Source organism: Hemiscyllium ocellatum, chromosome 1 (genome assembly GCF_020745735.1).
Source record: "Hemiscyllium ocellatum isolate sHemOce1 chromosome 1, sHemOce1.pat.X.cur, whole genome shotgun sequence".
Taxonomy (NCBI): domain Eukaryota; kingdom Metazoa; phylum Chordata; class Chondrichthyes; order Orectolobiformes; family Hemiscylliidae; genus Hemiscyllium; species Hemiscyllium ocellatum.
This window is the reverse complement of record NC_083401.1, coordinates 29,598,804-29,670,892: the sequence shown is the minus strand read 5'-3', so window position 1 is coordinate 29,670,892 and position 72,089 is coordinate 29,598,804. Positions and strand designations below refer to the sequence as shown.

At 43.9% G+C, this 72,089-nt stretch overlaps 2 protein-coding genes across 2 annotated transcripts; both read left to right on the top strand.

Annotated features, from left to right (window-relative positions):
* The first annotated feature begins 22,084 nt into the window (after positions 1-22,084).
* ubox5 (U-box domain containing 5) lies at positions 22,085-67,386 on the top strand. The gene is made up of 5 exons (XM_060842163.1): positions 22,085-22,173; positions 47,166-47,262; positions 50,535-51,702; positions 62,921-63,064; positions 67,093-67,386. Exons 2-5 carry the CDS (start codon positions 47,209-47,211, stop codon positions 67,299-67,301), a joined length of 1,575 nt encoding a protein of 524 aa, XP_060698146.1. The 5' UTR covers positions 22,085-22,173; positions 47,166-47,208; the 3' UTR covers positions 67,302-67,386.
* LOC132826254 (FAST kinase domain-containing protein 5, mitochondrial) lies at positions 22,091-34,739 on the top strand. The gene is made up of 2 exons (XM_060842026.1): positions 22,091-22,173; positions 31,947-34,739. The coding sequence occupies exon 2, from the start codon at positions 31,985-31,987 to the stop codon at positions 34,493-34,495; it is 2,511 nt and encodes an 836-aa protein (XP_060698009.1). The 5' UTR covers positions 22,091-22,173; positions 31,947-31,984; the 3' UTR covers positions 34,496-34,739.
* Positions 67,387-72,089: the final 4,703 nt, after the last annotated feature.

The following is a 72,089-nucleotide window of genomic DNA, read 5'->3' as shown; positions in this document are numbered from 1 at the left end:
TAAGTACAGCAGTAATGCTATCCATTATCAAAAACACCACTCCCACTCCTCTCCTTTCTATCCTTCCCATAGCATTTGTATCCTGGAACTTTAAGCTGCCAGACCTGTCCATCCCTGACCATGTTTCTGTCATTGCTATGATATCCCAATCCCATGTTCCTTACCATGCCCTGAGTTCCTCTGCTTTCCCTGTTAGGCCTCTTGCATTGAAATAAATACAGTTTAATTGAACAGTCCTTTGTTGTTCTCTGCTTTGTTCCTTCCTGCCCTGACTGTTTGACTTGCTCCCTTTCCTGACTGTATCAGTCTCAGACTGATCTCTTCTTTTCGGGTCCCCCTCCCCTCCTCCTTATGAGTTTCAATCCTCCTGAGCAGCTCAAGCAAATCTCCCTGACAGTATACTATCCCCTTCCAGTTCAAGTCTTTGGATTGTGGGAGGAAATAGGAGCACCTGGAGGAAATCCATGCAGAGAAGGGGAGAATGTGCAAACTCCACACAGTCACGCGAGGCTGGAATCGAACCCTGGGCCCTGGGATTGTGAGGTAACAGTGTGAACCGCTGAGCCACCGTGCTGCCCTGTTTGGTTGGTGCAATGCTGCTGCAGTTCCTGTACCTACCACTACTGCTACAGCTCCTGTTAGTACCAGTGCTCCTGTTGCTGCTAGTACTACTGTGTAAAAAATGAGGTCTGCAGATGCTGGAGATCACAGCTGCAAATGTGTTGCTGGTCAAAGCACAGCAGGCCAGGCAGCATCTCAGGAATAGAGAATTCGACGTTTCGAGCATAAGCCCTTCATCAGGAATAAGAGAGAGAGAGCCAAGCAGGCTAAGATAAAAGGTAGGGAGGAGGGACTAGGGGGAGGGGCGATGGAGGTGGGATAGGTGGAAGGAGGTCAAGGTGAGGGTGATAGGCCGGCAGTGAGAGAGGGACTCACTGAAATCCTTGTAGAGGGAGGAAGAGAGCTGGCTCTCTCTCTCTTATTCCTGATGAAGGGCTTATGCTCGAAACGTCGAATTCTCTATTCCTGAGATGCTGCCTGGCCTGCTGTGCTTTGACCAGCAACACATTTGCAGCTGTGATCTCCAGCATCTGCAGACCTCATTTTTTACTCGAAGATTTTAACCTACTGCGAATCCTCTTGCAAGGATGCCTTCCTTGAAGAAGCTCTCTTCCTCCCTCTACAAGGATTTCAGTGAGTCCCTCTCTCACTGCCGGCCTATCACCCTCACCTTGACCTCCTTCCACCTATCCCACCTCCATCGCCCCTCCCCCTAGTCCCTCCTCCCTACCTTTTATCTTAGCCTGCTTGGCTTCTCTCTCGCATTCCTGATGAAGGGCTTATGCTCGAAACGTCGAATTCTCTATTCCTGAGATGCTGCCTGGCCTGCTGTGCTTTAACCAGCAACACATTTGCAGCTAGTACTACTGTCCCTATTACTATCAGTTCTCCTGCTGCTGCCAGTGCAAACGTTACTGTTACTACCAGTCTTGCTGTTGCTGCACACGTACCTGCTCCTGCCAGTGCTACTGCTCCTGTTAATGTGGTACCATTATTCCAGAAGGGAGCAAGGGATAAACCAGGAAACTACAGGTCCGTGAGTCTGGCATTAATCGTAGGGAAACTATCAAACAAAAAAATCTGAGGTACAGAATTAATCTTCACTTAAAGAGACAAGGATTTATTCGTCAGAATGGCTTTATTGATGGGAGATCATGGCAAATTTGATTGAATTGTTCAAAGAGGTGGCTAAATTTGTGGATGAGTGTAGTGTAGTTGGTGTTGTCTAAATGGACTGAGACAAACTCTGTGAATCCCTTACATCTTCCTGAAAGGACAGATGGTTCCTCAGTTTAATGTGATTGAAGGACAGAAACCCTGGTCACCAGTTCTTTATGGTCATGGTAGTGGTTTCCAGTTTTATGTTCAGAACTGTATCCACTTCTGTGGTAATTTATTTGAGAAATCATTGGCCCCTGATGTTTAAAGGGGAGGCTGGGATCAAATTACTATGAATAGTAAACCTCGGAAATGCGAATTCCCCTGAAGTTTTGCAGAAATTAACTGCAAGGCTGATTTTAATGGTTTGCTCTGGTTTTTCAAGAGGCATAATTGGGCTGACTGACAGGCTTCCTGCATTACTGTGGGGAAAGCCTGTGACTCAAGGCTCAGGGAGGGAAGGAGGGCTTGTGATCAAAGGGAAGGGATTTATGATGTGGCAGGAGGAAAGATCGTTGAAGAGGGAGGGAGAGGTAGATTGGAGTAGACAGAGGTCACAGGAGATTAAAAGGGATAGTAATAGATGTAGTAATAGTAATAGCAATAGAAGCAGGAGTAGGTCAGTTTGCCCATCGAGCCTGCTCCACCATTCATTAAGATCATGGCTGATCGATCCATCATCTCAGCTCCTCCTACCTGCATTATCTCCATAACCCTTAATTCTCCTACCCTGCAAAAACCCATCCAACTGTGGGCTGAATATATTTAATGAAGCTGCCTCCACTGCTTACTAGACAGAGAATTTCACAGATTCACTACTCTCTGGGAAAAGCAGTTCCTCTTCATCACTGTGCCATGTTAGCACTGCTGCCTCACAGTGCAAGAGACCTGGGTTCAATTCCCACCTCAGGCTGTGTGGAGTTTGCACATTCTCCCTGTGTCTGTGTGGGTTTCCTTCGAGTGCTCTGGTTTCCTCCCATCGTCCAAAAATGTGCAGGTTAGGTGAATTGGCCATGCTAAATTGCCTGTAGTGTTAAGTGTAGGGGAATGGGTTTGGGTGAGTTGTGCTTTGGAGGGTCGGTGTGGACTTGTTGGGCCGAAGGGCCTGTTGTCTACACTGTAAGTAATCTAATCGAAATCTACTCCCCCTAATCTTGAGGCCATTTCCACTAATTCCAGTCTCACCATCAGTGGAAACAACTTGCCTGCATCTATCTTATTGATCCCTTTCATAATTGTATATATTTCTATAAGATCCCCTCTCATTCTTCTAAATCCTACCGAGTACATTCCTGGGCAGCACAGCCTGTCATCCAAGGATAACCCCCTCTTCTCCAGAATCAACCTGGTGATCCTCCTTTGCACCATCAGTATATCTGTCCTCAAGAAGGAGACCAGAACTGCGCACAATACTCCAGGTAAAAAATGAGGTCTGCAGATGCTGGAGATCACAGTTGAAAATGTGTTGCTGGTTAAAGCACAGCAGGTCAGGCAGCATCTATTCCTTGGATGCTGCCTGACCTGCTGTGCTTTAACCAGCAACACATTTTCAACCACAATACTCCAGGTACAGCTTCACGAACACCTTGGACAATTGCAGTAGAACCGCCCTCTCTTCAATTCAATGCCTCTAGCAATGAAAGCCAATATAACATTTGCCTTCCTGATTACCTGTTGCACCTGCAAATCAACTTTTAGTGATTCCTGTATGAGCACTCCTCAGTCCTTCTGCACATCAGCATATTGCAATCTTTCACCATTTACATAATACTCTGACTGACTATTTTACTTCTAAAGTGGATGACCTCACATTTACCAACATTGTACTCCATCTGCCAGACCCTTGCCCACTTACTTAACCAATCCAAATCTCTCTGCAGACCCTCCACATCCTCTGCACAGTTTTGCCTTTCCACTGAATTCAGTGTCATCAGCAAACCTGGATACGTTACACTCAGTCTCCTCTTCCAAATCATTTATACATATCAGGAACAGTTGTGGGCCCAACACCAACCGGTGCGGCACCCCACTCACCACTGATCTCCAACCCAAGGAACATCCATTTATCCCAACCCTCTGCTTTCTATTGGTTAACAAGACCTCTACCCATGTCAGTACATCCCCTGCCACTCTATGCATTCTTATCTTATGGGTGAGTCCTTCTTGCGGCACCTTATTGGACACCTCCTGGAAATCCAAGTATACAACATCCACCTATTCCCCTCCATTGACTGCACATCCTCAAAGAATGCCAGTAAGTTTGTCACATACAATTTTCCCTTCCTGAATCCATGCTGCACCTGCCTGATGTAACTCTTTCCATCCAGATGTCTCACTGCTTCTTTTTTAACGATAACCTCCAGCATTTTCCCAACTACAGACGTTAAGCTAACTGGCTTATAGTTACCTGCCTTTTGCCTGCACTCTTTTTAAGCAGGGGTGTGACATTCACTGTCTTCCAGTCCAATGGGACCTGCTTGGAGTCCAGTGAAATTTGGTAAATTACCACTAATGCATCTACGATAACTTCTGCCATTTCTTTCAGCACCCTGGGATGCATTCCTTCAGGAGCAGGGGACTTAGCTACCTTTAGACCCTCAAGTTTGCTCAGCACTACCCCTTTAGTGATAACAGTTGAATTGGCATCCTCACCTCCCATTCTTTGACATGTTAGACACATCCTCTACTGGGAAGACTGACACTAAATTGATATTCAAGGCTTCGGCCATTTCAGCACTACCCAATATTAATTCCTCTATCTCATCCTCCAAGGGACCTACGTCCACTTTAGGAACCCTATTCCATTTTATATATTTAATAAAATCTTTTCCTACCTGTTTTTATATTTTGTGCTAGTTTGCATTCATAATCTACCTTTCCATTCTTTATTGCTTGCTTTCTGGTTCTTTGTTGCTTTTTAAAATTTTCCCAATCGCCTTGTTCCCCACTACTCTTGGTTATTTTGTAAGCCTGGGCTTTTAATTGGAAGCCTTCCTTTATTTCCTTGGGTATCCACTGCTGGCACTTCCAACCCTTGCTAGTCTTGTTTTTGACTGAAATATACTTTCCTTGACCACTGTGAAAAATCTCTTTGAAAGTCCTCCACTTTCCACCATGTAACTTATGTCCCCGGTCTAATTTAGCCAACTCCTTCCTCATCTCATTATAATCTCCCTTGTGCAAGATTTAGGAGGTGAAGCTTGTAGGATCTGATTGAAACTGTCCTTCCCCTCTTGACCCATGAGCGATGATACAACCACACTCATTTTATAAATTCAGTATTTCTCACCTCCTTTTATTGCCAGGTTCCCTGGAGCTGGAGCCTCACAGAAATCAGCAATAAAATGCTTATAAAAATGAAAAGACCCTATAACTTTAAAAGTTTCATCAACCAAGGCACAGGAGTTTGATCTCCCTGTCTCTGTCTCATCTCCATTAACACCTGAATTGGGTGGATTAGAAATGTTTCAAATTCTCACCTGACCCAAATCCACCCAAACTGGATGCGAAAATTAACATGGAAGTTACTTCATGCATGGACCAATAATGAAAGTCTGGCCCTGCATAGACTGTCGAAAGATAAATCCTAAATCATGTCCCCATGATCCAGGCTAAAGATGATACTGCACAGGTCAGATCGCAGAATGAAACCGGGCTTGATAGATGATATTATTGTTCTCGTTATTTAATTAGATTAGATTACTTACAGTGTGGAAACAGGCCCTTTGGCCCAACAAGTCCACACCGACCCGCCGAAGCGCAACCCACCCATACCCCTACATTTACCCCCTACCTAACACTACGGGCAATTTAGCATGCCCAATTCACCTGACCAAAGGGTGGTCCATCATATTCACATGAAGCTGCAGATTTTCTTTAATAACAGGACAGAAGTTTAATGCTCAAAAGGGAAAACAAAACTATTGAGGTGTAGAATACAATTAAAAAGATCTTAAACCATAAAAAAATCTCAAGCAAAATGACGTTTTCAACCTATTTCCCAACACCATCAGTTTACAGAGAATCAATCCTGAGAAATTACACCCCATCTCTCAATTCCTTAGGGTTTCACTGACCTGGAAAACTCCTGACAGATTCTTTGCAGTGGACCAAGGGGGCAATTCAATGAGTCTTTTCCAAATCTGCTCACAACAACTTTTCCTAACTGTGATTTGGAGGTGCCGGTGTTGGACTGGGGTGTACAAAGTTAAAAATGACACATCACCAGGTTATACTCCAACAGGTTTAATGGAAGCACCAGCTTTCAGAGCGCTGTTCCTTCATCAGGTAGTTGTGGAGAATATCCACAACCACCTGAAGGAGCAGCACTCTGAAAGATACTGCTTCCAAATAAACCTGTTGGACTATAACCCGGTGTTGTGTGATTTTTAACTTTCCTAACTCTGTGAGCTTAGGTTTTCTCAGTTCTAATAACTTACAGACTTCTAACCATTTCCTGGTTTGGAATTTTCATAAATTACCCTTCTGCTGAGGTGACTGTAATTTCCCTGAATAGTCCTTTATTTCCATAATGAGGGACATTCAACTTGTTTCCAGCCCTAATCAGGTCTCCTCTAAACTGCATGAGAGACCTTTAATCTCTGGGATTTTAAAAGTAAAATCAATCCTCATTTACTCTGAGCTAATGGACCTTCTATGTTTACTCAACTCGTCATAAACCATCACATTTAAAGTAATTAACACTTCAGTGGTCTACCACCACTTGCTTTCTGCATAATACTGGATTAAGTCAGTCTTGCCGAAGGACTCTCTAACCTTGACTTTCTTAAAGAAAACCCTTCATAAAAGTAACCATATGCAACAATTTTGAAATCTGAACTCCAAAAGCGATACTGCACAAATAAATTATACACCTTCATCACACTCATCTGCCACAATCCTTCTGATCTTCCTTTACCTCCATTACTGACAAACACAAAATAGATAACACAGTTGGAATAAAGATTAGTGTAAGCACATCTTTATAAAGCTTATTGCAGAGCCCAGTGTGTCATAATTATGAGTGTGAAGTTTCCACTCATGTTTGCATCCAATTTATGACCTGTTAGATAAACTAGTGCTTGTGTGTGCAAATTTTCATAATCTACCCTAATATTTTCAGAAAACATCTGTCAGATTTTTAAGTGTTCCTATAGCCAATTCTGTCAAAACAGGTAATCTTGGGCAGCCAGATATGGCTATATGACAACAAAATCATTGACATCCTTATCTTTAATCATCATGCTGATGAACTTTATCAACAGACAGTTCAACTAAATATTTAACAGTAAATCTTGTTAATCTTTCTCACAATGATAAATGTTGGCATCAATCAATTTTTCATTCTGACAACCCAAAGACACAATTTATTCTCAGGATTTATAACTCTATCAAAACTCTATCATAATCAAGACTCGTGATTATGTCACACCAGCACCCTCTAGTGCCTCATTCTCAGTTCACGGCACTCATAATTTTTATAAAGGCAACATTTACACTGCGTACAATCTGGGGCAGAGTGGAAAAATACTTCAAAATTAAATACAAATAAGCAAAGTCCTTCCCTACAGCCTGATACTTCTAGCTTTCTCTATGAGTGGGGCTGCCCTGTATTAGAACACTTACGTTTAATAATGATTAGAAAACTGAAAGAATTGTGGATGCTGGAAATCAGAAACAAATACAGAAATTGCTGGAAAAGCTCAGCAGGTCTGGCAGCTATGGAGGAAATCAGAGTTAATGCTTTGGGTTCAGGGGCCTTTCTTCAGAACTGATGGGAGCTGGGAAAAGCTTGTTTTTTTATTCAGAAGATGGAATGGGGGGAAGGGGGGGGAAGGAGTAAGTGATCAGTGGAAATGGAGCCCATTGAGCGACAGAGCAGTTGGACAGATAAAGGAGTGGATAGTTATCAGTCTAGGAGAATCAATGGCTGTTAATGGAGTCTATTAATGCCCGAAACGTCGATTCTCCTGCTCCTCGGATGCTCCTGGCCTGCTGTGTTTTTCCAGCACCACACTTCTCAACTCTGGTCTCCAGCATCTGCAGTCCTCACTTCCTCCTCTATTAATGGCTAAAAATATGTGTGTTTAATAGCAGACCATGTGATAACAAGGCTTGGTGTGTGAGGACATGGGAGAAGGTGCCTCAAGCTCGAGCATTGATTGGTGGATTTATTGTCACAAGTACCTAAGTACAGTGAAAAGCTTTGTTTGCGAGTAGTACAGGCAGATCATAGTAAGCAAAGACATACAGATCACAGGGTGAAAACAATCTTTGTCAGAGTAAGGCATACAGGTTACACCACACAGGATGTACGCTCGGCAAGAGCATCATTAAAAAGTTCAGTATTATTTGAAGTTAGAGAGTCCATTCATCAGTATAATAACAGCAGGAAAGAAGCTGTTCCTGAACCTGCTGGGGCATGTGTTCAAGCTTCTGTACCTTCTGCCTTGGAGATTGGGGTGGGGGTGGGGGTGGGACCTTTGATGTTTTTGGCAGCCTTTCCACAGCCACGGAATATGCACATGGAGTCCATGGATGGAAGGTTGGCTTCTGTGATAGTCTGGACTGTGCACACAACCTTCTGCATTTCCTTATGGGCCTGGGAAGAGCAGTTGCTGTAAAAGGCTGTTATGCACCCTGACAATATGCTTTCCATGGTGCATCAATAAATGTTGGTGAATGTCCTTCGGACATGCCAAACCCGCTGAGCTGCCTGAGGAATAAGAAGCATTGTTGTGCTTTCATGACCATTGCATTTACGTGGAAAGTCCAGGACAGGTTGATAGTTATCGTCATTTTTAGGAACTTGACTCTCTCAACGTCTGCTCAATTGATGTAGATGGTTGGGGGGGGGGGTTATATTCCTTTCTTTCTGAGGTCAATGGCTAGTTCTTTAGTTTTGCCAACATTGAGAGAGAGATTGTTCTCATTGCACCACGCCACCAAGCCCTCTATCTCCTTTCTGCAGTCTGACTCAGAATATTCTTGAACTCAATATTGAGTCTAGAAGACTGTAGAGTTCCTAAACAGAAAATGAGGTGCTGTTCAGCTTGAGACAGAGATGTTAGCCAGGGAACATGGTGGTGTGTTGAAGTAACAGGCAAAGGCTGTTCAGGGTCTTTTTTGTGAAAAGAATGGTAGAGATCTGCGAAGCAGTTAGCCAGTCTATGCTGCATTTCTCCAATGTAGAGGATACCACATAATGAGCAGCAAATGCAGTAGACTGGTGAGAAGTGTAGGTAAAGCGCTGCTTCACCTGGAAGGTATGTTTGGCCCCTTGGACACTGAGGAGGAGGAAGCAAATGGAAAGTCTTACACATTCCGTGGTTGCAGGGGAACGTGCCATAAGGCTATCGGGATGTGTTGAGAGTGAAGGAGGAGTAGACCAGGGTTCCGGAAAGAATGGTCCTTATGGAAGGCTGACAAGGGAGGGGAGTTGAGAAGTGTGGTGCTTGAAAAACACAGCAGGTCAGGCAGCATCTGAGGAGCAGGAGAGTCAATGTTTCAGGCATAAGTCTTTCATCAGGAATGTGGTGTGGGATGGTGGTGTTGGAAGGGAGCTGAGAGATAAATAGTAGGATGGGGGTGGGGGTGAGGTACCTGGGAAGACGATAGGTAGATGCAGGTGGGGGTGATGGTGATAGGTCGTGAGGAGCGTGAAGGATAGGTGGGGAGGAAGATGGACAGGTAGGACAGTTCTAAAGGGCAGTGCTGATTTGGAGGGTTGGATCTGGGATGAGTGGGTGGAGGGGAGATGAGGAAATTGGTGAAGTTGACAAGGGAGGGGAAGGGAATATGTGTCTGGTGATGACATCCATCTGAATCCATATGCTGATGGGATGGTAGCTGAGGACAAGGGAAGGCCGGATCACTGTTGTGGGAGGGGATAGAGCGGGGATGAGGGCTAATGTGCAGGAAATGGGTTGGACTGGCTGAGGGCCCCATTAATTACGGTGCTGGGGAATCCTCGGTTGAGGAAGAAGGTGGATATTTCGGAGGCCCCCTTGTCAAAGTTGGCATCATCAGGACAAATGTGACAGACATGGCAGTCTGGGAAAGTGGAATTAAGTCTTACAGGGAGCAGGGTGTGAGAATATATGGTTAAGGTGACTGTAGGAGTTGTTAGGTTTATAGTGGATTTTGATGACCAGTCTATCCCAAGGAATGGAAACAGAGATGTCGTGGAAGGGAAGGAAGGAGTCAGAGATGAACCAGGCAAAGGTGAGAGCAGGGTGAAAACTGGAAGCAAAGTTGATAAATCTTTCCAATTCTGGATGAGAGAGGGAAGCAGCACTGATATACCAGAGAAAGAGGTGTGGATGAGACCTGGAATAGGACTGGAACAAGGAATTTCCCCATACCCCACAAAGAGACAGGCATAACTAGGGCACACACAAGTACCTACGGGCATCCCTGTGACCTGAAGAAAGCGAGAGGAATTAAAACAGAAGTTATTCAGAATGAAGACGAGCTTGGCCAGGTGGAGGAAGGTGGTGGGGGAGAGAGTTCAGGACCCTTTATCCCAGGAAGAAACTGACGGTCTTGAGACCATCCTGGTGGGAGGTGGATGTGTAAAGGGATTGTATTCCCATGGTTAAAGAGGAGAAGGTTGGAGTCTGCAAACTAGAAATTCTGAAACTGATGTAACGTGTCAGAGGACGTAGTGGATGTAAGTGGGCAGGGACTGGACAGTGGGAGAAAATAAAAACAAGTGAAGGGAGGAAGGGATGAGTTCTGTAGGGCAGGACCTGACAGAAACGATTGGTCTGCTTGGGCAGTCCTGTTTGTGGATTTTGGGAAGGAGGTAGAAGTGAGCTGTGCAGGGTTGGGATACTATCAGCTTGGAGGCTCACTAGCTGGAATGAGGTTAGTGACAGTTGTGGACACAGTAGCATTATGTTCCATGGTGGAGTCATGGCCCAGGGGAGATAGTGAGATATCTCAGAGCTGGCACCTGGCCTCTGCAACGTAGACCACCACCCTTAACTGCAGGCTTAATTACAAAGGAGAAAGTGACGACTGCAGATGCTGGAGATCAGAGTCGAGAGTTTGGTGCTGGAAAAGCACAGCAGGTCAGGCAGCATCCGAGGAGCAGGAGAATCGACATTTTGGGCATAAGCCCTTCATCAGGAATGAGGCTTAATTCGGGTTAAAGTCAGGGTTGGATCTGAGAGCACTGAGTACAGTCAGGGCAGGGGGAGATAGGTTGGAATCGGTAAGGGAGGCAAATAAATTGAGGCAATTGATGTCACATTGACAATTCTTGATGAACAAGTTGAGTGCAGGTAAATGGCCAGGAGGAGGGGTCCAGGTGATGGGAAAGTGTTGGAGGTAGGTGAAAGGGGTCTGTGGGATGAGGAGACAATTGTTATTCAAAGAAGTGGGCACGGAGGCAAAGAAAACTGGAGAAGAGTTCAATGTCATGTCGTGCCCGAAATTCATTAAGGTGGGGATGCAGAGGTATTAAATGATGATTGTTGCAGTCTGATTCTGGTGAAGTGTCCAGATGGCAGTAACTTCCTTCCACTGGGAAGTACAGACTATTTGGGATTGGGGATGTAATGCTTCTTAATAACTAATCACCAATATCCATCAGAAACTGCATTCATACAGTACTTTTCACATCACCCCAAAACATTTTTTCGGCCAATTATGTGTTTTTGAAATGTAGCCACTGTTGTATTGGAAGAAATACAACTTTGACACAGCAAGGTCCCACAAACAACAGGATTGCAGTGATGCCAATTCAGATTCAAGGACTCTTCTTCAGAAGTGACAGCAATATTGATTTCAATGGAAATAAATATCAGGCAAGATGAATGGTGGATGACAGATCTTGCCCAGTTCAAGCTGTCATCTGTAACAAGACTATAAATAATCCAGATCACTCCTGATATTTTGCATTCCAGGATACATACTTAATTTTTCAAAATGATTCGCAACATTAAGCCACTGGCAGAGATCTTTGCTTCCTCAGTTTCTATGGGGGTCGTACCAGAGGATTGGAGAGAGGCAAATGTTGTTCCTCTTTTCAAGAAGGGTAATAGGGAAATCCCTGACAATTACAGACCAGTCAGTCTTACGTCTGTGATCAGCAAGGTTTTGGAAAGAATTCTGAGGGATAGGATTTATGACTATTTGGAAAAGCATAGTGCGATTAAAGGCAGTCAGTATGGCTTTGTGAGGGGCAGGTCATGCCTCACAAATCTTATTGAATTCTTTGAGGAGGTGACGAGACAGGTTGATGAAGGTCAAGCAGTGGATGTGGTGTATATGGACTTTAGCAAGGTATTTGATAATGTTTCCCACGGTAGACTCATTCATAAAGTCATGAGGTATGGGATACAGGGAGATTTGGCTATCTGGATTCAGAATTGCTTGGCTGACAGAACGCAGAGAGTGGTTGTAGATGAAAAGTATTCTGCCTGGATGTCAGTAGTGAGTGGTGCTGCACAGGGCTCTGTTCCTGGGCCTCTGCTCTTTGTAGTTTTAATAAATGACTTGGATGAGGAGGTTAAGGGTGCGTTAGTAAATTTGCCAATGACACAAGGTAGGAGGTGCCGTTTATAATATCGAGGGCTATTGTTGCAGGCTGCAGCACGACATAGACAGGATGCAGAGCTGGGCTGAGAAATGGCACTTGGAGTTCAAGCTGGATAAATGCAAAGTGATGCATTTTGGAAGGTCAAATATGAATGCTGAATATTGGATTAAAGACAGGATTCTTGGCAATGTGGAGGAACAGATGGATCTTGGTGTTCAAGTGCATAGATCCTTCAAAGTTGCCACCCAAGTGGATAGGGTTGTTAAGAAAGCATACGGTGTTTTGGCTTTCATTAACAGGGGTTTTGGGTTTAAGAGCCGCAAGGTTTTGCTGCAGCTCTACAAGTCCCTGATGAGACCACACTTGGAATATTGTGTCCAGTTCTGGTCGCCCTACTATAGGAAAGATACGGAGGCTTTGGAGAGGGTGCAAAGAAGGTTTACCAGGATGCTGCCTGGACTGGAGGGCTTGTCTTATGAAGAGAGATTGACTAAGCTCTGACTTTTCTCTCTGGAGAGGAAGAGAGGTGACCTGATCGAGACTTTTCCCCAGAGCAGGATTGACTGGCACAAGGGGTCATAGCTTTAAGATATAAGGAGGAAGGTATAGAGGAGACATCAGAGGTAGATTCTTTATGCAGAGAGTTGTGAATGCATGGAATGCGTTGGCAGCTGTGGTGGTGGAAGCAGAATCATTAGGGACATTTAAGCGACTGCTGGGCATGCACATAGATAGCAGTGAGTGGGGGGTGTGTAGATTAGGTTATTTTATTTTAGGTTATGAATAATCCTCAGCACAACATTGTGGGCCATTTGGCCTGTTCTGTGCTGTACTTTTCTAAGTTCTACGTAACCTGCTGAGGTTCTCCAGTAATTTCAGTCTTAATTACTATCACGGTGTCACTTCCTCGAAATGTTGATTTCCCTGTTGCCACCACATTTCTGGCTGTCCTGTTAATCTCTTTCCTGCAGTCATTACTTGTTTGGTACAGACACGGATTTTTATTTCATGGTCCTGCCCAGGTCCCTATTTTGACTGCAGCTACAGCTTCGATAGCTGAATGGCTTTGCTAACTTTGGGCTCTTCTCACATTGAGAATCAGTGCCAACTGGTGGTTCTATGATGTGATTACAAGTGTGCTATTTATGCCCACACGATAATCTTCTTTTTAAATATATATTTATTGAAATATTTTCCCTTTCTTCTACAAAAACATAAACCAATAAAAAATTAAAGAAGTACAAAAGTACAGAAAAGTAGAAATGATATCATTCGATATTATAGTACAGTAACGTTAACAATAAACTGCCTATTATTCTCCAAGATATAGTCGACTCATATTTACTTAAACCAAATTAGCACAGACTCAAATTACATAAAATAACATTAAATTAAATTACAATCCACTAAAATTAAATTACAGTACATTGTGCTAGATTATATTACTCCACTCGTTGCACCTCCATCAAGGCCCCTGTCCATGGGACCAACAGTAATTATACCCATATTTACTATTCCTCTCCCCACCCAGGTGCCTGGACCACCATATACAGCCCTCATGGCTAAATTGAGGACCTAATCAGTACCGCCGACAGATCCATGTCTATATAATTTAGAAAGAGCCCCATGTCTTATAAAATTGCTCCGTCCCATGGTGCACCATACCTGTCAGGTAATCCTGAGGGACGTGCTCCACCACAAGTCTACATCACCCTGCAAGATCTGGAGGCTTTTTTGATATCCAGTTCATTAGGATGTTCTTCCTCATATGGTGCGTCAGGATATTAAACCACCTCTTCCCATGCTTATCCAGAGAGGGAAAATTCGGAAGTCCCAAGAGGAGGGACACCGGATCCCCCCTAACTTCCACTGCCAGGAACCCCTCCAGCTCATTCACTGAGGCCCCACCAGTATCTGGGGATCTTGTAACAGGACCAGAAACAATGTATAAGGTTCAAGGTTTGTGCGAAGATTTGTAGCTCGGGTGCTCGTTGTTGTGGTTCTGTTCGCCGAGCTGGAAGTTTTTGTTGCAAAGGTTTCGTCCCCTGGCTAGGCGACATCATCAGTGCTTTGGAGCCTCCTGCGAAGCGCTTCTTTGATGTTTCCTCCGGTATTTATAGTGGTCTGTCCTTGCCACTTCCGGTTGTCAGTTTCAGCTGTCCGCTGTAGTGGTTGGTATATTGGGTCTAGGTCGATGTGTTTGTTGATGGAGTTTGTGGATGAATGCCATGCCTCTAGGAATTCCCTGGCTGTTCTCTGTCTGGCTTGCCCTATGATAGTAGTGTTTTCCCAGTCGAATTCATGTTGCTTGTTGTCTGCGTGTGTGGCTACTAGGGATAGCTGGTCATGTCGTGTCCCTCTCTGCAGATGGTATATGTAATAACTGAGAGAGCGCCCTGACATTGGAGCACTCTACAGTCTATATCCAACTTGTAGGGCTGAGTCAACAGTATGGTTTTCTCCTGTAAAAAGTCCCTGACTTAAATATTGGAAAAGGTCCCTATTAGGGATTCTGTATTTCTGACCTAATTCACTAAACGACATCAAGACCTCTCTCTCAAATAGATTGCCCAGACACGAGATTCCTTTGCCCTCCCAAGCTCTGAAGCTGGAGTCCGTTGACCCTGGCATAAATCCTGGGGCTCCCACTAACGGGGTAAATGGCGAGATCTTAAGCAAATTGCCCTCACCCTGCCGCATTATCCTCCAGGCTTTTACTGTATTTATGATAATCAGACTCTCATAGTGCTCAACTGCCAACCTCGTCTTGTCCATAAACAGTACGCTTATGAGGGGACACTTTGCCTGCAAGGCCTCCACATCAAGCCATATTGATTTTGGGTCATTGTGCACCCATTCGCCCCCATATGACATCAGAGTGCATATTTGATATTTCTTCAGGTCTGGGAGGCCCACCCATCCCAATATCTTGCAGAAGTTGCAACTTGGTAAATTTAATTAAGGGGCGTCTATGGCACCAAACAAATGATTCAAGCCATCCCACAAGCCTCCACTGTACCTGTTTGGGTCGTAATAGCGGGAGCATCCTCACAGGATATAGCAACCGAGGGAGAACATTCATTTTAATCAAAGCTATATGGCCCAGCCATGACATGCAAGTCCTGCTTTATCCTCTCACACAGCTGCACAAAGTTAGCTCCGTACAGCTGCTGGAAGCGAGGGGTAATAAAAATTCCCAGATACAGAGAACCTTTCTGTGATCATCTAAAGGGAAATTCCACTCCGTCTTCCAGCTTCAGTACCTCCACCAACCCCCACCACGGGCATGACTTCTGATTTTGTGAAATTTATCTCATATACCAAAAAGCTACCAAATAATTAACCGTTTTGTATTGACTGGGGTATGGATTTTTTAGGGATAGCTAAAAACAAAAGATCATCATCTGCATAGAGAGTGATTTGTGTTCTACAACTCTCACTTCCGGTACTATAATTTCAGGGTCTTTTCGGATAGCCTTCGCCAGTGGTTCAAGTCCCAAGGTAAACAGTAATGGTGACAGGGGACATTGCTGTTGGTTGCCCCTCTCCACATCAAGATTTCTCAACTTAACCCCATTCGTAATAACCACCGCCTTAGGGTCTTTATATAACACTGCCACCCACCTGGCGAAGGCCCCTCCCAGACCAAAACGATCTAGAATAGCAAAGAGATATGACCATTCCACCCAATCAAAAATCTTTTCTGCATCCAGGAAGACCACCAAATCGTTCTCTGTTGACATATTTGAACTAAATTCAACACCTGCCTCATATTCTTCGAGGAGATGTGACCCTTGATAAAACCCGTTTGGTCCTCTTATATAATAATGGGCAGCACCTTCTCCAATCTCAGAGCCAACACATTTGATAAGATTTTAAAATTCATATTCAGCAACAAGATGGGCTTATATGATGCACAATCTTTGGAGTCTTTCCCTTTTTTTTAAGATAAGGGAGATATTAGCCTCCCTAAGAGAGTGTGGAAGACAGTGCTAGTTATATAGATCAGAGTGGTGCTGGAAAAGCACAGCAGGAAACTCCTACTCCTCAGATGCTGCCTGACCTGCTGTGCTTTTCCAGTACCACTCTGATCTAAACTCTGGTTTCCAGCATCGGCAGTCCTCACTTTTGCCTAGTCCTATTTATATAAGTGATTATACATCCCCAGCAATGGATCAGCCAACCTGTGTATGAACTCCTTGTCAAATTCACAAGGGAATCCATCTGGACCAGATGCCTTACCACTTTGGAGCTGTCTTACCACCTCTTACACCACCTGTGCTGTTACAGGTGCATTTAAAAGGAAGGCCTGATCTGCATTTATACCGGGGAGGTCCAAGTTTTCAAAAATAGGATTCCATTCTCACTTCTCATCCCCACAGCCCTCTGACCAGTGTAACTCTGCATAGAACTCCTGGAATCTGACATTGATCTTCCTCAGTTCACAAGTGACATTGCCAGTTCTCTCCCTGATAGACACAATGGACTGTGGCATAATTTTTTTCTTAGCCAGGTAAGCCAGGGATCTACCTGGCTTATCCCCATGTTCAAACAGCCTTTGCTTTGTAACAGAGACCCCTCTCTTTGCCACTTGTGTGAGCACTGAGTCCAGAGCAGCCCAGAGAGCCATGACCCGCTGTAATTTGACCACGGATGGTCTGGTATAATATGCTGATTCAGCTGCCTTCAGCCAGGCCTCAAGCATCCACTCTCCTCTCTGCCTCCTTCTCGTTGTCGAATATGAAATAATCAGACCCCTTTAGAATGCTTTGGTGGTCTCCCAGAGCACTGATGAATTACTAGGCGTACCCTGATTGATGTCCCAAAAAGCCCTGAACTCCCTTGACATACTATACAAAGTTGTCATCCTTCAACAGAAATGGATCTATGAGCCAATGCCCTGTGTCTACTCCACTACCTTTGGTCTTAACATCTTAATATACTGCCACATGGTCCAAAATAGTGGTGCTCCCAATTCTACAGGCCAACACCAAGTCCAAATAAACCAACCAACGGAACAAAGAACATATCAATTCTTGTGTGGCACTTGTGAGGGTTAGAGTAAAAGATAAAGTCCCTCCTATTCGCATGGAGGCACATTCACTAACGCCAGCTCCTCACACAAGTCCACTAACTGTGTGGACTGCCGAGATGTACCCGACAACCCTCTTGGCATCCTGTCTATGCCAGGGCCCATGAGACAATTAAAGTCTCCTCCTGTAATCGTACAGTGCACCCCAAGAGCCATTAACTTAGAGACTGCATTAATTAAAAATTTGAGAGGGTGCGCCGGAGTGTTCAGCAAACATTCAGGATGCCATACTCTTCTCCGTGTATCAGCACCTTGCACATGGCGAACCGTCCATACCCATCTTTGATTGGCTCTGTCACCTGAAATGGGAGGTTCTTTCATACCAGTATGGCCACTCCGCTGCTTTTGGAGTTAAAGGAGGAAAAGAATACCCTATCGTATCCCCCCTGCTGTAACTTCAGGTGTTCCCTATCAGTCAAATGTGTCTCTTGCAACAGCGCGATGACAACCCTTTCCTTCTAAAGATTTGAAAACACCTTTTTCCTTTTAATGGAAGAGTGGTTTCCCTTTATATTCCAGGTGCACCACCTGAACAGATCGCTAGCCATGACCGCACACTACAGCCTGCAGTCGCCTGAGAAAGAGAAGCTCAGTCAATATGCGACAAGTGGAGAAAAAAACCAGACTTTATCAAATCTAAAAACTATTCTGACAAACACTAACAGGACTACCAAAACTAAAAAAAACTAACCTCTACTCCTAACTTAAAAAAAACATAAAATGCACAAATTTACAGAGCTCCCACCCCTGACCTTGCCCATAGGGGGCACTCACTCCCATCCTCATAACCATCCTACCAGTTAAGGCTATGCCCCCAAAAAAGCAATGGATAAAAACATTTATTATTTACACTCCTACCAGTTAACAATGGATGCCCAACCCTCCGCCCTTCATCTCAACTCCACACATCTTTATATCAAAGGAGTAACCACCCCTCACCCAGCAAAACAGAACAATAGAGTAACTAATAACCTCAAAACAGATATAATATAAAACATATCGGATTTTACACCTAGGAATATCAAGCCTGAAACCCTAAAAGAGCAAAGAATAAAGAGAAAGAAGATATTTTCAAAAAGTTCTATTATGTCATTGTCCGCTCACCTCTTTTCTTCTTTCCTTCTCGGCCAAAATCAATCATTTCAGTGAGTCCAAAAATTCTTTTACTTTTTCTGTTGAGATGAAGTAGTAGACAGTTCCCCCATAACTGAAATGTAACACTTTTGGGTGCCTCAGCGAGTACTGAATGTTTAAATCTCTCAGTTTTTCTTTACATCATAAAAGGCCTTCCTTTATTTTCGAGCCTTTATAAGCCAAAGCCTGTGGATCTTTTCCCAGTCTTCCGGCTGTTTCTACAATTAATTGCTTTTCCCTGTAATGCTGGAGTTGCACCAGGACCAGGAGGGGGCGCTGGACTGGCCTGGACCTGCGCATTGCGATCCAGTAGGCACACTCCACACATACCCGACCCGACCCAACCTCCAGGCCCAGCAGCTATGGAGGCCATCCTTTGAGGAGGTCAGCTAGGCTTTCACCTTCTTCATGCTCAGGTAAGCCCAAGATCTGGAGATTTTCTTCTCCAACCTCAATTTTCGAGGTCATCTACTTGTTCCTGCAGGGCCCAAACCTGACGTTCCAAGGTTCAGACTTACACCCCCCCACCCCAACCCACCCCCCCCCACCTCCCACCACCCCCCGCACCCCCCCCAACCCTGCCACCCCCCACCCCACCCATGCTATATTGCTCCTAGTATTAGGAGAATGCGTCTGGTGGGTTGCTCTTTGGAGGGTCGGTGGGGACTAGTTGGGCCGAAGGGCCTATTTCCACACTATAAGTAGTCTAATCACTGAACTGCAAATGTCGTTTTTGTTCCTTGTCAGCATTTATGTTCTGTTCTTTTCATTCCAATTGAAAACTTCCCTTATTTTGTCCATGCAGCTCTCTCTTTTTTCTTGTACTTGCTTAAAAAACTGTAATAACTTAGTGTTGATGGCTGATTATTCACAAGATTATCACCTCCTATTGGAGGTGCAAATCAGATTGTAGACTGCTGAATTTAGCTGAAATGCTGAACAATATCCCTGTGTCTTCCTGACTCCACACCATTTCCACATGGCCTTTTCTTAGGTTGGGAAAACCTTTGGTACAAAAATTCACAAGCAAATTTCTGAGGTAGGGACTCCCATTGTGAGGACCACATGAAAATAGTATGACGACTGATAGAAAAAATAGAGGGAACCTGACAAAAAGTGTTTTCACCCAGAGAGTGTTGAAATTCGCTGCATGGTTAGTGGTAGAGACAGAAACCCTCAAATTGTTTAAGAGAAACATGGATCGGCATGCGAAGGTGAGCTCACATGGAATACAGGGAGAAGTAGCTATTTGGATACAGAACTGACTCAAAGGTAGGAACCAGAGGATGGTGCTAGAGGTTTGCCTTTCAGACTGAAGGCCTGTGGATTCACTGATTTTTGTCATTTATACAAATGAATTGGATGTGAACATTGGAGGTACAGTTAGTAAGTTTGCAGATAACACCAAAAATTGTGTGTTGTGGACAGTGAAGAAGGTTACCTCAGTACAAAGGAACCTTGATCAGATGGGCCAGTGGGCTGAGGAGTGGCACATGAAGTTTTAATTTAGATAAATGTGAGATGCTCCACTTTGGTAAGACAAATCAGGGCAGGACTTATACTCCTAATGGTAAGGTCCTGGAGAGTGTTGGTGAACAAAGGGACCTTGATGTGCAGGTTCATTGTTCATTCTAAGTAGAGTTGCAGATAAACAGGACTTACTTTTATTGGTCAATGCATTGAGCATAGCAGTTGGGAGGTCATGTTGCAGCTGTACAGGATATTGGTTTGGCCACTTTTGCAATCTTGTGCACGATTCAGGTCTTTGAAGGGCTTATGCTCGAAACGTCGAATTCTCTATTCCTGAGATGCTGCCTAACCTGCTGTGCTTTGACCAGCAACACATTTGCAGCTGTGATCTCCAGCATCTGCAGACCTCATTTTTTACTCCACGATTCAGGTCTCCCTCCTATAGGAAGGATGTTGTGAAACTTGAAAGCGTTAAGAAATGATTTACAAGGACATTCCCAGGGTTGGAGGGGTTAAACTATAGGGAGAGACTGAACACACTGGGGATATTTTCCCTGGAGTGTTGCAGTCTGAGGAATGACCTTGTAAATATTTATAAAATCATGAGGGACTTGGATAGGGTAAATAGACAAGGTATTTTCACTGGGGTAGGGGAGTCCAAAACTAGAGGGAATAGGTTTAGGGTGAGAGGGGAAAGATATAAAAGAGACCTAAGGGGGCTACTTTTTCACGCAGTGTATGGTACATGTATGGAATGAGCTGCCAGAGGAAGTGGTAGAGACTGGTACAACTGCAACATTTAAAAGTCATCTGGATGTGTATATGAATAGGAAGGGTTTAGAGGTATAGGTCAAGTGCTGGCAAATGTGACTAGATCTATTTAGGATATCTGGTTGGTATGGACAAGTTGGACCAAAGGGTCTGTTTGGTGCTGTACATCTCTGTGACTCTTTGCTGTATATGTACACTAATCACTAGATCTGTATTAAAAAGCAAAATCTACATTTCCTGTTGGGAGCACAGACAACATTTTTCTCATCTTGTTTCCTTCCTCCTCCTTGGGCGGAATATTGTGAATTCTCATTTGCTCTCTTTGACCTTGCTCCTGTTCCATAGAACATTACACCTCGATATTGCGCCGCTCTGTCATACCAATCTGAAGCCCGTCTAACCTCCAATATTCCATGTACGCCCATATGCTTGTCCAATGATGACTTAAAGTTGGTGAATCTAGTATCATCGTAGGCAAAGCATTCCATTCCCTTAGTAAAGAAACTACCTCTGACATCTGTCCTATATCTATCACCCCTCAATTTAAAGATATGCCCCTTCATGCTCGCCGTCACCATTCTTGGATCCATTTGGATCATCCCGCCCTTCACCGGGAACTCGAGGGGAATGAGGGGCAGCAGCAGTCAGAGTACCACAAACTACAGGAGAGGGGAGGGAAGGGGGAGACAGGACTGTATTAAATGTGTCAGCTCCTCAGATGCTGCCTGAACTGCTGTGCTCTTCCTGAGCACCACTAATCCCGAATCTGGTTTCCAGCATCTGCAGTCATTGTTTATACCCTGTATTAAATGTGCATGGATCCCAACCACCCGATAGCCGCAGCCAGATCCCTGAGTAAAAAGCACCCAGGAGAAAGGGAGGCATCTATGCGCATGTGCAGAAGGCGATCTATTTGTGGCAACTGTGCGCATGGGCAGAAGGTGCCGCCTGTTTCGGCAGCTGTGCGCATGAGCAGAAGGTGCCGACCGTTTCGGTAGCTGTGCGCATGAGCAGAAGGTGCCGTCTGTTTGTGCAGCTATGCGCATGAGCAGAAGGTGCCGTCCGTTTGTGCAACTTTGCATGTGAGTAGAAGGTGTCGTCTGATTGGGGTAGCTGTGCGCATGTGCGACATGCGCTCTCTGTGGGACGGGGCCTAGTGCAGTCTGAGGAATCAGCCCTGACTGAGCTCTCCAATTACCTGTAGTAACTATTTCAGAGCCTTGCAGAATGCTCTCCTTGAAATATTTACCCGTTTAATTTTGCTTTCATCCATAAATCAGGTGGATTTTTTTCTGCTTATGGTCCTCCCTGGTCTTTCGTAGTCCAGGACGCCGGGGATATTAGCAACAAGTTCCTGATAGATAACCGCCCTGGGACTGACTGGGATAAGGTGAAGCCAACCTTTCTGCTCCTAATCACTTGGCTGACGATTAAGGGGAAGGTAAGAACTGTGTGTATGACACAGAACAAGGTTGAATAGTATATGGATAGCTGGCTGGAAAGATCAGGTTCAGCCAAAAATGTGCATTTTTATGAAGGGAGACCAAAGCTGCATACAGTGCTTCAAGTGTGGTCTTGCCCAAGGCCTTGTGTAATTGCAGTAAGACATCCTGATTCTCAACTCAGATTCACTTACGATGAAGGGCAATACACCATTTGCCATCCTAATTGCTTGCTGTACCTGCCTTTCTACTTTCATTGACCATTTGGGCGGCACGGTGGCACAGTGGTTAGCACTGCTGCCTCACAGCACCTGTAGACCCAGGTTCAATTCCCGACTCAGGCGACTGACTGTGTGGAGTTTGCATGTTCTCCCTGTGTCTGCGTGGGTTTCCTCCGGGTGCTCCGGTTTCCTCCCACAGTCCAAAGATGTGCGGGTCAGGTGAATTGGCCATGCTAAATTGCCTGTAGTGTTAGGTAAGGGGTATATGTAGGGGTATGGGTGGGTTGCGCTTCGGCTGGTCGGTGTGGACTTGTTGGGCCGAAGGGCCAGTTTCCACACTGTAAGTAATCTAATCTAATCAGTATACAAGTACACCTAGATCCCTCTGTACATTCATACTTCCCAATGTACTATCATTTGATGATAATCTTTCTTTCTGTTTTTCACATATAAGCAGATAACTTCAGATTAGCCACATCGTGCTGTGACTACTGTGCTTTGCCCACTCTCATCTTGAACCCTCCTTGTGTCTTCCTCATAAGCCTGAATCCTCCCAGATTTGTGTCATCCACAAACCTGAAAATGTTGCATTTGGTTCCCTCATCTAGGTGTGGCTAGGGCGCAAGCACTGATTCTTGTGGCACTTTACTCCTTCCCACTTGAGAATAGAACTGTTTATTCCCACCCTGATTCCTGTTTGTCAAACTATCATCATCCCCTGCCATTATATTAACCCATATCCCACGTGTTTAATAAAAACAAAGAATAGAGACGTCGGAAATCAGAAATTGTTCCAAAAACCCAGCAGGTCTGACAATATCTCTGGAGAGAAAGGAGAGTTAATGTTTTGGGTCCAAAGAAGTTTTGGTCCCATGATGAAGAAGGACCTGAAACATTAACCTTGCTTTCTCTTCAGAGATATTGTCAGACCTGCTGGGTTTTTGTAGCAATTTCTGATTTGTCTGTGTGCTTTAATTTTGCTCACTAACTTTATTTGAAGCCTTATGAAAATCCCAATACACCACATCCACTGGTTCTCCCCTATCCCAATAGTTATGTTCTCAAAAACTTCAGTAGAATTGTTAAGCATGACTTACCTTTCGTAAATCCTTGCTGACTTTATCCAGTCCCAGTGATGCTTTCCAAGTGTTCGCTTTTTAATTTAATCTCAAGATTCCATCACAGATGTGAGACAAACTGATCTTTAATTCTTTGTTTTTCTCTCCCTCCCTTTTTAAATAGTGCCACCCTCCAAAGTGTAGGAACTTGTCCAGAATCTATACAGTTTTGTAAGATCACCACTAATGTATTCAGTATTTCCTGGGCCATGTCTGTTGGTACTTTGGGATGTAGACTATCATGCTGTGAGCACCAGTCTTTAACCCCATTAATTTCCAAGCACCACTTTCTCACTAATGTTGATTTCCTTCAGTTCTATCCCCTCACTGCGTCCTCTGTACCTAATATTTCTGGGAGGTTATTTTGTTGTCTTGTATGAAAACAGAATTAAAGAATCAAATGTGTTTATTCTTCTCCCATTTCTTTGTTTTCCCATTATAATATCCCTGGTTTCTAACTGAAAGGGACCCTTGTTTTTACTGAGCTTTTTCACCTCATATTTATGGAAGCTTTTATAGTCCATTTCTATGTTCCCTGAAATTTTACACTCCAACTTCACCATGATCAAATTTTTTGCTGAATTATGAAATTCTCCCAATCCTTAGGCATGCTTTTTTTAATTTTTGGCACTTTTTATGTCTGCACTTTGGATCTAATACAGTCTATAATTTATTTTGGAAGTTACTGTTGATCTACGTTTCCTCTGTTATTTCTGAGCCGGTCAGGAATGAACATTTCTTATATTTGATAAACACGTTGTTCCAATAAACCACTACCTATCCAACATCAAGTAAAGTTCCTCAATCTATCATTGCCAATGCACATCTGGTACCATCATGGTTCCTGAATCTAAATAAAAGTTTCTGACTTGATTACTTCACTCCCTGTCTTAGTGAAGAACTCTTGCTTATTATGGTCGCTCTTCCTCAAGGGACCCCTCATAACAAGATTATTCATTTATCTTTACTCGTTGTACAATACCCAGTCTAGAGTAATCTGTTCTCCGGTTGGTCCCTCAATGTATTAGTCTGCAAAACAATTGTGAATGCACTCCAAGAAATCCTGCTCCACATTACCAATCTTTCTGTAAATTAAAGTCATCCATGATTACTGTGGTTCTCTATTGTATATCTTTATTTCTTGTTTAATGCCTTCCCTTTCATTTTCATGACTTTTTGGGGGCCCGTAGACAACACCCAACAACATTTTGTGCTCCTTGATGTTTCTTGTCTCTACTCATACTCTCTATGTCTCTACTCTATATGACTCAGAGTCATAAAAATGTACAGCACGGAAACAGACCGTTTGATTCAACTCGTACATGCCAACTAGATATCCTAAGTTAATACATTTGCATATGCCACCACTTGGCTCATATACCTCAAAACCCTTCCTATTCATATACCCATCCAGATGCCTTTTAAATGTTGTAATTGTGTCAGCCTCCACCACCACTAGCAACTGATTCCGTACACACACCACCATCTTGTGAAAAAATTGACGCTTGGGTCCTTTTTAAATCTTTCCCCTCTTACCCTAAACCTATTTCCTCTAGTTCTGAACTGTTCCACTCTCGGGAAAGACCTAGTCTATCTACCTCTCCATGTCCCTCATGATTTTATAAACCTCTATAAGGTCACCCCTCTGCTTCTGACACTTCAAAGAAAATAGAGGCCGATTCAGCCTCTCCCTACAGGTCAAACCCTCCAACCCTGGCAACGTCCTTGTAAATCTTTCCTGAACCCTTTCGGGTTTCACAACATCCTTCCTACAGGAGGGAGACCAGAATTGCACACAATATTCCAAAAATGCCCTAACCAATGTCCTATGCAGCTGCAGCATGCCTCCCAGTTGCTATTCTCAACGCTCTGACCAATAAAGGAAAGCATACTAAACAACTTCTTCATTATCCTACCTACCTGCAACTCCATTTTCAAGGAACAATGAACCTGCACTGTCTACGTCATTATTTTCTCTGTCTATATGCTTTCTCGCTCTGACATTGACTTATCCTTTTACTAACAATGTCATCTCACCTCCTTTCCCTTTTGGCTGTCTTCCTAAATAATAAGTACTCCTGGATGTTCATTTCCTGTCCTTCGTAACCCTGGTACCATGTCTCTGTAATTTCAACTCTATCATAACTGCTTAAATTAATTTGCAATTCTAATTCCCCAATTTTTGCAAATGCTCCACACCTTAACGTACAAAGGCTTTAGACTTGTCTTTTTAACCCTTAGCTTTGTTTTGCAGTATGGTCCCATTCGTTTTTCATTTTTGTTTCTGCCTTCTACTTTAGTAGGTTACATTTCTGTCTTTTGTTTTTATCCTTATTTTTCCTTGCTGAAGTTTCCATTTCCCACCATTCTAGTTTAGATGTACTTTTGAGATATGTGGTTTCTAACAAATATCTGCAAACATAAGGTGGGACTGCACCAAGCCTATAATGTTACTTGTTATATTTTTCTAACACTTTCACAGATTAGCAAGTTTTGAGAAGATTTGTACTTGGTCGAGGTCCTGTATGTAAGTTTTCTTGCTGGGCTGGAAAGTTCATTTTCAGATGTTTTGACACCATACTAGGTAACATCATCAGTGAGCCTCCATTGAAGCATTGGTGTTAGTAACCCACCTTGTGTGTTTAGATTTCCTTTGGCTGGTGATGTCAGTTCCTGTGGTGACGCCATTTCCTGTTGTTTTTCTCAGATGGTTGTAAATGGGCCCAAGTCGATGTGTTTGTTGAGACAATGGGCATCAACTAGCCACAAAAAGACATGACCCATTCTCACCAGTGTCCTGACATACAGATGAGGAAGGACGCCACTTCGACTGGGACAACACAACGATCCTAGGGATAGCCAAACACAGACGTGCCCAAGAATTACTAGCAGCATGGCATTCCAACCAGAACTGTCTCAACAAATGCATCGACTTGGACCCCATTTACCAAAAAGAACAGGAACTGATGTCATCACAGAAAATGGCATCACCAGCTAAGGCAACCTAAACACATAAATAGAAAGCGGGTCACTGAGTGCTTCACCGGAAGCTCACTGATGATGTTACCTAGTATGGTGACGAAATGGCTGCATATGAACTTTCTAACTCAGCGAGCAAACTTACATACAGAGCTTTCACAGGTTCTTATAAAAGAATAAGGAATCTCAATGTACACTTAACGCATCATTGAAGTTTTAAAAGTAATGTTTTATCAATATGTTAACTTACTGTAGCCTCTATAGAATTTTATCTTATAATAAACAAGATCAGTTTTCAATCTGTTTTATGTAATCAATTTTTGGAATATTTTCAAGTGATTCTGAGCTCAAGAATGGATTGAGAATATTCAGTGCTACCTTGGACTGAACATTAATTCCAATAATTAGTTATTGGAATTATTCATCCATGTATTACAGCTCAGTAGCTATTCGCAGGAAGTGATTGTGCTCCTCAGGGAAACCATGTCTCGAGAAAATCGTTGGACTACGACCTGTTCTTCCCGGCATGTAGGGTTGCAACGTCTAGTGGAAGTGTTAGTTCCAGTGTATAAAATATGAATGCTGGCATTTAGTTGAGCCTGGACGATGCTTGAAGTTCAGTGATACGTTGAGGGTGGACAGGTTCATGATATGAAATGGGAAAGATTGTCACACGTCTGAGAATGGTCAGATATGTAACACTTCATTCCCTTGAAACTCCTGTGATATTAAATGAAGATTCAAAGCTGAAGAGAAAGTTCAGAACTTTTAAAAGTTTACCTAATGTTAGAAGGATTTTCTACCTATTTGTATTTACAAAGCGGTAATGCTATTTTGTGAGATTAACATACTGTGTTTTCAGAACAGTAATGTGAATGTCAAGCAAGAACTTACCATGATACCCATCCCAAACAAAATCTATCACTCTGTCTTGAAAATTACAATTGCCTCAGCAAACAAATGTGTTACAATGTTTTTCCAAATTGTACAATTTTGTCAGTCATCTAGGAGGAAGGTAGTAATGGTAATATCACCGGACTAGCAATCCTGAACCCCAGCCAAGTATTCTTGATGATCTTGGTTCGATTCCCACCATGACAGATAGGTGATCCAGAATTCAATAAAAATCTGGAATCAAAACTTAGTCTAATGGTGACCATTTAACCACAGTCAATTGTCATAACAAAAAATCCTTTAGAAAGGGAAATCTACCATATTTGGTCGACACTATGTATAACTCCAGACCCACAGCAATGTGTGTTTTTTTTTATTCAATTGTGGGACATGGACATTGCTGGCTGGCCAGCATTTATTACCCGTCCTTGTTTGCCTTTGAGAAGGTAGTGGTGAGCTGCCTTGGGGAACTGCTGCAGTCTATATTCTATTGGAAAACACACAATTTTCTGAGGGAAGGAATTCCAGGATTTTGACTCATGACAGTGAAGGAACAGAGATATATTTCCAAGTCAGGATGGTGGTGTTCCAATATATCTGCAGCCTTTGTCCTTCTAGATGGAAGTGGTCGTGAGTTTGGAAGGAACTGTCTAAGAATCTTTGGTGAATTTCTTGTAGATAGTACAAACTGCTGGGCTAGTGAGCGTCTGCGGTGGTTCGCGTGGATGCTTGTGGATGTAATGGCAATCAAATGAGCTGCTTTGTCCTGGGTGGTGTCAAGCTTCTTGTGTTGTTGGAACTGTACTCTGGCAGGCAAGTGGGGAGTATGCCATCACACTCCTGACTTGTGCCTTGTCAATGGTGGACAGATTCCAAGGGAGTCTGGAGGTGAGTTGCTCGCTGCAGTAGTCCTAGCTTCTGTCCTGCTATTGTAGCTACTATGTTTATGTGGCGAGTCTAGTTGAGTTTCTGGTTAATGGTAACCTGAGAATGTTGATAGTTGGGGATTCAGTGGTAAAGCCATTGCGTGTTCAATGATGATTGCCTGGTATTAGGGTGACACAAATGTTAATTGCCACTTGTTAGCTCAAGCCTGGATGTCATCTAGATCTTGTTGCATTTGAACATGAACTGCTTCAGCATCTGAGGAGTCTGAAATGGTGCTGAACATGTGCAGTCTTTGAATGTCCACATTTCTGACCTTATGAAGGGAAGATGATTGAAGCAGGTCAAGATGCCTGGGCCTCTTGTGCAGCTAGTGCAGAAGGGAGGGCCTCAGCTATGTGGGTCTTTGGGAGTCTTCCAGAGCAGATGGGATCTGTACAAGAAGGAAGGGTTGTACCTAAGCAATATCCTGGCAGGGAGGTTTGATAATGTCACTCAGGAGAATTTATTGTTGAGTAGATGCTACTTAATAGCATTGTTAATGACATCTTCCATCACTTTACTGATGATCGAGACTAGACTAATGGGGCAGTAATTGGTTAATTTGGATTTGCCCTGCTTTTTGTATAAGAACACTTGGGCAATTTTCCATATTGCTGGGTAGATGGCAGCGTGGGAAGATCTTGGCTGGGGGTATGGCAAGTTATGAAGCACAAGTCTTCAGTACTATTGCCGGAATGTTGTCAGGGCCCATAGTCTTTGCAGTATCCAGTGCCTCCAACCATTTCTTGATAACTCATGGAATGAACTGCAATGGCTGAGGACTTGTATCAATCATGCTGTGGGCCACTGGAAGTGCTGAAGTTGGGTCATCCACTGAGCATTTCTGGCTGAACGTTATTGCGAATTTGCACTGATGTGCTTGTCACTCCCATCATTAAGAAAAGAATATTTGACTCTTCACTCTTAATGGTTTGCTCTTAAATGCCCTCTGGACAATCAAGGTGAGCAATAAATGCTGGCCTCACTTGCAACACCAATAATGCATTTGAAATTTAAAAACAAAATCTCTGTACAGGTGTTTTTGATTTACAAATGTTCAACTTACGGACATGATCCTATACAGGGGTGTGATATTACAAGTTTGGCATATTGATTTTTTCTCATACTTATGAACAGCTGTTGCATATTGTCCTGAGTTGTGTTCCAACTTATGTGCAAATCGACTTGCAAATGACCTCAAACAGAACCCATTCACAACCTGAGGACTGCCTGTAATACCCACAACTCTCCGAGATGTCAGTGTTCCTCCAATTCTAAACACTTCCGCATTCTCAATTTTAATTCCCCCACTACTGGGGACCTTGTCTTTGGTGCCGAAAGCCTAGACTTTGGAATCCTCTCCCTGCATTTCTCTGTCTCTCTACCCCAGGTCCCTCTTTAAGACACTCCTTAATACCTACCTGTTAGAATATCTTAGTACAGATGGTCAACATTTAAAAAGTCATTTTACTTTATAATGTTTCTCTCAAGCGATTTAGTACATTTCATTACGTTGAAGGTGGTATTTAAAAGTAAGTAGTTGTCATTTCCCAACACATGAACATCAAGCTGAATTGTTAATTTTTACATCCAGAGCACACTCAACAACGTTCACATTGTCTCCAACTAATCTCATGCACATGGCTATCAGAGTGAGCTGAATGGAGGTCTTTGGATACAGTTATCAATACAGTGCTTGGCGACAGCAGCTATTGTGGGAGTAGACTGTATCTTTAGCTCTCAAAGACACAGTAATTGCTCCAAGATCAGCTTTTTTTTTTCTTAGGTTCCTCCTCTAACAGGAAGCAGATACATTTCACATGCCTACTCTTCCAGTGTTTGAGTAAGTGAGAGATCATTGGAAGAAGCAAGTTACCATTTGTCACTTTTTGAGAGAGATCTTGAAGTTGAACTTTGATCCATTATTTTGCCTCCTATTTTTTGCCTATTAGTCCCCAGGTCTTGACAGTGTTGTCAGAAATTAAGTGGATTCCAGGGATTCTCCTTGCTCGCACAGAGGGAGGAGGTGAAACTAATAGGGCAGGTTAGCTCTGGAAATCCTCAGGTGTACAAAGTTAAAGTATTCAAATTAAAACAACTTTGTCTTGATTGTTACAGTAAAAGCTTCTTAGTAACGTTTTTTGATCCTTCTGCAGTTGTTCGCAGCCAAATGCTCTCGAATTGAATCGAATCTAATCTAATGACTATTGGAATGCCTCAATTCCAGTGAGTTGCTGAGCTGGATCACTGAGATGTTTAGAGTGGGTGCTGGTCCATGGATTTTAAATAAAGAAAAAAGGGTGGCATGGTGGCTCAGTGGTTAGAATTGCTGCCTCACAGTGCCAGGGACCCAGGTTTAATTCCCGCCTCGGATGACTGTCTGTGTGGGGTGTGCACATTCTCCCTGTGTCTGCGTGGGTTTCCTCCCACACTCCAAAGATGTGCAGGGCAGGTGAATTGGCCATGCTAAATTACCCGTAGTGTTAGGTGCATTAGTTAGGGGTCAATATGGGGAATGGGTCTGGATGGGTTACTCTTTGGAGGGTCGGTGAGGACTTGTTAGGCCGAAGGGCCTGTTTTCATACTTTAGGGAATGGAATGGATTCAAATGTTTATCAATAATTGAATTGCTTATTCCTGTTCCATTGGAATGGCAACTGTGAATAAGGGAACCCAGCTATGCAGGATTTTTAAAAATGTTGCACTGTGAAAGTGATATTGTGTGAATGACTTAAACCTTACTGTTTGTTGTAGTGTCCCTGAATGCTTCTACTAGGTTATTCTGGAGAGAATTGCGGTAGCTAGTGTTCTATATTAAGTGTAAATAGCTGGTACATTCCAGTGACATTGTTGCTGTGGGTAGTTCAGTGTCCTTTTGTTTGAAGCTTCTATTGAAAGCTTGTACTGTGTGTCATTTTAAAATTATTTCTCTTGGATGTTGTTTGATAGGTAGATAATTAGCTTATTTTGATGTTTTCAATGTAACACAGTAATAGACTAATATTTATTAGGTTTGACCTGTGCAGAAGGCTTGATATCTTTGATATCTTCCTTTGTATAGACGTTGACAGTCACATAGTCATCCACGACTGAAAGAGAGAAAATTTCTCTGGCATTATTTGGTCGTTGATATTTTCATACACTATCCATATAATTCCCTGTAATGGAAGTGGGGAGGCTCTACAGTCTCCCCACTCTCTGGGTAAAGAGGTTCCTTCTGAATACACTGTTGAATTTCTTGGTGACTGTCTTATATTGCTACCTTCCCACTTCCCCATGGCAAATCGAGTTAGTTAGTGGCAAGGATAGTGGGCTAGTTAAGTGCTAAATGAGGAAAATTTTATCCATTTTCACAGCCCATAGGACCAAGGATGGAGTACCACACTGGGAAGGTGGGATCCTACTGGAACTTTGCCCAAAATAAATTGTGTAGATTTTGAGTGTGAATTTTAACTCCATTTGTTCTACAGAAACAACTTCATTGTGTGTCTTGATTTTACCAAACCTGTTGGATGTGAACTGCGGTTGCCAATCCACCAGTGCAGATGATAAATTCACCATTGAATAATAAATGCAGATGATCTTGAAAACTCTCTAGACATCAAAGTTACTTGTTCTTCTACCTTTTTTCAGTACCAGACACAATCTTGAGTCCTGCACGTTTGGTGAACATGGCTGCTGTCATTTGGCGGAAGCTGCGCAGAAGATTCTGCGACTGCCGAGCATATTTAAAACCCAGTGGGTGTGGTGAAGTGAGAAATCCTGAAGAAAGGATCAAGGGAGTTAACAACAAGCAAGATGCAAGGTATGGGCAGAACACCTTCTGCTTGTCCAAGGATGCCTCTGTGTTAGTGGACTATAAAGTGAATTCTGACCCAGCAGCTTACAGCAGCACCAAAAGAAGGCCAAAGCAGAGTGTTCCCAGTGAGATGGATGATTACAGTGATGCTTTCTCCCTTTTACTGGAAAACATTCCATCCAGCGTGGGAATCAAACAAGTGCGTAATGCTTACACAGTGATATGCTCTCGCCGCCTGTCCAGTGTGAGGAACACTCTGCTGGAGCTGGTCTATAATAAATCTGATGACGTGCAGTACACTGCTGGTCACTGGCCTGCCAGCTCAAAGCAGAAGCTGGATACTGACATTGTAGAGATCTACGACACGAAAGAAGACCCTCGGGGCTTTCAGAAACTTAGGGATGCTTACAGGGATCTCTGTTTCGACAGCTCAGAGCAGGGGGAGCCGCTGTCTGTGGAAGAGGGCCAGAAGATTCTGCGTGATGTCTCCTTCCTGAAGAGCAGCCTGACCCCAGAGAACATTGTGGATTTTTTTTGCCGGCTCAGCCGGCTGCCGGGTGAGCAGCATGCAGCGGTAAAGGCCGATTCTCGGTTTGCAATGCTCTGCCGGTACAGCGTCGACAATCAGGCTGCATTCACGCTGCAGCAGCTCCTCCAGCTTTTCGAGGCAGTGGTCCGCCTCCAGGTTTCCTCATCTCAGGCGCTGCTGAAGAGCTACGAGTTGGCGTTTTGCCGCCGTGTGTGGGACATGGGCTTCAGCCAGCTCCTGTTGGTGGCTGACCTGTGGCGCTGCCTGGGGCGTGGAGCACCGCACTACATGGAGATCCTGCTGAGCTACACGGCACTGCGGTGGAGGGAGCTGACCATGCCCCAGCTGGTGCAGCTCCTGTACGTGATCGGGGAGAACCGCCGGGCCCCTCCCGAGCTGATGCAGAAGCTGGAGATGCTGCTGTCCACACATTTGGAGCAGATGAACCTGGAGGAAGTGGGAGCAGTCTGCCTGGGCTTCTTCAAGTCCAAGAGCGGGTTTTCTGAGCAGCTCATGAAACAGATTGGAGACAAGGTGGCAGCAAGGATGGGGGATGTTAGCAATTATAGCTTGGTGAATGTGATGAAAATGTTCCGTTACACCCACGTGGATCACTTGCCTTTCCTACAGCAGCTGGGAGAGGTGGTGCCACAGAGGATTCCTAGTATTGGTACACAGGGGGTAATGCACATTGTGCTGGCATGTGCATCCCTACACTTCCGGGATGAGCGCCTCCTGGAGGCCGCCGCCTCTAGGTTCCCTTCCAAGGTGCACTACTGCAGGAGCAAAGATGTCGCCAAGTATCTGTGGTCTTTCTGCAGTTTAAACTACGAGCCTGAGAACGCTGAGGTAGTCTTCTCCAGCCTGACCGAACAGATGCAGCGCAAAATGCATGAGTTCCAGCGCTTCCCGGAGCACCTCCTCACTGGCCTGCTGGCTCTGGCATTTACCGGGAGGTTCCCCCACCATCTCATTGACATCGCTCTGAGCCCACCCTTTGTCCAACTGGCGACCGAAGAGAGTCCCTTTGAATTGAAGAAAGATCTCTTCACGCTGGACGGCTCAGTGGCCATTGAGTGCCCCGATTACAGCGGGCACCGCCTCCCCCTGCAGTTGCAGCAAGAGGTGGCACAGATGCTGTGGGATTTTGCCAGGCAGGACATCTGTGTGAAGCCAGAGGTGCTGGAAGCCGCTAGTTTGCTGCAGGTCATGCTGGGCGGCCCTCAGTTTGTCAAGAACCATCTGATACTGCCTCACACCAGGTCGGCCGACCTTGAGGTGCACTTTGACACCTCGGGTCAGCCACTGCCTCTTCAGGAGGCACTGAATGAAAAGGCACAGAAACCCAAGCTCAAATTCAGTGGGATCCCTGTCACAGACCAACTCATATCCCAACTCGCAAAATGCAGAGCTGGCGGCTCGACATTAAAAAGTCAGCCTGACCATGTGACTGAGGGAGAAGGTGAAAGGACCACTCAAAATGTGCTCAGAACTGGGGTCGAAGGTGGTGTTCGAACAGGGTTGAATCTAAAGCTGTTTCGAAGTGGAGTGCCCCTAACAGACAGTCTCTTAAACTCATTAACTGATACAAAAATTCCAATAGAAAGAGCTACCACCCACCCTCAGGGCACATCAGAGATTCGAAAACTCGCTATTCAGATAACCAACCGCAATCAATACTGCTACGGTACCCACATCCTCCTGGGGTTGCATAGTATGAAGAGGAGACAACTAGTTAAAGCTGGCTATGTGGTAGTAGAGCTGCCCCACTGGGAATGGTTTCCTTTACTCAAACGAACTCGGTCTGAGAAACTCTCCTATTTGCATCAGAAACTCTACAATTCACTGGATTGAATTAGAGGGGGTGCCTTCCAGAGAGTGGACATGTCTTTTTTTCTTTAAAAGCTAAATTTAATTACTGAATTTAATACAATAAAAACAACTTGTTTTTCATCAAACTCATTTCACTGATTTATGGTGAAATATTTGTTTTTTGGGAGCTGCTGCCAGAACATGTATTTGAATTGCACAATGTAATTTAGCCTGTCTACCAATTGAGTCTTGGATGCAAATAATTAGCTGCTCGGTTCCAATAAAAAAGGCATTAAGACTTTTTTAAAAAAAGTTTTTGTTTTCTTTTCTGCATACGTTTTACAATACTTGGTTTATTTCTCTCCTATCTCGAAGGAGGCTATATCTGTTCAGTTAGACTGTTTGAACCGTGAGTAGCACAGTAGTTAGCACTGCTGCCTCAGTGTCAGAGACCCGGGTTCAATTCCCGCCTCAGCCAACTGTCTGTGTGGTGTTTGCACATTCTCTCAGTGTCATGTCTGCGTGGGTTTCCTCTGGGTGCTCCGGGTTCCTCCCACAGTCCAAAAATGTGCAGGTTAGGTGAATTGGCCATGCTAAATTGCCTGTAGTGTTAGGTGAACGGTAAGTGTAGGGGAGTGGGTCTGGATGGGTTGCTCTTCTGAGGGTCGGTGTGGACCTGTTGGGCCGAAGGGCCAGTTTCCACGCTGTAAGTAATCTAAGGAGAAAGTGAGGACTGCAGGTGCTGGAGATCAGAGCTGAAAGATGTGTTGCTGGAAAAGCACAGCAGGTCAGGCAGCATCCAAGGAGCAGGCGAATCGACGTTTCAGACATAAGCCCTTCTTCAGGCTGAAAAAGAGCTTATGTCTGAAACGTCGATTCTCCTGCTGCGCTTTTCCAGCAACACATTTTTCAGCTGTAAGTAATCTAATCCAATCTTAACCTTAACCAGTGTGTTGCTGAAGTATTTGTTCTTCCAATGTGAAATTGAGTTTAGAGTGCGATTCTATCAAGAAGGTGGAAATGTCCTGTTAATGTTGAACAGGAGTAGACCGCATTGTCCATTGAGTCTGCCGCACTGTTTCCGGGCTTCAGCTTCACTTTCCTGCCTTCTATCCAGTTTCCCTTGATTCCAAGAGGCACAAAAATCATCTGTCTTATCTCAACCTTAAGTTTATCCAAATGATGGAGGAACCAAACTACTCAGGGGACAAAAATTTCAAAGATTTTTGGGTACCTTTTTGAGAGAATGTATTTTTCCTCCGCATAGTTCTTGTTTATTGTCCACATATGCAGACACAAATGATCCTGAGAGACACGGGACAGCAATTGGGAGCAGGAACACTGGCTACTTTCTTTCCTTTTCCCAGCTAAGAAATAGTGTGGTAGTTCATGCAATCCTGTTGCTGCCTGATTGTACTCAGCAGGACTTGCATTTTGAAAACAATTCCCTTTTCGATCTTGGCAATAGCCTTGTTCAGCCGGTTATTATTTTTAGTACAAACAACTTTTGTGAAACAAAACTAATAAATGTTAAATTGCAAGTATTGTACATGTCCATTAAATCATCGACACCTGAATTGTTATGGAGGGTATACGTGTTATAGCACCCTAAGTGGCTTAGATGATAGTATTTGTACATGTGACCTCAAGGTTGCATTGTCAGCTCATTCTGGAGACGTGAGCACAGGAATGTAATTCAACTCTCCTGGTGCAGCCCTGAGAGACTGCTACATTGATCACTGTCATTCTAACAAAGCATTAAACTGAAACTTTGTCTCTCAGGTGGGTGTAAAATTTCTCCGAAACTACTTCAAAGCAGAATATGGAAGTTTTTCTATCTTGGTCAATATTTATCTTAAAAGCAACGTCATTTGAAATATATTCCCTGGTCACCTGGGATAGAGTGAGTAGTGAGGACTGAAGACAGTAGTTTTGGCCTTGCCATTATTTAGTTGGAGGAAACTTGTGCTCAGCCAATACCCAATGTTGATCAAGCAGTGTGACTAGTCTAAAATCATAATAATGTCGAGAGAGATGGCATTGGCTGAGTGCCACTACTCTATTTGTGGTGTACATGTTATGCTTTGGGGGGATTTTGCTGCAAGACATCACATTGGACAGGGCTAAGGATCTCTCCTTGGTATTGGTGCATCCCCAGCCTACTGAATGATGGAGGTGAGAGGCATTGGAGGTAGGTAGTGTGGTCAGCTTTGTTAAAGATTACTGACTGATGAGATAAGATTCCAAGACAATAAGAATTAGAAACAGGGGTAGACTTGACCCTGAAGCCTGCTTTGCATTCAGTAGGATCTTACCTGATCAGACATTCCTCATTTCTACTTTCCTGCCTTTTCCCTGTAAGTCTTGATTCCTAGACTGAGCAAGAATCTATCAATCTCAGCTTTAAATCTATCCAAGGACTCTGTCCCACAGCTCCCTATGGCATCCAAAGACTGTCAACCCTCAGAAACATTCCTACACATCACGGAATAATTTATTTTAGTTACACTCTCATACCATGTTGCATTTGTGACATTGAGAACTGACTGGAGTAATTCAAATATGAAGTTGAGAGAAAGAAGGACATGGATTTGGGAGACCCGATAGAAGTAACCATCGATGTAGTGTGATGATGCTGCTCCTTTAACAAGATTATGTTGTCCTTGGTTTTATTTTAGGAGGTCATAAAGGCACAGACTGGGCGATCTAGGTTTGAAGGGTTTTAAGGCCAATTTGATTAAATATAACAGATACTGCCTCAGGCAAAAGGCTTAAAATAAACACTTGTATAATGAAAGGGCAGTAGACAGTTCTCCCAGCTCAGCTTTTCTTTGGTTTGATTTTAGCAGTCTGGCTGTTCAGTGAAAGCAGTTGGTCAGTTTTGAGGCTGCTGGTCTAAGAAGCAGCTACGTGGAAGAAGGTGTTCCATGCTAAATCTCTCTTTCGCGATTGTTGCAAGTGTTTGGAATAACATCATTAAGTTGGGATAATCTGTAGGGGTTTCAGATAGGTTAAGTTTGTCTGTATTCTGTTCAACTTTTGTGTTTAATTCGGTAATCTGTAAATCCATTGTGGTTTGACTGGCTGCAGCCCTCCTGGAATGTGCACTATACACCTGCTTAAAACAAGTAGCAAAGTTAGGGTCCAGGCTACTTTCTTGTAATGTTTTGAGGGGGTCGGGCCTGGTCTGTAACACTAGGGGCTTGTTCAGGATTTGTTCTATAGTTCCAAATTGGGATTAGGGTTGTTGGACTCAAACCTGCAAGAGTGGTAGGTGTTAGTGTATTTTGTTCTTTGGTTGGTTTGAACAGTGTTTGGGATAGCAATGGCTCTTTCAGTCACTAAGTTTCCTGGGGGTGGAAGAAGTGACTTCCACCGTTTTGCAAAAGGTGATTAAGGCCAAGCTGCTGGAATTAGCTGGAGGAAAGGAGAGATAGTTCAGCATTTATATTTGTTGGGCCGAAGGGCCTGTTTTCACACTGCAAGTAATCTAATCTAATCTAATCTAATCCACAAAAAAAGAATCTTTTGGAGATGGCTAAAATTCAACAGAAAATGAAGCTGCTTCAGTTAGAGGCAAAAGACAAGGAAAGAGCAACAGAAATGAAACTGTTTGAATTACAATTAAAAGGAGAGAGAGAGGGAGTTTGAACTTCAGAAATTGGCAGTTAGAAAAGTCAGCTTAAAAGGATGGCAATGAAAGCTGAAGGTAAGTTTAATGGAGGGTGAGCAAACTCATAGTAGCCAAAGGCCCGGTGCGAAACTGTTTACATGTATCCACGCAATGCCTTTTTCATCTCACTTGAAAAGATGGCTAAACAAATGCGGTGGCCAGTGACCGTGTGGGTTTTGTTGATCCAGGTAGTGAGGTCTCTGGGGTGTATGAGGAGGTGAAGAAAGCCATCATAAGTGCATATGTGCTTGTGCCAGAAGCTCTCAGACAACGTTTCAGGAATCTAAAGAGGGACCCTGATCAAAACTGATGAAAGGATCAAACAGAGTAATTTTAATAGGTGGATAAGGGCATTAAAAGTAGAACAAAACTGTGATGCTGTTAGAGAATTATTTTGGAGGAGATCAAAAATTCGCTTCCTGTAGTTATGAGAACTTATATGGAAGAGCTAAGAGTTAAAATGCATGATTAGCAGCTGAAATGGCTGATGATTGAATTGGCCCATAAATCAAAGTTTGGATTCCAATATCAGTTGCAATCCGTGAGGAATAGAACTTGGCGAAAAGAGAAATCCTCATGTGGAAAGGGAAAGGTAGATCTCGGTGAGGGTCAAAAGGATAACTTACCAAAGGGTGAAAAGGGAAATAAAAAGCTCTGGTGTTTTCACTGTAATAAAGTAGGCCACATGAAATCAGGGGTGGGTTAGGAAAAGCACTGGGAAGCCAGATGGAGGAAAACAGGATAAGGCAATGAATTTTGTTGGAGTGCTAACAGGAAGCACAGTGGAGGCTAGAAAGCTGCACCAGAATGTACAACTTGGCCAGAGGTCGGTTAAGGAGGAAGTGCCCGATCTTCTTAAACAGTATACCTGTGAAGGTAAAGTTTACTCGCCTAGGCCAGGAGCAACAGGTAAAGAGATAGTGTCCAGTGAAAAGTGGGGAAGTTGTGATAGGAATACTGGACAAACTGTCAGCTCCAGGAATGCAATTTGTCCTTGCTAACGATATAGCTGATATAACAGGTAGGAGTGCTGTCGACTGTGGTTGAAAGGCCAGTGGAAACTCGGGCAACTGAACTATTGCAGGACATACATTCTGGGATTTTTCCCGACTGTGTGGTAACGAGGTCACAAAGACACTTGTTGAAACAGATTAAAGAGTACAAATAAGACTGTTGAGAATAGCAGAGATCCTATTTGATTAGATGGTTGACACAAACCAGGAGCAAATAGATGACAAAGCAGACATCTTTAGCTCAGATAAATTAACTGAGTTACAGCAGAAAGATGAAAACTTTAAAGCATTGTATCAAAAGGCATACATGGAAAAAGAATCCGATGCATCCCTGAATACTACTGTCTGAAAAATGATGACTTAATGAGGAAATGGAGATAGATGAGAAATAGGCAGAGGTTCATCAAGTCGTATTGCCAGTGGGTTTTAGAAATGAGTTGTTGCGAGTGGCATATTAACTACCAGTAGGGGGTCATTTAGGGCTTAAAAAAACCCAAGCTAAAATACAAAAACATTTTTACTGGCCTGTACTGCCCAAGGATGTAATTGTGTCCTGCCAGACATATCATACGTGAGGTAATTGGAAATCCACAGGCGGTAATAAAACCCACACCTTTAATACCTATTTTTACATTTGAGGAACTTTTTACAAACGTCCCTACCTAAAACAAAAAGTGGGAATCCGTATTTGTTAATGATAACGAATATGTCTACTGGACTTCCAGAGGCTATTCCATTACGTTGTACCGCAGTTAAAAGGATTGTAGATGAATTACTCAAGTTTTTCACTAGGTATGGACTACCCACAGAGATACAATCAGATCAAGGGTCAATTTTGCATCAAAGTTATTCAAGGAGATTATGGACAGTTTAAGAATAAAGCATTTTAAATTTACTGCGTACTATCCCGAATCCCAGGGAGGGCTAGAAAGGTGGCATCGGACATTAAAGACCATGTTGAGGGCTTCTAGTGAAGATTATCCAGATAAGGGAATTCTGTCTGTATTTTTTGCGATCAGATTGAACAAATTCAGTCTGTTTGAATTAGTTTTATGGGCATGAAGTGAGAGGACAGTTAAAATTGATTAAGGAGAAATTGTTAGTTCAGAATTCAGGGACTATGTGTCAAATTTTCGGGAATGATTAAATAGAATGGGAGAATTGACTAGACAGCTTTTAAAAGTATCACAACATACTTTTTCCAGATAGAAAGAAATCTCACAAGAGTATGTCATATGAATATGCTCCAAAGGTAAGGGAAGCCAAAGATTTTATTGGTTACAACACAGAAGGAAGAGCTGAGTTCCGAGCATTCCTCAAATTAAATTGGCTAGTGAGTAAGTTGTCAAAACTTGGGATAAATTATTGAGTTACCTTTCAGAGTAAAATCGAAATGACCTGAAAAATTTATTACTATTGGATGGGGAGAAATGTGGAAATAATCTGGGAAGTACTTTCCTAATTATGCATGATGTAGATATGGGAGACGCTGTTCCAATTAAGCAACATGCTCATAGGCATAACCCTCTAAAGTTGGCACAAGTTCAGAAGGAGATTGTGCACATGCTCCAAAACAGCATAATTGAAGTAAGTTAGTGACTGGAGCACACCCATAAACCAGATAGCATGCAGCGGTTATGTGTGGACTATAGCAAAATCAATGCTGTTACAAAGACTGATGTATATCTGATTCCGCATTTGGAAGACTATGTTGAAAAGGTGTGACAAGTTTATATTTCTAAGTTGGACTTGCTTAGAGGGTACTAGTAGGTACCTTTGTCAGAAAGAGCAAAGATAATTTCAGCTTCCATAACGTCAAATGGACTGTATCAGTTTAAAGTCATGCTGTTTGGTATGAAAAATATGCCAGCCACATTTCAGAGACTAACCAATATGGTCTTCTCCAAATTACCCAATTGTGTCGTGTATGTATAGATGACCTGGTAATCTTCTCAGTCATACGAGGAAGGAACATTTGCAACTTTTTGCAGACTTGTTTGATCAACTTCAGAAAGCAGGCTTGGTGATAAACCTGGCTAAAAGTCAATTTGCCAAAACCCAAGTCACCGTCCTGGGCCATGCTATTGGGCATGGACAAATGGCCCCACGGAATGCAAGAACAAAGGTATTTGGGGAGTTTCCCACACAATTGAGAAAAAGAGCAGTACCACAATTCCTGGGATTGATTGGACTTTATCGAAAATTCGGACCAAATTTTAGCAGCATGGCTGCTCCACGGACTGAATCGCTAAACAACAGCAAGATGTTTCAGTGGACTGTCAGAAGGCATTTGGCAACCTGAAAGCTGTATTAACCACTGCCCCAGTATTAGCCGCACATAATTTTGCAAAACCATTAAGGTGGCTATCGATGCAAGTGATGTGTGGGTGTTGGTGCTGTGCTCTTACAGGAAGATGGCAAGATGATAGAATTACCTATCATGTATTTCTCCCAAGAAATTCATTGGCAGAAATATTCAACGGTTGAGAAGGAGACTTTTGAGCTTAGTGTTGACATTACAACATTTCACTGTTTGTTACCAGTAATGTATCCGACGCAATCATATACACTGATCATAACCTATTGAAATTTGTGGAGGAGTTAAGGATAAAAATTTAGATATAGCTTGTTGTTACAGCCATTCACTTAAAAACAATTGTGCATGTGGCAGGTTGAGAAAATGTGATTGCCCACACATTGTTGAGACTTGAATGAGAAATGGAGACGTTTGGTGCAGGAGTGAAACAGATTGAAACAGAATGTGATAGTGCATGTTTGCATGATTATTGTCAATGTAACGTGTATTGGAGTTGTGGAATACTATCAGTTGAAGGTTAAGGCATTTTAAAATGGAGGCATCTTTGGATATTGATGGGTTTTTTTAAGGGGGTAGGTGTGATGATGCTCCTTTTAGCAAGGTTATGTTGTCCTTGGTTTTTGTTTTCAGAGGCTGTAAAGACACAGACTCTGGGAGGTATAGGTTTGAAGGGTTTTAGGGTCAGTTTGATTTTTGCTAACAGGTACTGCCTCAGGCAAAAGGCTTTCAAATTTAAAATAAAACTTGTGCAATGAAAGAGGAGTGGCCAGTTCTCCCAGCTCAGCTTTCTCAGCTTTTCTCTGCTTTGGTTTGGTTTTAGCAGTCTGGCTGTTCAGTGAAAGCGGTTGGTCAGTTTTAAGGCTGCTGGTCCAAGAGAAACAGTTTCATGGAAGGAGGTGTTCCATGCTGAATCTCTCGCTCTCTCTCTCTCCTCTAAGTCCCTGTGTTTAATTTTAGCACCAAGGAGTATTTACGGGGATTGTTACAAGTATTTGGAGCAGCATCATTAAGTTGGGATGATCTGTTGGATATTCAAATAGGTTAAATAATTCTATATTCTGTTCTGTTTAGTTTGGTATCATTCGGTAATCTTGTAAGTAAATTCTGTTTTGTTTAAAACTAAGTGTTTTGACCAGCTGCATCACTCCTCGATATCTGCTTTACACCTGCTTAAAACAACTGGCAAAGGTAGGGTCCATGCTACTTGGGTGAAGTGTTTTGAGGAAGTCTGGTCTGGTCCATAATAGAAGTGAGGTTTTCATCCATGCATAATATAGTTGTTTACATATTATGTATCTAATGTATGCTTTCCATAACATAATGGAGCAGGGGCCATTCGATCTATCAAGTCATCACCACTATTTAATCAGGACTGATACGTTTCTCAACCCTATTTTCTTGCCTGCTCCCAGTAACTCTTAACCCCGTTGCAAATCAAGAACCTATCTATTGCTGGAATGTGCCTCCTCTAACTTAGTTTATCAAGGTCTGATTTTTCTTAACATCTTTGTCTGGCTTCAAACAGGTTCTGTATGAACAACTTCTGGAAATATCTTTTGCTCACTTTATGCTTCTACACAGTTATTCAAATTTTACTGTTTTATACAGATTTTAAGTTTTAATATTTGATCTATATAAACACAAATTAAACTAAAGATTTATTCATAAGGTTTATGTTAAAAGTTTCTAATGACAACCTTAGTTTTATGTCCTGAAAATGACATGTGAAGCTGCTGTGACTTTTCCTCTATGAGTAAATTCCTTTAGGAATCCATAATCTGCCAATACCAACCTAAATATCCACAATTATGGAGCATCTTTCATACTCTGCTAATAGTTTCCTGTTCAAAGACACCATGAGGCAAAATATTCCCATGCTGCAACAATACCTTTTTCCTTTGTTCCAAGGAGTAGAAGTTGTTCTCATCCTACTATATCATTAGTCAGCACATAATTTAAAATTCCATCATATCATTGTGTTTCCACACCAACGTTTCTGTCACAGGCCTGCTACAGTGTTCCTGCGTGCTTCAGTGCTGGAAGAATAGGACCCTGTTTTCTGCTAGGACACCCTGCACCTTCTGGGACTCTACGTTAAGTTCAATGACTTTAGAGATTAATTCTACCCTTTGATGGTTTCTAACTTACTGCGATTTCCCCCCCCACTCCCCAAAACAAACCTGAACTGTAATGGGTCGTTTTTAGCAAGTCAACTCATTTTCACATGCAGGCATGTTAGCACGTGATATGGTTTATTTTCAGCCCAGACTATTCATTCTCTGCTACCCTCAGCTCTTATCATTTAATCAACGTCTCTGTCCTGGCCTGCCATCCATATCCCTTCATTTACATTCTTCTTTCATAGCTCTTGCTCCAGCTCTCTCTATGGAGATGCCGGTGTTGGACTGGGGTGTACAAAGTTTAAAAATCACACAACACCAGGTTATAGTCCAACAGGTTTAATTGGAAGCACTAACTTTCGGAGAGCCGCTCTTTCATCAGTGGTTGATTTTGAGATGTTTCTTTGATCACTCTTTCAAAGGAGCAATTTGTTTTCACTCTGAACTCAAATGACATATTTTTCATGAAGAGGAAAGAGATCGGCTGGGCAGCTTGTTCTTGGCAAGCTTTCCACCAACAGCACCAGATAAAACAAGTACCTCTCTAAGCCAGTCACCGTTCAAAACAGCTTGAGGAGGGGTTTTTGGAAAAGCAAACCGCTACATCAGTCTTGTGATTTCTAGGAAGTCTTGTTTTTTGTTTTGCCTTAATGATCTCTTTCAATAAATTTCTTCAGATATTTCCACAAAATTTGAAATAAATCAATTTTCCACAATCATCAAAATCTAAGCAATATTGAACATAAAATAGCTTCATAACACCTGTGTGACCATCTTCTGAAATATATTTGATGTATTGTTGTCACGTGTGGAGAGAGTGAAAAGTTGTTTTGCATGTTATACAGGCAGATTGTACCATACAGAGTGCAGCATATAGTGTTACACCTACAGAGATAGAAATCAATATTTATATTTGAGAGGTCCATTCAAACTGTACTTGAATCTACTATTTCTTTTATATCTTCTTCCTGGTGGAAGAGAGTATAACTGGAGTAGGAGGGCTGTTTGATTATTTTGATTGCTTTCCCAAGGCAGTGGGAAGTGTAAATGGAGCCAATGGATGGAAGGCTGGTTTGTGAGATGGTCTACGTGGTGTTCATAACTCTCTGTAGTTTCTTGTGGCCTTCAGAAGAGCAGTTTCCATACTAAGCTGTGAAGCATCCAGATAGGATGTTTTCTATGATGCGTCTAGAAAAATTGGAAAGAGTCATTGTGGGCATGCGGAATTTCCCCACCCTCCAGAGAAAGTTGTGCTTTCTTGACCACCGGGTGGACGTGGGTGAACCAGGACAGATTGTTTTGATTTCACTTATTTTCTTGAAATTCGAAAACTCAAATTTATCCCTGTTAATTTAAATCTGCCCTTTAGAATCGCCACTCATTCCTCTACTTTTTTTTCTCATGATTTCAGTTCTTCTCACTCATGACCTAAGTAGGGTAACACCATTTGCCTTGACCAACTGAGTTTCCATATTTTTAAAATTCGATCCATGTTTCTCGATGGAAAGCTAAACATCCCTGGAGTAAAATTTATTCCCCTGAAAATTAGCCACTCACCCACCCTAACCTGACAACATTGTGTTTAGTCACGTTCCTATAAATTCAACCATGAAATAGTCACTTGTGGCACAAAAGGAATCCATTTGGCCCACTGAGCTTGCTGGGTCTCTGCAGAGAAATCCAATCAATTCCACTCTTGTTCTCCAAGCTCTGAAAGTTTATTTCACTCCTACCTTGTCTAGACCTGTCATAATATTTCCACTTCTATCAAATATCACCTTAATCTCTTTAACTTAACACCATCTTTTTCAACCTAACCTTGTAGGTAAACTCCTTCATTGCTTGAAGTAATCTAGTACTTTACACTAAATATCCTTTACACTCAAGGGCCTTCACATCTTTCTTAAAGTGTGACCAGAACTGGATGCCATAATCTGGTTAGGGCCAAACCAGAAGTTCATAAAGATTAAGTAAAAATTCACAGCTTTTGGTCCATATCCCCTGTTTGGTGATATTTAAAACCCATTTGTTTTGCTAACCATGTTTTCAATGTCAATTTGCCCTCTTCCAATCTAGATGCTATGCTTTAAATTGTTCCTTGCTCATCTGTGCTAGTATACAGAAACTTATGATGCCATGATCACTGTACCAAGTATCCCCTACACACAATTAATCCATGTGGCCCACCTCATTTCCCAGTCTCAGATCCAGTAATGTTTCCTTTGAGTTGGGCTATGAACATCCTAACCTAGAAAGTTCCCCTATCACTGTAGTGACTGCAAAGAGGTCAGCTAACTAGACCTCATAGAATAGGAGTTTCCTGATTGGGGCTGTTAATTTGGTCCAATGAGGAGCCCTGACTGACATATAAAAAGGGTGAGTTCAGAGGCACTGACACTCTGTTACCTGACTAAATGAGGCAGTTCTAAAATCAAGGGCTATTCATGTGTAAATAAAGGGTGACTTGTTGACGGATACCGGCCTCTGAAATTATTTCAGTCACCTTCAAAGGTCAGTCCATGTACATCCCAAATTCCTTTTCTTCACATGCATTTTGAACTGTAATGAAGTTTCCTCATTGTGTCCCTTCTGCCAAACTGCATCACCTCACCCTTCTCTGTATTAAGTTCCATCTACCACTTGTCTGTCCATTAACCTAGCCTATCAATACCTAGTTACAGTTAATTCATATCCACCTTTCTGTTTGCTACCCGACTATGTTTGGTATCATCTCCACCACTTACATATACTTCCAGATACTTTTCATTCAGCACATTTCCAATAAATAGGTTGGCTTTTGACTATATGTTTGAATGCTTTCCATTAGTTGAGACAGAGTCAATACAAAATGCAGGTATGTTACAATTAACTCCTAGTGGTTTCAGTAAAGAAACTTGGCAGGTTCAGTGTGGCTCACATTAGGACATACAGTACAACCACCCAGTGCAAACTTCACAAATGTCTAGACTTATCAACCAATGGTGTACCAGATGTTATGGAAGCACCAAGGTATGATTTTTCTGTGTAAATCTGAGCAACAGCCAATCGTTGTTGCAACAAATTCACTTGACTTGGTTATTGTACAGATCCCTGCTTTAGGTTTACCACAATGCAGGGATAAAATTTCATTCCCTGGAAGTTTATATGTGAAGATCAAGAACTGTAAGGTGTAGGAGCAGAAGTAAGCCAGTCAGGCTGCCATAGAGTCTACTTTGCCATTCATCAATCAAGGCTAATTTGATCATCCTGAACTTTACTTTGCTGCTGTTTTCCTCGTAAATCTTAACTCCCATACTAATTAATCTATCTGTCTCAGCCTTGAATATAGTTAATGACCCAGTCTCAACAGGCCTCTGTGGTAAAGAATTCTACAGATTCACCACCTTCTAAAAGAAGAAATGCCTCCTCATCCTTGTCTTAAATGTGTGACCTCTATTGTGTGATTATGCTGTCTGGTCCTAGATTCTCCCACAAGGAGGGTGAAAATCTGTCACATCTTCTAAGAACGTGCACTTAGCTCATTCAAAGCTGTTGTGCACACAATTATATGACTGCAGCTAACTTACTGATGTACTTTCCCCTGTTACAGAAGAATCTTCGGTTAGAACTTGCTCTTGCTTCAAGTATAAGGAATGGCATTAAACTTCTGTCTCCCGCATTTCAGCCCAAGGGTTCAGTGCAATAAGGTAAAGAGTTATTTTGATCTATAATCACCTCAATTTGCAAAGAAAAGTAGAACCCTTCTTCCTAAAACTGCTTATCTGAGGATTTTTTTTCTTAAGTTAACAGGATGGGAAGAGGAAAGGTGTTTGAGGAACAGCCAGTTTCCCTGACTGAATTTCCAAAATAATTCATTCATTTACAAAGTAATTATTTTCTCCTCCATGACCGCAGATTAAAGCACTGGTTGATTTGATCCCAGCATTTAACTCAGTCCTTTGTTTTGAGTGGAAGTAGAATATGCTGTAACATTTTTCAAACTGGAGCACAGATTAGAGGTCTACCAAAGGGAATGGCTAAGGAAAACAACTAAGATAAAGCTAACTAGCTCCCATGAGGGAGAAAGGCATAGAATATGCCAATAGGATGAAGATGACAGGGAACTCATGCAGAACATAAGTAATGGCATGGCGAAATTGGGCTAATTGGTCTGTTCAGGTACTCTGGATGGTATTTAACTCTATGTTCCAATGTAACTATATTTTCAGAAACAAAAGAACATGATCCCAGCACTGATACACATAACATTTACCATGTAAATTACGACTGGCGAACAAAGCAGATCGCATTTTCTTGTCTCACCTTCAGGAGAAGATGCATCAGTCATCCAGGTGTATGCTGCTTGAGAGAGCTTAACAAATTAACATCAGTTGTGCTGAATTGATTGCTGCCAAGCATCCGTTCCCTCCACCACTGATGCTCAGTAGCAGCAGTGTGTACGGTCTACAAGATGCTCTGCAGAATTTCACCAAAGATCTTTTGACAGCACCTTCCAAACCCATGGCCACTTCTATCTAGAAGGACAAGAGCAGCAGATACATGGGAACACCACCCTGTGCACATTCCCCTCCAAATCACTCAGCATCCTGATTTGGAAATATATCTTTGTTCCTTCACTGTCAATGTGTCAAAATCAGATTACTGCTCAACTGAGGCATTATTAACACATTGTTTTGTATAGCCTTTCGGTTTCCAATTATTGCATGAACTGGAAACCTGAGCAAACTGATGTTATAAAAATCACTCAGTAATTTAACTGTCTCCCCACCCTGATTCAACTTCTAGCGAGGCAGGATAGATGGGTAAAGTGAGGGCTAGGAGTATGTAGAGTAGACCATTTGTACCAGAGTTTTACGCCATTTATCACATCAATTTTTATTTTAAATATTTATCCGTTTCCCTTAAAGCTGTTCCCACACTGTGTACGGGAAGGTCTTGCATTGCATTCCATTACATAGTACCAGACCACAGCATTTAACCAACACTGTTTCTCCCTCCATTCTTTTTAACTTTGTTCCCCAGTCACTGAAGCACCAACCAGTTGGAAGTTGTTGCTCTTGTGATTCTTTGCAAATCTATTGTTGCTTTGGACACTTGAGCTTGTTCACCACGAGGTGGGGCATTTGGAACAGTGAAGCACTCTTGTCAAAGTGGAGCCCTCCAGCTGAGAGCTCAGTGTCACAAAGCTGTGGTGATCAGGCTCCCTGATTCATCAAGATGCAGTGTACCAAAAGCTGGGAAGACAAACTGGCATTGAAATGGTCGTTCATTCAATCAATATTTCTGACTATGTAGTAAATGTTTTTGGCTTCGCAAATTACATTGAATATACAGCACAAAAATAGGCGATTCGGGGGGTAGGAGAGTTGATGGGGTAACTACCAGGAGGACGTTTCACTTCATGAGGGCATCTGTAACTAGGGGCACAGTTGATTCAGTACGTTGGGTATAAACATGGCTGATCCTCTATCTCAAAACCATATTTTCACTCTCCATCCATGCCCCTTGATGCCTTTAATATCTACAAATATGTCTCTTTCTTGATAGCTTTCTATGATAGTTAATTCCACAGGTTCAGTCCTTTTTGAATAAAGAAATATTCTCATCTCAGTCTCAAATGGTGTACCCTGTCTCTAGAGAGTGTCCCCGACTTCTGTCCTTGACTCCCCAGTGAATAGACAACAGCTTACCCCTTAGACAAATGGGTCAATAATAAAGGGACATAACTTTGAAGTGAAAGCTAGAGGTTTAGATGGGATGAGGAAATACTTTTTTACGCAAAGGTTGGTGGGAATCTGGGATGCACTACCTGAGAGGGGAGTCAAGGCAGGAAACTTTACAACCTTTAAAAAGTACTTGGATGACTACTTAAAAGTGTCACAACGTTCAAGGCTTTAGGCTTAGTGCGGGAAAGTGGGACTAATGATATCCAGTCGACCCCCCCGCACCCACGGCAGATACATTCCATGACCCAAAACTGTGGATAGGAGTGAACCAATTAATTTAAATGGGAAACACACCTTTCCAGCAGTCCCTGGTTCTGGAACATTCCCTGTAATATTTTCGGGCCATGGAAACCGGACCTGTGGATTCCGAGGTCAGCCTGTATAGTCATAGGAGTTACATAATTTTAGTAGTATAGGCTTGATGGGCCTCTCCTAGACCATACAATTCTATGATTCAGGGAAAGCATTTTCTCTGCATCTACTATGTCCAACCCTGTTAGAATTTTGTGTGTTTCAATCAGATTCACTATCTGCGGTGGCACCCGGGTTCGATTCTAGCCTCAGGTGACTGCGCAAATTCCACACAGACATTCTTCCTGTGTCTGCATGGGTTTCCTCCCACAATCCAAAGATGAGCAGATTAGGTGAATTGGCTATGCTCAATTACCCATAGTGTTCAGGGATGTGTAGATTAGGTGCATTTGTCAGTGATAAATATAGGATAATAGGTTAGGGGAATGGGTCTGGGTGGGTTACTCTTTGGAGTGTCGGTGTGGATTTGATGGGCCAAAGGTCCTGTTTCCACACTGTAGGGATTCTATGATTCTCCTCCTTCGATGTTCCGGTGATTATGGGGCAAGCCTGTCTTCATAGGATAGTGCTGCCATTCCTGATGTCAGCCTAGTGAACCTCCACTATAATTCCCTCTGTCAGAAGTATATCCTTGGCACCTGGGTAATCCATTTCTATAGCTCCCCAGTGGTTTCTTTGGAAGACAGCTGGGAAGCAAGAATGGAGACTTAACAACTTCTCTCCCTTTACAGAGAGAAGTTGCAGCTATAGTCCAGTTCCTACCTGTCCAGTGCTGCTGGAATGAGCAATTGGATCTGACCCTTCATGCTGCTTGGCCCAACAACTCTGTGATGGTGATTTAACTGAAAGAGGTTTTTTTTTAATATGTCAGATGCGCAGTGACAAAAAATGCTCCATCTTTTATCATCATTTTTGCCCAGGTCTGTGCTGACGGCTATGAAGTGAGCAATCTAATATCTGCGGACCCTGTGAAAAGAAACTGTGGCTTCCGTGCTGAATACTTCATCAAGCCTCCTGTACATGTTACCATTTCATTCCCATTTAATGTGGAACTGTGTAAGATTGACATAGATGTGTCAGCCAGCTTACAAAACTCTTCAAGGTTGGATATTTATACATGTACCACACACAGTAAGGATATGACATGGAATGGAGCTCCGTCACACAGCTCTCCATCAGCAGACCACGCCTTTTCTGACTGTGATGTTTTCACATTGGTGGGGAAGGCCATGTTGAAAAGCCAAAACAAAGTGTCCTTCAGACATAAAGCCTTTAAAGCCAGGGCTCCTTTTCATGAATTTACTGAGCATTCTGTTGTTGCTGATGGTACCTTTGTGCAGGATCTCTGGAATAAGGGTCAGTTTTCACTGACAAATATAAATCACCTCAGGATCTCCATTGCTTATGTGTCAGGTGGCAGTTTGCCGTGCTTAAGGAAGGTTGACATCTGGGGCCAACCATCGTGGTCTTGCCCTCGTAATATCATAGAATGTGCCTTCAGAGTTCATCAGAAATATAAAGCTGAACCATCAATTCCAATACTCACGCAGGAAAATGTTTCTGTCACCCAGTCTAGTAATGCACCGAGAGACGGCCTGCACCCAGATGTTAGCAGCTCTTCAGTGACCAATGGGAATGTTCCAGAAGAATTTCTGGACCCAATCACTTCTGAGATCATGATCCTCCCAATGTTGCTTCCCTGTGGGAAAGTGATTGATCAGAGTACTCTGGACAAATACAATCAGTGTGAAGCCACATGGGGCAGAGTGCCAAATGACCCCTTCACAAATGTTCCCTTTAGCCGGAATTCCAAACCAGTCCCTCACTCAACTCTGAAAGCAAGGCTGGATTATTTCCTGCTGCGGACCTCGATACCGGATCGTGCCGTTGTGGGGAGGACTCACGTTGGATTTGTTGCCTCATCTGCAGTGAAGAGAAAGTCAGACTCCCCACAGGGCGTAGTCACAAATCCTATTTCGGAAGGACTAAATGCTGGCATTAGTGGGAGCTCCACTGCTGTGCTAGACTGTGGTGAAAAGCGATTCAAAACAGGAATGAGAAAACCGCAAGAGCCTGTACAAGATTCGGGTATAACTGTCTTTCATTTTCTCCTTTTGTCACTTATAGAAAATAGGACAGCACAACACAGCAATAAGGAATTTAGCAGAAAATTATTTATTTGTTGAGTTGTCAGATGTGGAACTCAGGTAATTGAACAATTAGATTAGATTCCCTACAGTATGGAAACAGACCCTCAGGCTCAACAAGTCCCCACTGACCCTCCGAAGAGTAACCCACCCAGACTAATTCCCCTACCCTATATTTACCCCTGACTAGAGGTATTTAGATAAATACAGGGGGAAAAGGAATAGAATGCCAGGTTAAGATGAAATAAGCTGGAGGAGATTCATGAGGAGCATTGACACTGCCGCAGAGAAATTGGACTGAATTCCCTGTTTCTGTGCTGTAAAATGCTATGTAATTAATCTCCAACAGAGCCAGAAGGGAAATGAGGGAAACCCTAAGGGACTGAGAGATTGGAAGCCAAATTCTTTCCAAGCTTGCTCCAATTACTGTATGTCATGTCAACATAGTTGGATAATGCCTTTCTTAATTTGAATTGGATCAAGCTGTCACCTCCACTCGGGTACAGTTTCCAGCAGGATCAATGAACTGAAATCAGGAATTGTAACCTGAGTTGATTTTTCATTTCTCTTCTCAGATGGATTCACTTGTAATATCCATACCACGACCCCAACTAAAATTAGGTCACGCAAGTGGGGAATTGTATCTGGTCTCTGTAGACCCAGATGCCTTCCTTGCTTGTTCCTCTGGTCTGTGCCTGAGTTTTCGTTTTGCCCTTTTGACTTAACTGCTTTAATATAATTTTCATGGGTGCATCTGTTTTGTTATCTCCCATCGGTGCCTGGGTATTTTAAGACTTCAAAGTGTCACACTTTGTTATACATATGAAGTTAAATATTTACAATAGAAAAAGGTGTCTGATTATTTCAGGCTACTTTCTTCTGACTGGTAGGCAGAATTTAACAATCTTTGTGCTTGTGTTCATAAAATCTTAAAATGACACAGCATAGAAGGGAAGGTTTGTTCCATGCTGTCTGCTGGTTCTTTGAAAGAACAGGACGAGCAGAGTAGGAATCTCAGGATTGCTACCGGTGCCACAGGCTGATGAGGCTAGGAATAGAGTGTGAGTGTCTGCAAGGCTGGTGTGGGAGAGAGGGCTTCAGATATGTGGATCATTGGGATTCTTTCTGGGGAAGGTGGGACCTGTACAAGAAGAATGGGTTGCATCTGAACGGGAGGGGTACCAATATCCTGGGTGGGAAGTTTGCTACAACTCTTTGGGAGGGTTTAAACTAGATTGACGAGGGAGTGGGAACCTGAGCTATAGATCAGGTGATGGATAGGTAGTGGACAGTCAGCGAGTCTGAGAGGAGGGATGGGTACTTGATAGGGAAAAGGTGCAGTCAGTGTGATGGGTTGAAGTGTGTGTATTTTAATGCAAGAAGTATCAGGAATAAGGATGATGAACTCAGAGCATGGATCAGTACTTAGAACTATGATGTTATGGCCACTGCGGAGACTGGATATCACAGGGGCAGGAATGATTGTTGGATGTTCCAAGGTTTAGATGTTTCAAAAGGAAGTGGGGGAGGGTAAAAGAGGTGGAGGAGTGGCATTGCTAATCTGGGATGGTATCACAACTGCAGAAAGGGAGATCATCAAGGATGGTTTCTGTACAGAGTGAGTATGGGTAGAAGTCAGAAATACGATAGGAGTGGTCACTTTTTTGGGAGTTTTCTCCAGGCACCCCAGTAGCAACAGATAAACGAGGAGCAGATTGGGAAGCAGAATTTGGAAAGGTGCACAAGTAACAGGGTTGGTGTCACGGGTGACTTTTAACTTCCCAAATATTGATTGGAACCTACTTAGTTTAAATAATTTGGATGAAGCAGTTTTAATCAGGTTTGTGCAGGAAGGGTTCCTATATGTAGATAGGCTGACTAGAGGAGAAGTGCGCCCACACCTCCCCCCTCACCTCCCTTCAAGGCCCCAATGGACCCTTCTATATCCGTCGCAAATTCACCTGCACCTCCACACACATCATTTACTGTATCCGCTGCACCCGATGTGGTCTCCTCTACATTGGGGAGACAGGCCGCCGACTTGCCGAACGTTTCTGGGACACCTGTACCAACCAACTCAACCGCCCCGTGGCTGAATACTTTAACTCCCCCTCCCACTCCGCCAAGGACATGCAGGTCCTTGGCCTCCATTACCAGACCCTGGCCACACGATGCCTGGAGGAAGAGCTCCTTATCTTCCGCCTAGGATCCGTCCAACCACAAGCGATGAATGCAGATTTCTCCAGCTCCTCATTTCCCCTCCCCCCACCTGATCTCAGTTCCAATCCCCGGATTCAACATCGCCCTCTTGACCTGCAATCTTCTTCCCGACCTCACCGCCCCCACCCCTTCTCTGGCCTACCACCCTCACCTCCTTCCACCTATCGTACTTCCAGCGTCCCCCCCACCCCCCCACCCACCTTTTATCTCAGCCCACTTGGCACACCAGCCTCATTCCTGAAGAAGGGCATGCCCGAAACGTCGATTCTCCTGCTCCTCGGAAGCTGCCTGGCCTGCTGCGCTTTTCCAGCACTTTTCAACTCTGACTAGAGGATATGCCATTCTGGATTTGGTGCTTCACAACGAACCACACCAGGTGTCAAATCTCTCGGTGGGAGGGCATTTCAGCAATAGTGATAACAACTCCATGAACTTTACTGTACTCATGGAGAGGCATGGGAGCAGACAGTATGGGAAGGTGTTTAATTGGGGGAGGGGGAATTACAATGCTATTAGGCAGGAAGTGGGGCACCTCAATCAGGAACAGATGTTCTCGGGGGCATGCATAACAGAAACATGGAGGTTGTTTTGGAAGCATCTGCTGATGGTGCTGGGCAGGTTTGTCCCACTGAGACAGGGAAGGGATGGTAGGTTGAAACAACCTTGGGTGACAAGGAATGTGGAACATCTAATCAAGAGGAAGAAGGAAGTTTGCTTAAGGTTGAGGAGGCAAGGATCAGACAGGTTTTAGAGGGTTACAAGGTAGCCAGGAAGAAACTGAAGAATGGACTTAGGAGAGCTAGAAGGGGACATAATGAAGCTTTCGCGGACAGGATTAAGGAAAACCTTAAGGCTTTTTACACTTCTGTGAGGAACAAGAGGATGGCCTGAGTGAGGATAGGGCCGATTAGGGAGAGTGGAGGAAGTAGGGAGGTCCTTAATGAATACTTTGCTTCAATATTCACTATCTTGACGTTTGTGAGGACAGGGTGAAACAGATTAATATGCTAGAACACGTTGATGCTGGTAAGGATGATGTGCTGGAAATGTTGAAAAATATAAGGATAGCTAAATACCCTGGGCCAGATGGGATACACAGGAAATGAGGGAAGAGATTGCTGTGTCTTTGGTGATGATCTTTGCATCCTCACTGTCCACGGGATGGCTGTCAGATGATTGGAGGGTGGCAAATACTATTCCCTTGTTCAAGAAAGGGAATAGAGATAATCCTCAGAATAACAGACCAGTCAGTCTTACATCAGTGGTTGGAGAGGATTCTGAAAGACAGGATTTAAGATTACTTGGAAAATCATAGTTTGATTGGAGATAGTCATATGTCTTTGTGAGGGGCAGGTCATACCTCACAAATCTTATCGAATTCTTTGAGGATGTGACAAAACACATTGATGAAGAGAGAGCAGTGGATGTGGTGTACACGGATTTTTGCAAGGCGTTTGATAAAGTTTCCCATGGTAGGCTCATTCAGAAAGGAAGGAGGCATGAGGGATACAGGGAAATCCGTCTGCCTGCAAACAGAATTGGCTGGTCCATAAAAGACATGGAGTGGTAGGAGATGGAAAGTGTTCAGCCTTGAGCTTGGTGACCAGTGTTGTTCTGCAGCGATTGGAATCGCTGGGACCTCTGCCCTTTGTGATTTTTATAAATGACCTGCATGAGGCCGTGGAAGGGTGGGTTAGTAGAAGGTTGGTAGAGTTGTGAATGGTGTGGAGGGCTGTTGAAGGTTGCAATGAGACATTGACAGGATGCAGAACTGGGCTGATAGTGGCAGATGGAGTTCAACTAGAAAAGTGTGAAATCATTTACTTTGGAAAGTCTAATTTGAATGCAGAATATAGGGTTAAAGGCAGGATTCTTGGCAGAGTAGAGGAACAAAGGGATCTTTGGGTCCATGTCCACTGACTCCTCAAAGTTGTCACCCAAGTTGATAGGGTTGTTAAGAAGGCATATGGTCTGTTGGTTTTCAGGGGGATTGAGTTTAAAAGCCGCGAGGTTATGCTGCAGCTGTTTGGAGTCCTGGTTAGACCAATTAAAAAATGCTGCATTGGACCCAAACTGTGTGCATAAGTACTGCTCCCCTTTAAGATACACAGACACACAGCAACATTAAAGCAACTGCCACATGCTGCATAGAGAAGATAGAGGGAATACCTCATAGTCCTACTAATCTGCTTTTGTTTTTGTCAGTGACCCTGTAAGTTACTCAGCCTCCGACATCGTTTTGAAATTGTTTTTGGAATTAGCTTCCACCACCAGTTAATGTTCTGAATGAAAAATAATTCTCCTCCCCGCCAAGCTGACTTACTCGAAAGGGGGAGATAAAAAGGGACACTATCATGAGATGGTGGAGATTCACTGGTAAGTTATGACAAGGGGAAAAGGGGGATCGCTGTTGAGGGTGGGAGGAGGGCTTCCCTGGCCCCCAATGCCTTATCACACCTACTTTCGGGACACCACCCATTCCCTCCACCTCCTCCATGATTTTTGCTTCCCCGGCCCTCAACGCCTTATCTTTACACCTCCTCTCATCCTGCTCCCTGTAAAAACACCATCCCATAATCCCAATTCCTTCGCCTCTGCCGCATCTGCTCCCAGGAGAACCAATTCCAATACCGAACAACCCAGATGGCCTCCTTCTTCAAAGTCCACAATTTCCCCTCAGACGTGATCGACAATGCTCTCCACCGCATCTCCTCCACTTCCTGCTCCTCTCCCCTTGAGCCCCACCCCTCCAATCACCACCAGGACAGAACCCCACTGGTCTTCACCTACCATCCCACCAACCTCCAGATACACCGTATCATCCTTCGTCATTTCCACCACCTCCAAACAGACCCCACCACCAAGGATATATTTCCCTCCCCTCCCCTATCAGCATTCCGGAAAGATTACTCCCTCTGCGATTTCCTCATCATGTTCACACCTCCCACCAAACCAACCTCTACTCCCAGCACCTTCCCCTGCAACCGCGAGAAATGCAAAACCTGCGCCCACACCTCCCCACTCACTTCCCTCCAAGGCCCCAAGGGATCCTTCCATATCCGTCACAAATTCACCTGCACCTCCACACACACATCATTTACTGCATCCGCTGCACCCGATGTGGCCTCCTCTACATTGGGGGAGACAGGCCACCTGCTTGCGGAACATTTCAGAGAACACCTCTGGGACACCCGCACCAACCAACCCAACCACACTGTGCCTGAACACTTTAACTCCCTCTCCCACTCCACCAAGGACATGCAGGTCCTTGGCCTCCTCCATCGCCAGACCATGGCAACACGACACCTGAACCCTCCAACCGCAAGGCCTGAATGCAGATTTCTCCAGCTTCCTCGTTATTCCCCCCCCACCCCCCAACCTTATCTCAGTCCCAACCCTCGGACTCAGCACCGCCTTCTTGACCTGCAATCATCTTCCCAACCTCTCCGCCCCCACCCCCTCTCCGGCGTATCAACCTCACCTTAACCTCCTTCCACCTATCGCATTCCCAACGCCCCTCCCCCAAGTCCCTCCTCCCTACTTTTATCTTAGCCTGCTTGGCACACCCTCCTCATTCCTGAAGAAGGCCTTATGCCCGAAACGTCGATTCTCCTGCTCCTTGGATGCTGCCTGACCTCCTGCGCTTTTTCAGCAACACATTTTTCAGCTCTGATCTCCAGCATCTGCAGTCCTCACTTTCTCCAAATACAACTGCAAATGTGTTGCTGGTCAAAGCACAGCAGGTTAGGCAGCATCTCAGGAATAGAGAATTCGACGTTTCGAGCATAAGCCCTTCATCAGGAATAAGAGAGAGTAGCCAAGCAGGCTAAGATAAAAGGTAGGGAGGAGGGACTAGGGGGAGGGGCGATGGAGGTGGGATAGGTGGAAGGAGGTCAAGGTGAGGGTGATAGGCCGGAGTGGGGTGGGGGCGGAGAGGTCAGGAAGAGGATTGCAGGTTAGGAGGGCGGTGCTGAGTTGAGGGAACCGACTGAGACAAGGTGGGGGGAGGGGAAATGAGGAAACTGGAGAAATCTGAATTCATACCTTGTGGTTGGAGGGTTCCCAGGTGGAAGATGAGGCGCTCCTCCTCCAGCCGTCGTGTTGCGTCACCGCAACCATTTCCGCCCCTCCGGTTGCCGTCGGCGCAGCCACTTGCGCCCCCACTGACATCACTAACCTGCAGGAGCACAAATCCTCAGGTTTCTCCGCCCCCACGCCGTCTTTCGTCACTTCACGTAACCCCGCCCCCACGCTTATTTCCGTCACAACGCATGACCCCGCCTCCACATCGAGCAACGTCACCACGTCTAACTCCGCCCCACTTCGATCTCTGTCCCCGCCCCTAACCCCGCCCCCAGCCCCAGCTCCAGTCCCACACCAGGTCCTAGCTCCCAACCTTGCCGGATTTTCACCATCCCTCCAGATCTCCCCCTCTCTGAGGATGAAAGATCAGTCCTCAGCAGGGGCCTCACCTTCATTCCCCTACGCCCTCGGATTAATGAGTTCAACACGCGGCGAGATATTGAACAATTCTTCCGCCGCCTTCGCCTCCGTGCCTACTTTCACAACCAAGACTCCCGCCGACCCCTTCTCCCGCCTCCAACACACCCCATCCACCTGGACACCCCGTACTGGCCTCCTACCCGCCCTCGACCTCTTTATAGCCAACTGCCGCCGTGACATTAACCAACTCAACCTGTCCACCCCTCTCACCCACTCCAACCTCTCACCCTCAGAACGTGCAGCCCTCCACTCCCTCCGCTCCAATCCCAACCTCACCATCAAACCCGCAGACAAGGGAGGCGCGGTGGTAGTTTGGCGCACTGACCTGTATACTGCTGAAGCCAAACGCCAGCTCGCGGACGCCTCCTCTTATCGCCCCCTTGACCACGACCCCACCTCCCACCACCAAACCATTATCTCCCAGACCATCCAGGACCTCATCACCTCAGGGGATCTCCCATCCACCACCTCCAACCTCATAGTCCCACAACCCCGCACCGCCCGTTTCTACCTCCTGCCCAAAATCCACAAACCTGCCTGCCCCGGCCGACCCATTGTCTCAGCCTGCTCCTGCCCCACCGAACTCATCTCCCAATACCTCAACACGGTCCTGTCCCCTTTAGTCCAAGAACTCCCCACCTACGTTCGGGACACCACCCACGCCCTCCACCTCCTCCAGGATTTTCGCTTCCCCGGTCCCCAACGCCTTATTTTCACTATGGACATCCAGTCCCTGTACACCTCCATCCCCCATCACGAAGGACTCAAAGCCCTCCGCTTCTTCCTTTCCCGCTGCACCAACCAGTACCCTTCCACTGACACCCTCCTTCGACTGACTGAACTGGTCCTCACCCTGAATAACTTCTCTTTCCAATCCTCCCACTTCCTCCAAACTAAAGGAGTTGCCATGGGCACCCGCATGGGCCCCAGCTATGCCTGCCTCTTCGTAGGATATGTGGAACAGTCCATCTTCCGCAACTACACTGGCACCACCCCCCACCTTTTCCTCCGCTACATCGATGACTGTATCGGCGCTGCCTCGTGCTCCCACGAGGAGGTTGAACAGTTCATCAACTTTACTAACACCTTCCATCCCGACCTGAAATTCACCTGGACTGTCTCAGACTCCTCCCTCCCCTTCCTAGACCTTTCCATTTCTATCTCGGGCGACCGACTCAACACAGACATCTATTATAAACCGACTGACTCCCACAGCTACCTGGACTACACCTCCTCCCACCCTGCCCCCTGTAAAAACGCCATCCCATATTCCCAATTCCTTCGTCTCCGCCGCATCTGCTCCCAGGAGGACCAGTTCCAACACCGCACAGCCCAGATGGCCTCCTTCTTCAAGGACCGCAAATTCCCCCCAGACGTGATCGACGATGCCCTCCACCGCATCTCCTCCACTTCCCGCTCCTCCGCCCTTGAGCCCCGCTCCTCCAACCGCCACCAAGACAGAACCCCACTGGTTCTCACCTACCACCCCACCAACCTCCGCATACAACGTATCATCCGCCGTCATTTCCGCCACCTCCAAACGGACCCCACCACCAAGGATATATTTCCCTCCCCTCCCCTATCAGCGTTCCGCAAGGACCACTCCCTTCGTGACTCCCTCGTCAGATCCACACCCCCCACCAACCCAACCTCCACCCCCGGCACCTTCCCCTGCAACTGCAGGAAATGTAAAACTTGCGCCCACACCTCCACACTCACTTCCCTCCAAGGCCCCAAGGGATCCTTCCATATCCGCCACAAGTTCACCTGTACCTCCACACACATCATCTATTGCATCCGCTGCACCCGATGTGGCCTCCTCTATATTGGTGAGACAGGCCGCTTACTTGCGAAACGCTTCAGAGAACACCTCCGGGCCGCCCGAACCAACCAACCCAATCACCCCGTGGCTCTACACTTTAACTCTCCCTCCTACTCCACCGAGGACATGCAGGTCCTTGGACTCCTCCACCGGCAGAACATAACAACACGACGGCTGGAGGAGGAGCGCCTCATCTTCCGCCTGGGAACCTTCCAACCACAAGGTATGAATTCAGATTTCTCCAGTTTCCTCATTTCCCCTCCCCCCACCTTGTCTCAGTCGGTTCCCTCAACTCAGCACCGCCCTCCTAACCTGCAATCCTCTTCCTGACCTCTCCGCCCCCACCCCACTCCGGCCTATCACCCTCACCTTGACCTCCTTCCACCTATCCCACCTCTATCGCCCCTCCCCCTAGTCCCTCCTCCCTACCTTTTATCTTAGCCTGCTTGGCTACTCTCTCTTATTCCTGATGAAGGGCTTATGCTCGAAACGTCGAATTCTCTATTCCTGAGATGCTGCCTGGCCTGCTGTGCTTTGACCAGCAACACATTTGCAGCTGTGATCTCCAGCATCTGCAGTCCTCATTTTTTACTTCTCCAAATACAAACCCAGCCAATCATTTTGTGTGGTGACCTATAGAGACATTTGGCCTCTAGTTGCTTTCTTCCCAGATCCTGACAGATAACTTGTCTCATAATTTTGGGAAAAATTTAGGAGCCTTTGCACTCTCAGGCCCAATCTCCATGTCAATGTAAATTGCATAGGCTTTAGATCCAGATTAACAATACTGATTAGCTCTGTCTTACCTTGGAAGTGGGAGGTTAGTTTAAAAATACATTTGAGTATGACCTGATATTCTCAACATTTTTCTGGGACATGGGAATACTTCAGTTTATCCACTGTTAGCACATAGACTGCTGTCTGCATCATTGTCCCAGTAAATCAGTCTGAGACTCTTAATCTTTAAGCTGTCACACTCTGGCTTCCTATCAAGCAGACTTCAGGACAGGTTACATTTTATCTATTTTATCTTAATGACCAACCAAATCAAATGTAAAAATCTTATAAACTGCATATGAATTGTAATTTGTTGATAGATATTTGATGTCACAACATGGCAAAATGAAACCAAGCAAAACCATTGGAAAGCAGGTGTGATGTTGGACTGGTTCCTACAAAATATGCAATTCTGTAGATAGGATGTAATCGTTAACTATGACGTAGTATTTCCAATCTGTTACACGTTAAAGGGGTGATATGTTTTCTGAGTTTGAACATTACGCTTTGATATTCCTTCTAGTTTGTTACAGTAAAAGCCTTTAAAGCTTGAAATCTTGTGATATCCTTTCAGTCAGCATTTGGTTTTTAAAAGTTATTGATTTATGTGGGACATGTTTCAAAAGGTTGACACAACCTTGAACTGCTGCAGTCCATGCGATGTAGTCATACCAACAGTGCTGTTAGGAAGGGAGGTCCAGAATTTTGACAGTGAGCAAATGGTAATATGGTTCCAAGTCAGGATGGTGTATGGCTTGGAGGGGTACTAGAAGCTGTGTCTGTTACACTTATCCTTCTAGGGTCATAGAGTAATACAGCATGGACACAGACTCTTCAGCCCAACTCTTCCATGCTGTCCAGATAGCCTAAATAAATCTAGCCCCTTTTGCCAGCATTTGACGCATATCCCTCTAACCCATTCCTGTTGCCTTTTAAATGTTGTAATTGTACCACCATTTCCTCTGGCAGCTCTTTCCATACACGTACCACCTCTGAGTGAAAAGGTTGCCCCTTAGAGGTCCCTTTTTTACCTTTGCCCTCTCACCTTAAAGCTATCCCTTATGAATTTATAAACCTCTGTTAGGTCACCCTTCAGCGTCGATGCTCCAGGGAAAATAACCCCAGCATATTCAGTCCCTCCTGATAGCTCAAACTCTCCAACCCTGGCAACATCCTTGTAAATCTTTTCTGAACCCTTTCAAGTTTCACACCATCCTTCCTATAGTGGGAGGCAAGACTTGAACACAGCATTCCAAAGTGCCCTAACCAATGTCCCTTATGGCCATAACATGACCTCCCAACTCGTATGCTTGATGTACTGACCAATAAAGGCAACCCTGAAAGGTGCTTTTATAAGAGCCTTGAGTTGCTACACTTCATCTTCTAGAAGTTACATACTTCTGCTAGAGATTCGCCAGTGGTGGAGGCAGTCAATGTTTAAAATGCTGGATTGGATATTAAACAATTCAACATCTTTGTCCTGGATGGTGCCAAGTTTCATGAATGTTGTTGGAGCTGCACATATCCAAGCAAGTGGCGGAGTATTCCATCAAACTCCTTACTTGTGACTCCCTATTTGTGCCTTGTAGCTGGTAGACAGGCTTTGGGAATTCAGGAAGTGAATTAACTCCCTATAGAATTCTCAGCTTGGGTTTGAACCCACAGTGCTTTTGTCGTTAGTCCAGTTTCTAGTCATGTAAATGATCAGGGATTCAACAATGATTGAATGCTAAGGGGAGATGGTTAAATTCACCAGTTGGAGATAGCGATTGCTTGCCACTTGAGATGCACATTACTTGTGTGTAAGTCTTTTGGATTTTGTTTGTATCTTCATCAGGTCCGGTTTCCCATGAACAGAGGTTGTCTCAAAGTCTGGATAATGCTTTAACTTCTGCCTTAAGTACACTGCCAACCTTCACAGTTCGACAAAGACAAGACCAGCAACAGCCAGTAGCCGGCAGCACCTCTGACTGTACACAAGGTACTGCATGTGGGTCAAAGCCAGCTGTATAGCTGGAACAATATCAGCTCAAATTCATAGCACCTTTTAAAGCAGGAGTCACATGTGGAAAGAGACAGCATGTTGCAAAATCAGAGCTGTCCTCTTTTAGGATGAGACATTAAATAATCAAGATCCCAGTGATGTGTTAAGGTGATAGCAGAATTCAAGGTTTAGAAAATGTTCTGGCCAAAATCCCACCCCATCAAAAATTACCAACATAAGCAGATCATTTGAGCATGTACCTGTTCACAAATTGACGACTTCATTTGCCAGGTTGAACAGTCACGCCTGTACCTCAGAAGTATTTCATTCATAATAGGGTTTTGAAGGTCCTGAACATTTAATAAGTTAGTTTATGTAGAGTCAGGTTTACCAAGCTAGTTCATAAAGGTTTTAAGTAGGAAGGACAGAAAATTGGTTGTTCACTTTGCAGGTACGCACACCTAGAGGTCAGGAGTAGAAGACAACAGAATGACAAAAAAAACCTCTTAAAAAGTATAGTGACTGCTGTGAAATTCCTGCCTGCAATGTGCATTTTATTCTCAACATTAAGAATCAATTGCCTCAGTTCCTTTGGATAAAATGGTATTTTGTTTTGCAGTTTGTCTCATTGAAACTTACAGAATACTGAGAGGTCTGGATAGCGTGGATGTGGAGAACATGTTTCCACTGGCAGGAGAGACTAGGACCCAAGGGCACAGCCTCAGAGTGAAGGCACAACTCTTTAGAACTGAAATGAGGAATTTCTTCAGGCAGAGGGTGTGTTCAATCTTTGGAACACATTACCACAGAGAGCTATGGAGGCTAATTCTCAAGTATTTGATTCATTAGGGGATCAAAGGTTACAGAGAGAAGGCAAGAGAATGAGGATGAGAAACATATTAGCCATAATCAAATGGTGGAGCAGACCCGGTGACCTGAATGGCCTAGTTCTGTTCCTGCATCTTATGCTCTTAGGGTCCACAATTAGAAACTGAAGGGAAATGTTTAGAGAAATTTATCATAAATCTGAGCTGCCAGAAAATTGGATTTATTTGATTATGAATTGTTATGACAATTGGAGCAAGTACCAATACAGGTCATCTTCTGCCAAACTAAATTGGGAATCAGCTTCCTTTTTGTAGAATAGTCTACAGTAAGAGTATCTGATAGAACTTACTGTTGATATTTATGAAGATGAATACTTTTTTTATTGTTGAAATGGCTTTCACCTGAACTGGACTCACTATTGTCATAATTGCCTAGGTCATGATTCATCTTAATATTATAGAAGTAACTTTTGGTTTGGAGAAGATTAAATTTATACGGGAAAAGTAATTGAAATGCTAAATTTGAAAAATTTCCATGACATCTCAAATAATATCAGTACAAGGGTTCCATGTGAACTTGTCAGGTCAAGGTCAGGAAAGAGGGAAAGTCATAAAAGCAACATATGACCTCCATTTCCCTGAGCAAAGGCAGTCAAGATTCGTAGAATCCCTACAGTGTGGAAATAAGCAATTCGGCCCATCGAGTCTGCACAAACCCTTCGAAGGACATTCTACCCTGACCAGTCCCCTACCCTATCCCCATAACTCAACATTTTGCATGGCTAATCCATCTAGAATAAGCATCCCTGGATATTATGGATAATTTAGCATAGCCAGTCCATCTGACCTGTATGTCTTTGGACTGTGGGAGGAAACCCATGCAGATTTGGGGAGAATGTGCAAACTCTACACAGTCACCTGAGGATGGACTTGAACCTGAATCCCTCATGCTGAGAGGCAGCAGTATCTACCACTGAGCCACCGTGCTGGTCTGAACAGAATTACCTTCACCTCTGTGGAAGTTTTATTTGAGATCAAAGTATTTGATTTTAAAGCTAAAGTTAATTAATTTGAAAAAAATATATTGGACATCTCAACTAACTTCTGTAACCATAGAGCGTTATAGTGATTGGGGTGGAGCATTGGTTGGGGTTCTGGGAAGGTGTCTCCAGGACCTTTCCAGAAAGCCATCTGGGATTGGAAGTAAAAACATCAAGTTGGTCCATGTAAGTCTCAAATTCAACAGGCGGGGAAAGAATTAGTCTGTTAAGAGCTGACAAGCATTTGTAAACTGGAAATAAAAGGGCTATTGGAAATCAGGACTCCTCATCAGCGATCACTCACTTTTAAATGAGCCTCAGATGGACAGAGGAAGTGCCTCAGTGTTGCCCTGTCAAGGATTCACTGGTGAAGTGCAGCATTCTCACAAACACCTAGCCCGAGACCAGAGGAGGAGCATCTGGCAAGGCATCGAGTACCTCAAGATTGCTGCCGAGAAAATGCAGAATCCAGGTGAAAACAGTGAAAGGAGCATGCTGCTGCACCCATTCCCCACCCACCCCCTCCCATGACCACTACCTATCCCAAGTCTAACAGAGCCGGCGGTAGCCACATTGGGCTGTACAACCATCTGTAGACTCACCCTGAGAGTGGATGTGAGGGACCGCCAATGATGATGGTAATGATTGTCCACCTCAGAAATTCCATGTCACTGGTCATGGACTCTGTGGGTCCTTGTGTGGCTAATGAGCTGATCCGAGAGCTACGTCTGAATGAGACCATATGTTTGGTAGGTATTTCTGGGAGGTGGGATTGGTCCTTGACCTTGCTTTTGTTGGCATTCCTTTCTCTGGTTCTTTTCCATACTTTCTCTTGCCAACTGGTGTTTTTAAAGAATTATGTTCCTTCATTCATGAGCTTCCTCCAAGTCAGTTTCTTTTGAATGAGGGTCTCCCATGCATTGACATTTTTGTTGCATTTCTTAAGGGAAGCCTTCAGGGAGTCTTTGAAATAGTTTCTTTCTCCTTCTGTCATTTGAGTGCTTTTCTTGAGCTGGATGAAGATGACCTGTTTGGTAGTTAGGACTCGAGCATCCTAACCATGTTGGCTGGCCCAATGGACTTGGCTTCTCTGCACAAGCTGGGAGAACAGGTGTACTAACATCAGCATTCTTGAAGCAGCTAACAGCCCCAATATGGAGGTCACAATCATTCAAAACCAATTCCACTGAGAGAAGCCAGCCAACTCTCACTTCTCTTGAAGTAGTATCTATAAGTAGCCTATGTTTCGGAGCCATATTGAAGATTCTGAAGGATGACTGCCTTATACACAAGGATTTTGGTATCAGCTCAGATGTCACATTTGTCAAAGATGCTCATCCTTAGACATCTGAAGATGGTGCTCACAGATTATGATGTTGAATCTCTCATTGATGTCAGCCTTAGATGAGAGGTACTTCCAAGATTCCATGTTTGGGAAGATTTTCTCCTTTGATCTTAATGGAGGGATAGACCAAAACATGACCTGGCACAGGTTGGTAAAGACTCTGTCTGAGGTGAAAGCACAAAATGGTTGCCTTGGTAAATGCAATGGAGCTCAAGTTTGAGCTGAGAATCTACCGTTGTAAAGTTTTGAAGAAATGTTTAAGCATCACTTAACCAAAAGCTAATGAAAGGATACCCATTTACTTTCATACATCAAAAAATAGTTTAAATGTTTAGGAGAGATCACAGTGAATTCCTGAGAGTTGTGGCAGTTTGGTCTCAGAAAATAAAGAAACCTTCAAAAGCCTGATAAGTAGTCACAGACATTCTAGTGGTTGGGGTGTGGGTGGGGATAAAAGAGTCTCAAGTAAGAAGTGAGGGTCAAAAGACAATTCTGGTTTAATATATAAATGATCATGTTTGATTAGGCTTTTTGATTAAATTTTAAATAGTTGTTTATTTAGTAAGTTTGCTTACCTGTTATATGGTAAAATTCATTTGTTTTAAACCATGGAATCTTTTGGCACACTTTCTTCTGTTGATCACAGCATGTTCAAATTTCTCTTTAATTGGTTACTATCTCTACCAGGATTGTAACGCTAGAATTCGATTCTAATTACATTTGCCTGAGAGACCAGAATTGAACAGGAACAGATGCCACCTTAAAACCTGTTTGAAATGCTTTGAAAATAACGTACTGTTTGTTTCTCCACAGAATGGACTCCAGCCAGTTCTAACGAAGTGTGCATCTCCTGCAGAAAGTCATTCTCTGCGTACTCCCAGAACGTGATTGTGTACAGATTGCCCTGTGGGCACCTGATCTGCAGAGTCTGTCTGTCAGAGAGACAGAAATCTTCAGCACTCTCCTGTTTGAAATGCAACCGTGCAATCTGTACTCGCGATGTGGTGCGGGTTCATCTTTAGAGTTCAGGCACTTTGAGCCATCCTGAATGTGTTTGGCAAAGTCTTATGTCGCTTGCATTCCACTACAGTTAGCAAAACTCAAATAAAAAACATTTAAATGTAAACCTTTCTGATATTTGAAATGTGTTGTTTACAATATTGATGTGCTGCAACAGATTTCAATTGCATTTATACCTGGGATCACACTTCATAACACACCAATATTTGGTTTCTAGCTGAATTAAATGATGTGAAACCTTCAAGAGTAAAAATCCAAATCAGTAAGAGGAATTCAAGAGAACAGTAAAAGTGCCAAGAAAAGTGGGAGGAATTAATGAGCCCAATCTAAACCTTTGTGGTTTTAGTGTGATTATGTATTTGGAGACGTCTCAGGGCTCTGTCCATCTGATCTGTCTGTTCACAAAGTTAGACAATAGACAGTAGACAATAGGTGCAGGACTAGGCCATTCAGCCCTTTGAGCCTGCACTGCCATTCAATATGATCATGGCTGATCATTCCTAATTAGTATTCTCTTCCTGCCTTATCTCCATAACCCTTGATTCCGCTATCCTTGAGAGCTCTATCCAACTCTTTCTTAAATGAATCCAGAGACTTGGCCTCCACTGCCCCCTAGGGCAGAGCATTCCACACAGCCACCACTCTCTGGGTGAAGAAGTTTCGCCTCATCTCTGTCCTAAATGGTCTACCCTGTAGTTTTAAGCTGTGTCCTCTGGTTCGGCACTCACCCAGCAGCGGAAACATGTTTCCTGCTGCCGGAGTTTCCAATCCTTTAATAGTCTTATATGTCTCAATCAGATCCCCTCTCAGTCTTCTAAACTCAAGGGTATACAAGCTCAGTCGCTCCAGTCTTCCAGGAATTGACCTCATGAACCTACGCTGCACTCCCTCAATAGCCAGAATGTCTTTCCTCAAATTTGGAGACCAGAACTGCACACAATACTCCAGGTGTGGTCTCACCAGGGCCCTGTACAGCTGCAGAAGAACCTCTTTGCTTCTATACTCAATCCCTCTTGTTACGAAGGCCAGCATGCTATTAGCCTTCTTCACTACCTACTGTACCTGCATGCTTGCCTTCCTTGACTGGTGTACAAGAACACCCAGATCTCTGTGTACTGTCCCTTTGCCTAAATTGATTCCATTGAGGTAGTAATCTGCCTTCCTGTTCTTGCCACCAAAGTGGATAGCCATACATTTATCCACATTACACTGCATCTGCCCACTCACCTAACTTGTCCAGGTCACCCTGTAATCTCCTAACATCCTCATCACATTTCACCCTGCCACCCAGCTTTGTATCATCAGCAAATTTGCTAATGTCATTGCTAATACCATCTCCTATATCATTAACATAAATTATAAAAAGCTGTGGTCCCAGGAATGATCCATGCGGAACCCCACTGGTCACTGCCTGCCATTCACTATTCTTTGTTTCCTATCAGCCAACCAACTTTCAATCCAAGTTAGTACTTTGCCCCCAATACCATGCACCCTAATTTTGCTGACTAACCTCCTGTGTGGGACTTTATCAAAAGCTTTCTGAAAGTCCAGGTACACTACATCTTTTAGTGAAGCATGATTTCCCCTTCATAAATCCATGCTGATTCTGACCTATCCTGTTACTACTATCCAGATGTGTCGTAATTTCATCCTTTATAATAGACTCCAGCATCTTTCCCACCACTGAGGTCAGACTAACTGGTCTATAGTTTCCTGTTTTCTCTCTCCCACCTTTCTTAAAAAGTGGTACAACATTACCCACCCTCCAATCTGCAGGAACTGATCCCGAATCTATCGAACTCTGGAAAATAATTACCAACACATCCCTGATTTCTTAAGCCATCTCCTTCAGTACCCTGGGATATAGACCATCAGGCCGCGGGGACTTATCAACCTTCAGACCTAACAGTGTCTCCAACACCAATTCCTGGCAAATATAAAATCCCTTAAGTTCAGGTCCTTCAGCCACTGTTAGCTCAGGGAGATTGCTTGTGCCTTCCCTAGTGAACAGAGATCTGAAGTACCAATTCAATTCTTCTGCCATTTCTTTGTTCCCTGTAATATAGTCCCCTGTTTCTGTCATCAAGGGCCCAACTTTAATCTTAACCATTTTTTTTCCCTTTCACATACCTAAAAAAGCTTTTACTATCCTCCTTTACATTTTTGGCCAGTTTACCTTCGTACCTCATTTTTTCTCTGCGTATTCCCTTCTTAGTAATCCTCTGTTGTTCTTTAAAAGCTTCCCAGTCCTCTGTTTTCCCACTTATCTTTGCTATATTATACTTTTTCTCCTTTAACTTTATATTTTTATTAACTTCCCTCGTAAGCCACGGCCATCCATGCCTCCTCCTAGGATCTTTCTTCCTTTTTGGAATGAACTGATCCTGCATCTTCTGCATTATACACAGAAAAACTGCCATTGTTCCTCCACTGTCATCCCTGCTAAGGTATTGCACCATTGAACCTTGGCCAGCTCCTCCCTCATAGCTCCATAGTTCCCTTTATTCAACAGAAATATTGTCACTACCGATTGTACCCTCTCCCTCTCAAATTGCAGATTGAAGCTTATTGTATTATGGTCACTACTTCCCAATGGCTCCTTCACTTAGAGGTCCCTGATCAATTCTAGTTTGTTGCACAATACCAGATCCAGAATTGCCTTCTCCCTGGTCGGCTCCAGTACCAGCTGTTCTAAGAATCCATCTTGGAGGCACTCCACAAAGTCTCTTTCTTGAGGTCCAATACCATCCTGATTCTCCCAGTCTACCTGCATGTTGAAATCCCCCATAACAACTGTAGTAACATCTTTGCAATAGGCCAATTTCAGCTCCTGATTCATCTTCCATCCGACATCCAGACTACTGTTTGGGGGCCTGTAGATGACTCCCAAGAGGGTCTTTTTACCCTTAGTATTTCTCAGCTATATCCACACTGACTCTACATCCCCTGATTCTAGGTCCCCCTGCGCAAGGGACTGAATATCATCCCTTATCAACATGGCCACCCCACCCCTCTGCCCGTCAGTCTGTCCTTACGATAGCACGTGTAGCCTTGAATATTTATTTCCCAGGCCCTGTCCACTTGAAGCCATGTCTCAGTTATCCCCACAATATCGTATCTGCCAATTTCCAAAAGAACTTCAAGCTCATCCATCTTATTTCTAATGCTTTGTGTATTCATATATAGTATTTTTAATTTGTTACTGTCCTCACCCTTCCCATCAACTCCTATTTCCCTCAACCTTACAGCATGATCCCTTTCTGAGTTTTCTGCCTCATTGATAAAGTTGTCTTTCTTGACTTCTTGATGCTGCATGGTTGTTCTAGGTCCTTTGAGCTGAAGCATATTTCTAGGATGGGTTGCTCCTATTCTACAGTGGAATTTAAAAGAAAAAAATGCATTGATTGTTAAGGTCCAATAAGATAAATATAAAAATAGAATTGGAACAGTGAGAATTGTATGAGTTGTATTAGGATATCAAGCCTTCACATATCTCATGTTGTAGCAGAAATTGGGTTTTTAATTTTGTGAACTAAATAATGCTGAACCTATTAGTGACAGCTGACTTGTTAGAACATAGAACATAGAAAAATACAGCGCAGTACAGGCCCTTCGGCCCTCGATGTTGCGCCGACCAAAGCCTACCTAACCTACACTAGCCCAATAACCTCCATATGCTTATCCAATGCCCGCTTAAATGACCATAAAGGGGGAGAGTCCACCACTGCAACTGGCAGGGCATTCCATGAACTCACAAGCCGCTGAGTAAAGAATCTACCCCTAACATCTGTCCTATACCTACCACCCCTTAATTTAAAGCTGTGTCCCCTAGTAACAGCTGACTCCATTAGCGGAAAAAGGTTCTCACTGTCAACCCCATCTAACCCCCTAATCATCTTGTACACCTCTATCAAATCTCCCCTAAACTTTCTTTTCTCCAACGAGAACAGCCCCAAGTGCCTCAGCCTTTCCTCATACGATCTTCCTACCATGCCAGGCAACATCCTGGTAAACCTCCTCTGCACTCGTTTCAATGCCTCCACATCCTTCCTATAGTATGGCAACCAAAACTGCACACAATACTCCAGATGAGGCCGCACCAGAGTCTTATACAACTGCAACATGACCTCAGGACTCCGGAACTCAATTCCTCTACCAATAAAGCCCAGTACACCATATGCCTTCTTCACAGCACTATTTATCTGGGTGGCAACTTTCAGAGATTGTGTACATGGACACCAAGATCCCTCTGCTCATCCACACTACCAAGTAGCATACCATTAGCCCAGTAATCCATCTTCTTGTTACTCCTACCAAAGTGAATGACTTCACACTTAGCTACACTGAACTCCATTTGCCAACTTTCTGCCCAGCTCTGCAACTTACCTATATCCCGCTGTAACCTGCCACATCCTTCTTCGCTGTCCACAACTCCACCGACTTTCGTGTCATCCGCAAACCTGCTCACCCAGCTTTCAAGCCCCTCCTCTAGGTCATTTATAAAAATGACAAACAGCAATGGTCCCAAAACAGATCCTTGTGGAACACCGCTAGTAACTGCACTCCAAGATGAACCTATACCATCAACTACTACCCTCTGTCTCCTTCCAGCTAGCCAATTCCTAATCCAAACCTCTAATGCACCCTCAATGCCATACCTCCGTAGTTTTTGCATTAGCCTACCATGGGGTACCTTATCGAACGCCTTGCTAAAATCCATATACACCACAGCTAACTGCTTTACCCTCGTCCACTTCCTTGGTCACCTTCTCAAAGAACTCAATAAGGTT

Coding starts and splice junctions, on each gene's coding strand:
- ubox5 (XM_060842163.1), top strand. CDS start 47,209: ATGGCATTAAACTTCTGTCTCCCGCATTTCAGCCCAAGGGTTCAGTGC. Junction 51,703..62,920: donor AGAGCCTGTACAAGATTCGG/GTATAACTGTCT, acceptor TATCTTCATCAG/GTCCGGTTTCCCATGAACAG. Junction 63,065..67,092: donor CACCTCTGACTGTACACAAG/GTACTGCATGTG, acceptor GTTTCTCCACAG/AATGGACTCCAGCCAGTTCT.
- LOC132826254 (XM_060842026.1), top strand. CDS start 31,985: ATGGCTGCTGTCATTTGGCGGAAGCTGCGCAGAAGATTCTGCGACTGC.